Genomic DNA, 72,089 nt, shown 5'->3' with positions numbered 1-72,089 from the left:
CCTCTCACAGATCTAGAAATATTTGACCAGTAAACAGTCAACCTCCCTTTCTCTTTGTACAAAACAGAGAGAAAGAAAAAGAAAAGAAAGAAAGTCCCTCCTCACCGCTCATGTGTAAAAGATAGTAGCACTTAATGTCGGCCCTCTGACATTCAATGAATCACCTGCGGCCCTATCTCACCCTAAATTCAGCTCCACTCTACTAATTTATGCAAATACAATTATTGCTATAAGCAACAGACGACGACTTTTAAATACATGTGACCCCAAAACTCACCTTACTTGTAAAGTGCATGTCAACAAAGTATATTACTACGATATAATATTAAAGAAGACAATCTAAATATATAAAGATATACTTAAAATGACTTATAGTGATAAAGTACAGCCAAAGTTTTAAATATATTTACATGTTGAACAAAATGTGCAATAGCCACATACTAACCACAAACACATATTGGGCAGATTGAATAACAGAAAAAAACCTTGTTTACTACATGTGTGTGTGCGTCTCATAATAAACTCTTTCTTGCCTCCGTCAGTTGGAATAATGTGTGGTATAATCAGACACTGAACAAAAGCAACAGCAGGAATAAGGATAGAAATCTATGCACATCTAAATAATACAACCATCAGTATACGCCAAATCTCCCAGGCTACAATCCCCCCCTAAGGGTGCATGCCTGGAGCTGATTTGTATACAAAACAAATCTAATGTATGCTTTCAACACATATTTAACATATGCCACTCACTGATCAATTATTAAAGAAAAGGGGCTTACATTTTTAATCGTCAATGTTTCATCTTCCCAATAAGTAATGAGGAAATGGGAGGACAATGGGTCCGAAGAGAGGAATGAAAATATTTAGTTGACGTTAATTGAATGTAATAGTGATGTCATGTGCACAGAGCGGTGTGATGAAGTTCACTGTAATTTTCTTGTCTCTATATGTAATGAATCTCGACGGCTACCCTTATTTCTCCACATTCCGACCCCTTTTATGTTTCTCTCTCACCCTCTGAAGCTTTTCCCAATGTTGCAGAACATCAACACTGCACTGTGAATATACAGATAGAGCAACCGTTGCAACTCATTTTACTCCTCACAAATAGGCCATCGCAAAAGACCTCCCATTTACAAACACACATGTGGTGGTCAGTCCGAGTCAGTAACCCACATCTGCGCGTTGACTAACACATGAACTCAACCTGAAGTTAAACCATGAAGGTTAGATGTGTTCAGGAGGTGATCTGTAACACACAAATGATTCAGAATGCACCCGCGCAAACTGTTGTTGTTCAACGTAATAAGCATTCAGATGCATGGCAAAAAATAAACACATGGCAGGAGGACAATAGGACACGCAGAGATGTAAACTCGTGTAGATTTCTATGTATATATACATGCGCACACACATGAATAGAAACACACTTGCCCCCTCACAGTGACAATGTTTTGTCAGTCCATCTTTCTTCCAGATGTTAACTGTGTGTTTTTGTAATGCCTTTGTCTTTGCCACAGGCATGTTTACTCACACATACACACTCAATGAAAAGCTCAGACACAAATGTGTGCAGAAATGTCACAGGCGCACTCATACAGCTCCTGTGTGTCTTTGCCCGCAGCAAGTTTGGCATGTTTCATACAGGAGTAAGTAAAATGGTGCCTGACATGAAGCCTATCACAAGACTGATCCCCAATAACAAAAAATCTCAAACACACAGATTTATCCTGAAAAATATATAAAATATTAGCCACAATAGGAAGGCAATGTCTGTTTTGTTTGGCGATGTGTCTGAATTAACGTCGAGAGATTCACAAGAACATTAACCTAATGAATTGTGTTTCATCAGACATACATGTTATTATGTTCAAACATAAATACATGAGTCTGTTTTCTAATTAAAACTTTCTTAAATAATAAGCAACGGCAAAAAGAGTGACAATGTTACAGCACCGCAAAATGTGTTTAAATTGACACCCATTTTCTACCAACTGCAAACAATGTGTGGTGCTGAAGAATGTTGTCGGGTTTTGATTTGGATTTTTCAAATTCATTATGGAATCTTAATTAGGTTTAGCTTTCAACATTTGCAAGTAGCACTATGTTTGTTGATAGGGGCAGACACCCTGCAGTGTTGCATGTCAGCCTAATTAATGTTCACAACAGCCACAACCTCAAATTACCTGATACATCCAAAATATAAAATACAAATAAAAAATGTTGATTTCATTTATCAGACAAATTAACAAGTGTTGCTAACTCACTTGCATCTTGTTTTTATCATCTACTTTTTCTAAATACTGGAGGCCTGGATGCAGAACTATTCAATTAATCTGCTAATTCAAGAGAACAGTCACCAGTCTGCTGGTCTTGTTTGCCTACAAAAGGACTCGGTCCAATCGCGGTTGTCAACTGTATAGAATGATGGTTTTGTTTCCCTTAAAAATGATCTTTGATGAAACATTGGCTTGCAGGGAGGATTTGAGTGAAAATGTTCATTTTAGTCTAGAATCAACGTTGATCTACCGCTGATATATTCTGTTGGCCTAAAATGAGACGGCAGCAACCTAAATGTTACTTTGCTAATAAAAAAAGAGAGATAAAAGGTTTGATAAGAGATTTGGTGGCATCACAGCTTAACGAATCCCAGATATTTTGCCTGCAGGGGGCAGATCCAAAATGGAACCAGCTATCAAACATAGATATAAGATGTGGACGTAGTCACCATGACGTCACCCAGTGGTTTGTGGACTGTCGTTTTGAAGCCTCGAGTTCGGCATTCAGGCGGTCGCCATCTTGCAACCAGCAGTGACATGAGAGGGTGGAGCTAACTACAACCGAACGCTGAATAATCGATCGTCTTTAACGAAATACAGCATTAAAGGTCATTCTTGACCATGTCCACCTTCTACGTATATGGAAGAGCGGGAGATAGCGGCTAAAAGCTCTAGAAAAAGGTTACAAGTGTACTTGAGGTCAGATTTTCTTTCTCAAAGCCTGAACCTAAACAAACCTGAAACGTAGGGATTGCAGATCGGAAAAAGGTAAAATATAAAGAAAAACATAAAGTAAGCGTGAAGAGAGGGGCAAGAAAATAAATCATAACCTTCCCTCCTGCCTTTGTTCTTTTTACCCTCACTCCCTCCATCCCTTCATGCTTTTCTATTTCACTAAATGCTTGTCAGGTCTCTCAATGCTACCCTTGCTGTTCCGTCCCTCTCTGTCACTCTGTCTGTCTCTCTGCCTCCTCTCTCTGGGTAAGAATAAGGAGCAGCAGTGCTATTCAGACCGCTAATTACATTTATGCCCTTTGTTGGAGCCGAGTGTTATTTTCCATTAATGGTTGGACATATTATATAAGAGAGTCTTTATGGGAGTAATAATGGTGTTGGGGACAGAGGAGATGGCGAGCTGGCAAGTGTATCAGTGTTGCTCGTCTTTACAGAAGGGGCACGGCTGAGCTTTCATTAGTCCTTGAAGAGTACACACCTAACCCTGCTGACACTGGACACACACGTGTACAGCTAGCTACAAGGGGAAAAGTGACACATACAGGACACAGATACAGTTACATGCCCACATATGGTTACCCCCCCTACACATGCTCGGTTCACACACACATCAGCCCTACTCATCATTCAGAAAAGCAGAGAAATAGGCCACGGTGATATGCTGATGCAGAGGTTATGCCCACTTTCATGGTATAATTTATTCATCTGTTGTTTGCAAAATGCTGTATGAAATATAGATGGTCTGAGTTTGGCTTTAATGTTTCATACAACCACGACTGTAGGAGCAGGAAGGCTAGGAAACATGGCCTCACGCTCAGTACAAACACTCAGTATAATCACACCGGATGGTTGTGAAGAAGCAAAAGATGACTCGGAGGTTAGTCACATGTTTATTTTAGCATGATGCACTTATCTTTATATGTTTACTATAAGTGTATCTAGTTGAATATATGCATAGTGTGTGTGTGTGTGTGTGTGTGTGTGTGTGTGTGTGTGTGTGTGTGTGTGTGTGTGTAGGGGCAGACAAATGGTTAGCTAAGGGGATTACATGTTTAATGTCAATTTTGTAGAATGTACTGGACAGGGGCTGGATCAAATAATGGAAACAATACGACAAACAATTGAAGTCAACGAATAGATTTGGATATTTCGAAGATTATCTAACATGCCTTATATAATTACTGTAGTCCTTCTTCTTCTATACTAGCCATGACACAATCCACATTACTCATTCTGTGCATTAACTGGTATGTATTTTACAAAGTTCTGGTCTTTTTTAGTACGAAATTTCTTCTTTCGGGTTCCCGAGTCCGTCTTTCCTCGCTGAGCTGTGGCAGAGGGATGCATCCTAGCAGTTGCATGTGCTGTAGGTTTCATGCCTGCAAAAAAAATAAAAAATACGACTGGCTGGACGATTTGACTAACTGAGACTTCTGAAGCCTCATAGCAGCTTCAGCTAAACTTTTAGATGCATTTGTGTTTGCACTACAGTGTTGTCGTCTTCAAAGGTATTGCCTCAAAGGAGGAATGATTACAGCGACCATAAACTCTTTCAATGCACACATTACACGTGATTATTACACAGCTTTGTTGAATACTCAATCAAGCAATTGGATTGGTTCATAGCCGTGACATAAACCGCATACCACTGGTTTAATGTCTAATTCCTTTGCACTTTCAGTATCACATCACTCTGCGTCTGAAAAAAGAAAAACGTTCAACTAATGTGTCGTCATGGTTGCTTACCGACAGGGTCACGGGGCTATCACTCCGCCAACAGTGAACTGGTATAAGTTAGCTTTTAGAACGTATGGAAAATGGGTAAATTCTATATAGAAGTAGATTGAGCAGTGCCCGTCTCCAGAAAAATATCCTCCTGCTAAACAACATGCGGCGCTACGTAAAGAGGAGGTTCAACAATGTTGACCAGAATATGCAAGCAAGCAGGAAGGCAGCAGAAATACACTAACAGAGCCTCCAGAGCACCATGAATCAGAAACTAACTGACAAGGGTCTTGACTTGAGAGAGATGATGGCAACCACAGATATAAAACTATGCAAGCAACATCCTCAGTACGCCAAGCAACACATGTATTTTGTATTCTAATAACACTGTCTAAATGTGATTACATCCCTCACTCCAGCAGCTGTATTTTATCCATGCCTAAGTTGGAATATCTCAGTAACCTCACAACCTGTTACCATAACATTTGAAAGTTATTCCCAGTATATCTACTCCGCTTTATGGATGAACAGCTGGGATGTATGGTCGGCTTGTAAATTGACCATAATTGATTGTCTGCAGCTGTGGTTTTCTCGTGAGGCCAGAACATGAGGGGATCAATGAGCTTTGGTAAAAGCTAAACCATGAAGCTGCCACTGTAATGTGAATTACACACAGACCAGTTCACATGCAACAGCAGTTTGCCTCCTTTATGACGCAGATCACTTAAAAAAAAAAAAAAAAAAAAGAGAATGGTGGTAATGTATAGTAAAATTATAATAATGCACTCTACCAGAAACACCTTTTCACTTTCACTTCCCAGTAAAGTGCATTATAGAATTCAACTATGATAATAAGAGATTATGTCGTGTTGTCCGGGAAGGAAAAAAAACGTACAACGCACCACACAGCCATCACTTTTACGGCTGCAGCAAAGCATGATGGGAGGTGACAGTGGTGCCTGGGGCAAGATGCATGAAAGAGAGGAGACAGAGATAGAAAAAGGGGATGGGAAGCGGAGGATGTGGTGAGCTGTACGGATATATCAGTCTATATAACGATGTACACACATACAAATCATCCTACGGCTCTAAATGAGGTTAAAAGGTCAGAGGGTTAGCCCGCTGGATCTTCTCTCCTGATATGCTCTGAGTTAGAGATGGAGTGGTGATAAACATTTAGGAATACCAGATATAACCTAGTAATTAGTGAGCTTTAGATGTGCTGATGGTCTGATGGTTGTTTTTTTACAGAGCAAGGCCAACATTCCCTCCCACCCCCTTTCCAATATTTGGGCTAAGCTAAGCTAACAGGCTGCTTCCTCCAAGTACATATTTACCCAACAGACATGTGAGTGGTATTAATATTGTTGGCAATAAAACAAATAAGATCATTTCCCAAAAAGTCAAAGTATTCCTTTTAAATTGTCAACCAGCAGTTTCTGTTCAATTTAACACTATATGAAAACTAACAGAGACTTAAAACTTGCCTGATATAAGTGATGCTTCACAGTGAATATGTATTGAGCTTTATTTCTTTTCTTTTGTCAAAGTTACAGTAATCTTGTGTTGTGATGCATTTATTTCTAACTTTTCCTTGTCGGGACATTGAAGGATTAAGGATTACCTGCCTGAGAGCAACGATTATAATTCAATAATGGCTACATTTCTTTTGACCGTGCCTTAGTTTGCTTAGTTTGTCACTTGTGTTTGATTTCCTGACAACACTGTTTCTGAAAGCATTGCTGTTTGTCAGACAGCTCTTAAATTTTAGATTTCAGAACTTTCTCAAATACACCACATAGGATGTCTTTTTACTAAGTGCACCTACACGTCATAATGATAAAGTAATAATGAAGTAATGTGTGATTGATTACCAGTTTCAAGTCTCTCCAACCTGATTTTAGTACCATATTGGCATGAACTGAAAAGGTGTCCTTTGGAAAATTGACAGCAGCAATGTAAAATAGGGCTGCAATTATTTCTAATCATCACCTAATCTGTTCAAGCAATCATGTGGTCCAAAAAATGTCAGATAGAGTGAAAAATGCCGACCACAAGTCTTAGAGCCCGAGGTGACACTTTCAAATTGGTTGAAAAAAAAATAAAAAATCCGAGAAGCTATAGAACTAGCAAATATTTGACATGTTTGCTTGATAAATGACTAAAACAATTAATTGATTATAAAAATGTTTGTGAATGTATTTTATATCAATTGACTAGGTAATGAATTGACTTAATGTAAAACACTCAATTTGTAATGAGTAGACTGAGGCATCCAAGAAAAGGTCACGGATCCGTACAGAATAGTCAGAAGTCACCATATTATACTCTGAAAGTCAAGTTGTTTGTTCTCGTATCAAGAGGATGTGTGTGATTGATTACATCGTGCTGAGAAGGATCTAACATGGTGTCCTTCAGCTCCATCATTATCACATGTGCGGGCAAAGTTAACATTGCAAGGTAATCTTAACATCTCTTCTTCACAATGCCCCTTAATGAGATTTTCAGCCACACATCCATTGGTTTCAGCCTCTCTGCACCCTCTCAAACAGAAAGAGGCAGAAATTGGTTCTGGCACCAAGAGAGGGAAAGCAAAGAAGCTCGACTGTTGTTCTAAAAACATTTTCTCTGATGTTTTTTAGCTTCAGTGAGATGAAGAATCACTGTGGGATGATACAACAACATCTGTGTGAGGTGTGCAAAGAGAAATGTTTGTGTGTTTGTGTTTGCAAAACCATGTTTAACATCTGCATATGCATGGAGGGTAAATGCACAGCCATCCATGCATGTGTGTATGCCTGCGCATGCATGCATGTGTTTACATTATGTGACAAAATGAGTGTAGCTGAATGATTTCTGATTCTTTGAGAGGGGACGTTAGTCTATGTGATCTAAAGACCTGCAATAAGCGAATACAATGAATCATTATCAAGATGGCACTCGGGATTGAAACCAATTTGTACGTGATCTTGTGTACATTACCCTTTTTTGTGTTTGTGTGTGTGTGTGTGTGTGTGTGTGTGTGTGTGTGTGTGTGTGAGTGTTCCTGTATACATGTGTGTCTCCCTGTATTTGTCATGTTAGGTGAGAGTTGCCAGCAGGTTTTCTCATCAGTGAAAAAAGAAAGCTCTTTCATGCTTTTAACCAACGAGACTCTAAAGATAAAGGGAGAAAGACTGGATGACAGACAGAGGCTGGGAGGGGGTTTATCGAGAAAGAGACTATGATTGACTTGCAGAGGGACTTAATATGTTTTAAAATGAGAATAAAATTAGAAAAAAGTAAAACTACAGTGAAAGCTGAGGGAAAAAATAAGAAACAAAACTGGTGAGGTCCAGGCAGAAGGGAGGTTGACAGCAGACATAACATTATTTATGGGCTGGGAGTCAGCTAACATCAAGATACATCAAGCCATGTGAAGACTCTGAAACACTCATGCACTTGTACAGTAACACACCTCTAATCCCATTCATCTATCAATATTTTAGCGTGGCAGAGCGGGGGCGCCACTGTTACCAGGCAGATTAAGAAACAATTATTTACAAATCATTATCATGATTAAAACTTAATTAACAATAATGACGAAACCATTACATGAAAGAAAGTCACAAGATCATTGGTGATTTTTCAGTGGAGTCATGATAGATATATAGGCTATATATATACTGCTGGATTCACCCCCAACGGATCAATAAAGTTGTATCTTTATCCACAATAATACATCATGATGTATTAGTTGATTTATGTTTAGTATTAATATTCTGAATCTGCAAAGTAATGAAAGCTAGATAGATAGATAGATAGATAGATAGATAGATAGATAGATAGATAGATAGATAGATAGATAGATAATACCGAGGTAACATTGTTTCACGTCTTACACAGAGAGCTTTGAGCACTTAGTGAAACACCATGTAGACTAAACGCAGGTCATTGCTAGTATTGCAATATTTAGTGCTGTGATTATTAGAGGCTCTGAATGCCACATCGGACTAATGTGCACCCACTGCATGTTCCCCTCCTGCACCCATCACCTCATTGGTCTGGCTGAAGAGACGGAGAGCTGGCAGGCTGGGTGGAGGGACTGAATCAGTATCCAGGGAGAAAGCGGGGGGATCACATCTGGACCACAGACTGAGTAAGAGGAAGAGCAGGAGGAGGATGGGTGGAACATACACTCAGTTGAATGAATCATTGCCCTACCATACAAACACACACACACACCATCACCCTATCTACCCTTCCCCACAGCATGTTGCACCCTGCAGCACCCACTGCCATACAGCTGCCGACCCCCCTTTTAAAAGAGTCTAACACAGGCGTAGTTACAGTGCATTCAGCTCACACACTGTAGAAGCTCAGACAATCACATGCATGTTGTATCCAATTTAATTTAAATTTCATAATTTTACCATCCATCCAGCTGAACAAAGGAAACTTTATAGAATGCCCCATTAATACTCCTTTCATCAGCTATGAATTTGCATTTATCCACGCTTGAAAATTTCAGATCAATTTAAAAGAGCGCCCTGTGGTCATGTTTGCCCTGTTGTAAATATCAACTCCCAGCTAATGGCATTTACACTGACATTTCTACCACTCTGTTTTCCTCCACAGATGGCGTTAATGTTTTTGGTAATGCCCAGCGTGCTGCAAAGCCTCCTCATAAGAACTTTGCCCCACAGCTTTTTTCCTCCGTGGGTGTGTTTGCATGCGTTTTTCACTGACACGAATGCACACATAGGCACAGTCAGGCAGTCAATGGAGCTCCAGTGTTGTGCGGTGATTGTGCTGGTCAATGTGCTCCGCTGTGTGACTGCATGCCCCCAAGACTGAGGCAGAGTCTAGACACGAGTCAGCCAAGCCGCCCTGCTGACCTATATCCTACAGTTACACTACAAGAGAGACATAGAGAAACAGAGAGAGAGGGGAAGAGCAAGGGAATAGAGAGTGGGATGGGGGGTGGGGGGGGTACATGAAGAGAGGATGCAGAAAGTGAAAGGCTGCCATAAAGTAAGAGAGCAAATTGAGAGAAAGGGGGAAGAGATGGAAACGAGAGACAGAGAGCGAGCGAACATGCAGACAGGAAAGAGGGGGATGGAGAGGGGGAAAGAGGGAAAGTGAGAGAGCGATGCAGCTATGGATAATTCAGAATGAGTTAAAAGGGGGAAGGCATAGGAGGAGAGGAGAGATTGGAAGTGGCAGCCACTAAAGCAAAGAGATAGCAGTGGCTAAGTACAGTATGTAAAGCAAAAGAAGAGAGAGCACAGAAGAAAATCCCAGAAGGAAGAATGACAGACACATTGAATTACCCCCATAACATCATAGAACAGCATCAAAACATGAATGCAAACCTTCTTTAATATGAGTGTCATTGTAAGATATTTCTAGCAGTCTTTTTGTCAATAACAATTTTGTTTGGGATTTCTGATTCAATTTTCAGGTTGATTTCAGCAGCTGATAAGAAGGGCAGTCATCAATGGACCATTTATGATTTTTTTTTAACTCAGCAGCGTGGACGTATAACCTATACCTTCCATTGTTTAGCCATCATTAAACTGTGCACAAATAATGTTAATAATTTGTTTATACCGTACATTTATTATGCTGCAGAACCAGTCGTGACCATTAACAGGTTGGCTTTGAATTGTATACAGTACGTGACACAAACTATGTTCAGTACATTCTTAGTTAATTCTGTATAACTAAGAATTTATTGCAGTTTTCTTGCATGTAATTTTGTCAGAAAAACACAACAATATAATAATACCACAATGCATCAGTGCTGATATAAGTGAGGTTTCTGAACAAATTTCTTAAGTTTTACTGTTTCCAGTAGCATCATATTATGGTGAATACACATGATCTGTGATATTGTAAACATACAATCTTATTATTTTTGGCAGCCGCCCTCCTTTTGTTAAGGTTTGTACACATCCAAAATCACTATGGCCGCTCCGAAGTAACTTAGTGTTTACCATCTCAACCATAAACCTCAATGGACAAATCATCATCTATGTCTTTCCAATTTTTCTTTCTCTTTTTCCATTACTCTTCTTCCCATGTATGAGAGAATGAATAGGCCCAGACAGAAGAGGACAAAGACTTAACATGTTTTTTTCTCTTTTCTTCTGCGCTTTGAGAGGATGAGCTGGACTGTACTAATAGTCTTTGTGTGTGTGAATGGGACAGAGGGCTTTTTGTGTGTGTGTTCCAGACAGTGGCGCATAAGGCAGGATTTAAGTAGATGTTCACCAAAGCGTACGTAATTCCAGGGAAATATCAACTAATCCCTACACTCTTCCACCCTATACCCCTCCTTCAACATATATTATTCTCCTCCTCCTACTCATCATCGTCATCAGCATCATCAGCATCATCCTACTATGTTGATACAGTAAACCATAAATCACTAATTTCTTCATCTGACAAAATTTGAAGCAAAGGTAGTGTCAAAATCAAAAATGTAGAGATGTACATTCAGACATGCAATCAGACACATACTATACTGCACTCTCTCTCTCTCTCTCTCTCACACACACAAACGCGGGCACACACACACACACACACGCTCCATGGGGGATTGTTGTTATTTCTTAATCCTGGTGGATTAACAGACTAACAGACTCATTTTACCTCAGCCCAAACAAAGAGAGATGTCAAATCATCCACCCAATGCTAAAGGTGATGATCGTATTAACTTGATGAAGCTGTACGTGTTTGTGCGTGTAAATGTCTGTGAGTGTGTTTGTGGGGGGTAGGGTGTGGTGTGGTGGTGGGGAGTTATCTGGCACCCACAGCATGGGGAAAAAAGCAAAAGGTTGAAATTCACAACACCTGTTGGAAAACACATAAACTCGCTTGGACATACACACTCTTTCCTTCATTTTAAAACACACAGCAGAATTTTACATTTGTATATATATATGTATATATATACACATCAAACCACAGCATTAAAGCATGCGCCAGCATTTTGATTGCATAGGATGTCATTAGCCAATGTGCTAACTCCAATATTCTCACAGAGCTGTGAGTATAAACTGCTTAAAGACGTAATCTTATATGCGCTGTAGGAAACAGTGGTGCTGCAGAGTGTCCACTAATCCACATGCTAGACTCCAGATTAACGAGAAGGGATGGGGATGTGGGCGAGGGAGGGGTTAAAAAACATTCCGTCCAGACCCATCCCCACCCCATCATCATCACACATACACACACACACACAATCACTCCCCTTCCCGTCAGATTATAGTGCTTAGTGCTGCCCCTATGCGACAGACAGTAAGAGGATCTCTTGGTGGCGTCCCCCAAGGCTCCGTTATTGGTCTTCTAGAAAAGCCCCCCTTGAGTGGACACCTACAGATATATGGGTGGGAGTCAGAGGTCAAGGGTTAGGGGTAGGAAGGGTATGAGATGAGTTGGTTATGAAGGATACATCTGTCTGTTTTGATCAAAGGGATTATTGTAAATCAAGCCAGTATTGCCTCAAGAGAGTAAGGAAGAAAATAGCTTAAAAATCACTAAAGCGTAATGTTTTAGGAGACTGAAATGTGATTATGACTACACATTCTACAAAACAACAGTCCAGGGTGTGGCATACAATGATATTCTATTTCTATGTCCCACACACTCAAATCAGACGGTTTCAGTGGTCCTCTTCAGTAAAGACTGTTATCAGGAAGTGTCTCTCTTCCGACCGACCCATCTTTTGCAAACCATCAGTGAATATTAAATGAAGACGCTGATTTGCAAAACTGTTGCCGTATCCTCTGTTGGTTTATATCATTACGAACCACTTCAGAAAATCAACATAACTATCAAGTAGCCCTGAACATGAAAGCCTCAAACAGTCCCAGTTTGCAATTTCCTCACCATTTCCACGTCAACGTTTATTAAGCTCTCCCAAAGAAATCAACGACGACTAAATTATTTTGAGATAGAGCCTCGGGCTACAGGGCATATTCAATATGCCGACCAAAAATATATATATATAAATTTATATATATATATTTATATATATATATATATATATATATATTAAGAGGAACAAGGAGAGAAGAGAGAAGGGGGAAATGACTGACTCAAAGTAAAACTAGATTTAATATCTTAATGGCTTTGTGTGAAAAAAAAAACAGATAATAGAGAAATCCAATTAAAATCTGATGATTGGCACTGTGAGGTAGAGACATGAAACTGTTTGTCTGAACCACTGGCTCTATATAAAGCTTTGATTAGATGATGCTAGTAATAGTACCAGCCAGACTAATAGGTTGTATATTTTTAACTCTGATATACCACAGGCTCTAAGCACTTAACACGGATGTACAACACTGAAGCATCAAAAAGGGCTCTGACAAAGTGGCTGAATACAAATAATGGATTAACTCATTACAAGAAAGATTTTTTTCATTTGCATGAACACAAAAAATCGTACTGAGCCATATTCAGAGAGCATGTGAGTGTGTGTGTGTGTGTGTGTGTGTGTGTGTGGTGCGTAAGTGTTTCCCCTAATGCTTCTCAAGGTGACTTGGCCTTCCTCCTTCAGGGCTTTCCTTTCAATTCTTTTTGGGATTGAAATTATGATGAAGTAATTTTTCTACAGAAATTGCCTATGTCACTTGTGGTATCTCTCGGCAAATTTCTCAAGTGTATTTTCAACCCCTCCCTCTCTCTCTGTCCTGCTCTCTCCATCTCTCATCTCCCCCTCTTTTGGCTTTCTCTTTCTTTCTCTGAGTTCTCACTTGACATGTCAATGTGTCAATGTCACATTACACAAAGGCAATATACGTGAAACAATTTGGTGCATGACAGAAAAACGAGCTACTTCTTTATTTCACACCAGCAAAACCTGTCTTTGAGGTATACGGCCATGCTCTCATACAGACACGTGCACAGACACACAAATACACTCACAAAGTTACAGACACACGTGCTCATACCCACACACAGTCTCACAGTGAAAAATCACCTGCTTGTTTCAGGGGAAAATAAGAGGCAGTGTGAAACATGTCGTCAGATTGGAGAGGGAGATTCCTCAGAGACCTGTGGCCTAATTTCATATTTTCAAGAGGAAACTTATCTAATTATATATAAGTTAACTTCCTAGTGGTCGATTCAAGGGCAGAACTGACTGAATTAACAACCTTAAGAGAAACAAGGCTGTCACATCCTGCTCTCCTCAGGCTCGTTGTTTTCTTTCTCTTGTCTTTCAACACACAATCATATATCTCCAATGGCGTGCTCTTCCCACACAGTAGCTTGATCGTAATCTTGTTTTGTTGTTGAGATACTAGCAACTTCCAATAATCAGGGAAGTTAATTCTGGTTGAGTCTTTTTTGCACTGTGTTTGAGTTGCATTCTTATATTGTGTTTACATTGCATTATATCCAAACTCAAACTCAAAGATGAAAAAAATCTAAATTGTCTTGCTTGCATGCATTTATTAAAACTCAGTCGACATAGATTATCATGTCTCGTTTAAAAGAAATAGCCTTATGATGCAGATTAATTCAGCAAGGTGCTTTAAACTCTAATCAGATCTACCCTATAGGGGGTAACTGTAGTGAATGTATGAAGTGTCTGCCACTGTAATTCCATTTCGCAGCAGGCTGTGGGATGAAAAAAACACATATTTGCAATGTCTGGCAACACTAAACTTTGACATATCAATAAATATGTTTGCAACACACTTCCCATCTACTCTTCCTTCAAAACAACATCTCTGTGTAGCAGGTACAGCATTAGAGGTAAAAGCTTTGCAAGGGAAAAGGCCAGGATTCAATGTTATAACAATAAAGCTACATGGAAAATAATGGTAAAATTGTCGACTAAGACGGAAAGTTATGTTTCAACAGGACTTAAACAAGGATGCATTTTCAGTCTCACATGTGTCTGACAGAACAAATACGCATTAAGTTTATTTTCTTCCATTTTACTTAAATTGCGTAACTATTAGAGGCGTCCCGATCTGATCCTGAGGGATGGTATCTGGGCATATTCTAATGCCAGTGATGCAGCACAGGGCTCTACACTACGAGCATTTTGCTGCATATGTGAGTGAAAATGAGAATTCATAAATGTGGAAAAGCTATTTGGATACACTGGTGAGTGACTGAGCTTGGCAAAATGCAGTGTACAACAAATTCAAGTAATAGTTTTTTTTAACCAAGAACTCCAGTATTTGGATCACGCAGCTTTAAAAATAAGGTGTCAGATACATATTAAGTCAACAATATATTGGATCGGACTCTGTATTCAACACTAAAGGACTCAGATCGGGATCTCGGCCTGAAAAACATGTGTGTTGAGACCTGAGGGCTGCCAAAACCCTGCTGTTTTGTGTTTAGGGTTAGCAGTACTTTCAACTAAATGCTGAGATATTACATGAGTTCACCAACTTAGTGTGTCATGCTAGCATGCTAACATTTGCTAAATGACACTAAACACAAACAACAGCTGAGGCTGATGGGAATGTCTTTTATTTTTGTTGCACGTATTTTGTCATAAACCAAAGTATTTGACAAAATCTTTTGAACAGATAATCACCTTCAATAAGATTAATCTTATTGCCACCAAGACCGTCTGTACCGAATGTCAAAGCAATACATCTAATAATAAAAATAGATTAGAATTTAGACTGGACCAAAGTGGTTGACAGTCCGACAGATCGACACATGCCTAGAGCCACGCCGCCAGCATGGCTAAAAAAAAAGGGAGGGAAGACAAGAAGGAGAAGACATACTGAAACAAACAGAAAAAAATGCATGCAAGCATATAAAAAAAAAGACAAACGCGATGGACACACAACAAATTCAAGGTCAATCAGTATACATTTGACGACTTTTAAGGAAGGAGGACTGTCCGTCACACAGGTAGACAGACAGACAGACATAGATGGGCAATCAGGCTGCCAATAGAAACAGACAGTGAAACATAAAGGCAGAAGGACGTAAGATAGAGTGCTGCTTTCTCCTTCTCCGAGTTCAGCCCTTAGGCATGGCCCGGTCTGCTTCTCCTGCTCCCTTCCTCCCTCCTAACCACCATATGGACAGAGTCGCCTATCTCACTCCAATATATTCTCATCAAACACAACCTCTATGTTCCTTTGCTTCCCATACTCGCTCGACAGACGATGTACATATTTGGTCATGTTTAAAGTAATTTCTCAGCTATCTCTGAGGCTTAGTGAGAGCAGTGAATAGTTGGCAATGAGTCGTAATCCTTCTTAATGGAGTCCCCAGCCCTCAGATGGATTGAAGTCCACACAGCACACAGATCACATAAGGACACATTTTATTGCTTTGACAAAAAAAGGAATAAAACCTTTATTGTATTTTGGATAGCTAACTACCCCCCCCCCCCCCCCCCCCCCCCCCCCCCCCTGTCTGTCTTTCACTGTCTCTTCTTTTCTTTTTCTTTTTCTTCTGTCTGCCTGTCTTCAAGAGTGTTTCCTCCTGACCAGTCTGGGATTTTTACCACGCCTGCTTTGGTCATTACATCACAATTATGGAGCTGTTGGTTCAGGAGAAATAAGAGATGGAAAAAAAAAAGGTAGAGTGGAAAAAAGCGACAGATGAAATGTAGGTCAGTGGAGATGTGCTCGGGGCAGTTTCTCTCTCTCTCTGTTTCTCTCTGTTTCTCTCTCTCCCTGGGCCACAGCTAAAGAGGCTAAAAGAGATTGGGGGTGAAAGTACCTCTCGCCCACACCTGCCTCTCTCCTACCTCGTACAGATGTGCAGAAGCTCCGGCAGTGTTATTTCTTAGAAAAACGCTGTATTGACAGACACTGAACGCCGGGCGTGACGATAACCGTGTACGACAAGAGTGGCTCTTTTCAGCACCGAGAGGACAGACAGTCACTTCTGCTCATTCATGACATGATGACATGAGCTTTTACATTTTCTTAATATTTCACTGAGCAGAGCACCAGAGGTCACCAGTTGTCGGTCTGGGGTCAAAGGAGACTTGGTTTCCTTGGCTCGGTCAGTCAGGGTCTACTACCCTTGTGATCGCTGAGTATGCTGTGGTTATAAATCTACTAGTACAATGTAATCATAAGACAAGAACACTGTTTAACCTTAAAAAAAGAGAAGTGAGTAATAAAAAATATTATCTCTTGTTTTGGTGTACATATTGTTCCATTTTCTACTGTTCCCATCAGAAGGTCATGCAATTTACAGCAGTCTTAGTCTATAAAATACACTGAATCAGTTAACGCACTTTACATCAATACCAAACTAGGAACAATTTTGAGTTATTTTAAAATAAGCCTGTAAAATATATTAAAGAGAACATCCATCCTCATAGGTTTAATAAGTAAAGCAGGTAGAAGTTTGGATCAAACTAACTGTATAACATGCAGCCTACACTGGGTCAGTCATTGTACAGTAGTGGGCTAACATGGACCTGCTCTTTCATTTTCCAGGTCAGTATTTCAGAGTTTCTCAGAGGAAGAATTGAGAGGTGCAGTGCTCAATAGTTACGTTAAACCTTCCCGATCATATCTGCATCTGCAATGCTATGATAATATGTCAATATAATTGTTTTCAGTATCAATTAACAACCTATTTAGTATCTTTATCAGCATTTTTTCAGAATTGTTGTCACTTAGCAGCAATATTTTTGAATCATGCTAATATCTGACAAGCACAAGCAATCAATCAAGTGTATATGACAGTTTTTAAAGCATGTCTTTGAAACTATTTGACTTCTGTTCATTGTAAATTATTATTTTTTTACAAAAAAATTATTTATTCATTTATTTTACTGCCACGTGTTTCTATGAAACATTTCAAACAAATAAAACTGGAAGGAGACGAAGGGGAATAAATAATCTCTTCCCACTATGCAGAATGTAAGATCTCAGTAGCCCCCTGGATACGAGACCAGATTAAAGATAGACTTTTTTATGTGCATGCATAGAAATAGTCTAAATTGCATGGAGCTGACTAAATGTGAAGGGTGACATTAAAACTTTGCTGTGACTGTGTCTGTGTTCCCCACTGTAGCAGCAGAGTGTGCTCAGGCTGCGTGTGAGCGTGTAGGCTACGTGTGCGTGCGTGTGTGCGTGTGCGTGTGCGTGTGTGTGTGTGTGTGTGTGTGTGTGTGTGTGTGTGTGTGTGTGTGCAGGCTCCGGGCTGAAGGCTGAGAAGGAGAGAGTGGGAGGAGCGGATAGTGCTCCAGTCCAATCACGGCCGCCGGGTAAAGCCTCTCATGCGCTCTTTCCTCCCTCAGCCCGCAGAAAACAGTGAAACCCTCCCATAGAGGTGAGAGCGTAGATGTCATGAGAAAAGCGACCGCACTACCAGAGCGCAACAACCGACGCACCGTGCGAACTCAGCCCGACTCCCTGCGACCTGGTCTGGGATGCTTTTAGCGCAGAGACGCCTCCACTCAGGGCAGTCCGTGGAAGTCGACGCAGATCATCAACACTCTTTTCGTTGTTGTTGTTATTTTTAACCGAGGATCTTCCCCCCGCATCCTTCCATCCCTCCCTTTTCCAGTGTTTGTGTTTGTTTCTCCATGACTGATGCTTTGGGAAGCGAGCCTCAGCACCAGCTCCAGCAGCGGCACCATGCGAGGTAAGACCATCCCACTGCTCCAAACACCGCCGCATTTTCCCCAAAAGCTTCATGCCGCTAAACACACACATGCACACGGCAGGCTTTATCCCACCTTTGGCCATACAACTTTATTCTGGGAGTTTTAAGCAGCAAAGCGGGTTTGTCACTCTTTCGCATCCGAGCGGAGAGTGTGTGGCTGCATGTCTCAGCACCTTACACTGTAAATGTATAAACATTTATTTGGGTTCTCTGCGTGCGTGTTTTGAGTCTGAGTGTAATGTGTGTGGAAAAGGCCGACAGTTTTGCAAATTCATGCGTAAAGCCATTGGAGTCTGTGATTGTAAATTAAAAGTGGCGCATGATGTTTGATTAAAGCTTTAATAATTTCAGCTCTCGAGCTCCCTTCCACATCAACGGAAACTGCGGATAGGTTGCTACCAGGTCAGATCAGGTGCTGTGCAAAAAAGACAACTTTATTTCGTTATCTTCTGGGGATAAACTTTATTGGAGGCTTTTCTCGCGCTCCACTAACCCATTTCCGTGACGTTCTGCACCACGCCGGGGATGTTGAAATTCAACGTCAATGTCGTCCTGCGCACACACACACACACACACACACACTCTCTCTCTCTCTCTCTCTCTCTCTCTCTCTCTCTTTTTATCAACACACACACATAAACACACACACACAGGTTAACAACTCTTTCCACTCTCACTAAGCCTTTCCTTGCAGCTATTATTGAATTCCCTTTAAATCAGGAAAATGCGTTTCCCCTCAATCAGTATTTGCAGTTTATCGGTCGTTTTATGAATGCTTAAATATTTCACCTGATTATTATCAGCTGAGTGTGTTTGGATTTGTTTTTATTTACTGCTCATAGTTTAGTGGAATTACCGCTGACGCAGAGTGGCAACTCTCGTTCAACTGATCTTGAACTCTGATTTATAAATCTGTTTTTAATTGGGAGCACCTCCTTGTGTGGCTCTCTGACGGTTGAAACAATTAAAATCATTTAAACTAAGAGTGTTGCAACATCAAGTTGGCGAAGGAAGAGAGATAAATTGTTCATATAAACTTCACATCAAAAAACGTAAAGGCTTTACTATAATTAAGAAAAGCATAGGGTGTCAAATTAATATACAGTTTGCATCTTCTTAAAAATAAAACACATACTGACTTTTTACATTGGATTATGGCCCTATTGTAATCAGATGTTTTGTTGTAAGAATATCAGATGATAAATTATGGCCAGTATTATTATTTAACTGATTCTTGTTAACATTATTAATGACACGATTATTAATTGTAATGATAAACAGGAGTAATTCAACTAAAAATACAATTTTATGGGCTCAACTTAATTTGAATCCAGTTTTTACAAAAAATAAATGTTCAAACAGCTAAAACTATCCATCCGTCTATCCATCTGTTTACTGATGCTTTTTGTGTTTGAATGTCATATAAAGCTTCCTGCCACCACAGCTTCAGGCCATCAAACCTCGGGCAACACAAAAATGAGAAGGCCAAACACCTCCCATCTCTCCCTCATTCTTTCTCTCTCTTATCCCATGGCAAACTCCTCTGTCATGCACCTTGTATTTTTACCACATTTTAATGGGCCTCGCGACCACTCTCGTGCATGGGAGGCTTTGGGGGGTATACCGAAAGCTCCTACTTTCACTTTATAGCAGTGGTTGGCAGAAGAGGCCCCCGAAGCTTCTCTCTCACCCCTCTTTCTCCATGTCTCTCTCGCTTTCTCCCTCTCTCTCTCCATCTTCCTCTCTCCCTCTGCACGCCCCAAAGGGTTTTGTCAGATAGAATTAAATCAGTGTGGGCCGTGCGGCCCCCACTCTCAACCTGTGTGTGTGTGTGTGTGTGTGTGGAGTCTCGGCTGCCCTTACACAGAAATGTGCTCACAACCACAAGGTTATAAAAAATAGAGGCCCCTCATGAGCCGTGGTAATTATCATTTAACAATAGCCACAATTCCTGAAGCCCTGACCGAAGATGATGTCACCCCATCGCCTGACCAGGAAATGGACAAATAACACAGATTAATATCATCAGGGCCTTTTCAGAATCTCAGAAAATGGCCTATTGTGTTGTTGTTTTTTTCAATATGACTCGGTGTTGTGTAGGATTTTGTTAACAAGGTCATTATTTCTGTACTTTCAACGGCAACATGATGATGCTGTTAACAGTGTTCCTCTAAAAAAAAAAAAGAAGACGTTGCGTTATGAACTTACATCAGTAACAGTGGCATTGGATTTTTATATTGCAAAAAGTTTCTGTGATAGTAAAGTTTTATTTTTTAGAAATGGGCCTATATAAAAAATAAAAAATGGACAAGAAATAAAAATGATTCTTTTCCATTTTGATTTGATTTTAATTGATAATAATGTCCGTCATCATTGCATCTAAATGTTAAAAGTCATATATTTCCAGAAATAAAACACAACATCTTCAACTTCCTCCAACAAAAAGTTTCATTTAGTTACAATTAATATAAGCACAGTGCTTCTTCTGTTCTAAGACAACCAAATAACTTAGAGGGATATAAACACTTACAGAAATTTACACAACATCACAAACATAAATTGGCTTTGTAGACATGTATCCTGCACGTCCATCGTTTCCCAGTTTCCTTACATTTGAACCCTTCAACCTTTGTGTTACTGGTATAAGCCTAAGAGCTTATACACCACTTAGATGGACCCGGTTCAGACAGGTCAAAGAGTTCAGCGATGGAGGGAGCAACAAGGGAGGAGGTGATTACAGCGTCATTTCATCTCCTCTGTTAGCGATATGTGTCAATCAATCACAATCTCCCATGCTCCTTCAACATGGGAAAAGATAGGACGACAGAAAATAGGAGAGTGTGATAAAGCAATAAACCAGTAAGGTGATGACAAGCAGTGTCAAAAAAAGAGCACAGAAAAAAATGTTAGGCTACAATCTACAGCAACAGTGACAACATTAGTGTTAGTTCAATTTCAACGTCATTCATATTACCTTGCACGATGGTATGTGCTCTCATACAAACACAGAAAGCACTGAAAATAGATGCACGGACACACAAACAGCTGCAATACTACGCATGACGGCCTCATGCCAATAGAATTAGTCCAATCCTGCTTTGCTTCGGAGGCTTGTGTTAGCATTGATTTGTCCGATTCTAAAGCATCCCGGGATCAATTTTTAGTCAAAGCCAACGGAAGCAGTCTGTTTAGATAAATCTATGGCACGTATGTGGCATGGATAAATGTATATAACTTTTAGATTTAGATCCACAAGCAAAAATTAAAAAAATATTCAGTACTTATTATATTTTCAGTATGTTTTTGTTGTTGTAATGTTTGTTCCTATTATTTGTTATAATATGTATGCAATTGGTCAATGTGTTTATAACATATTGGTACTGTAACACCCTTATTTAGCATTAAAAAGCAAACATTAAACAAGTGCTTTATAGCACACCATAAAAGTGTTTATTCATATTTTTGTCAACAACCATAACTCCTCCTGTGGGCGCCCATAAACAGATAATGAATGACAATATAGTAAAACACAGTTGAAATAAAATAAAATATGTCTACATAAGAGAAGTTATAATTGTTTACAAATACTACACATTAATAAACACTAAAAATACCTTATATCTGCTTACAACTACATTGCAGTACAGTATAAAACCATTATGTAAATGTTTCTATAGTGCTTAAAAATACTACATAGGGGGGTTAAGATAACAATGAGAGAAACATATAAAGTGTCTCAAAAGATTACTAAAATCATTAACAGTGAGTCTATATTAAACACCTGTGACGCCAGAAGTAATACCAACAACAATACCACAAATACCAACAACAATGAACAACTGCGACAAATAGAAACTGGCATACTTTGTACTGAATGATGGGGGGGCCTATTTGGAAACCAGCAGCACCATCCTCAGTCAGAAACAGCAGGTTGGCACACAGCTTGTGTCACCAAATCACTGTTTTCCATTGTTGCCATGAAATCACTTATTGCGCACATAGTCAGCACCTGGCCTGAGCGAATCTCCGATTTGCAGTGTTATCAGGGTTCTGTGTGGTCTGTTGTCGAGCTCGGTGTTGTTGATTGTGTTGTTTATTGTGCGTTTGTGCTGACTAATGGCCCAGTGTTATGTAAGAAGAGAGGAGAGATTACCCCAAACCCATGCAGGCCACACTGTTAATCCCTCAACACAGCCCCACTGACTGACTGAGGAACCGGCAGAGTTCTGTTGCAATACACGCAAGCTTACATTCAGGACTCACTTCCCTCTGTCTTTTCACTTGTCTTGATAAACCCACAGTCTACTCCTCACCCAGTGTGTCTGCCTGACCTTTTTTCAAGCCGTCAACCAAAAACATCGCACCATGCTGTGTGTGTGTGGCCTGAATAGCACTTCTGTGGTCCCACTGAGCCGCTATCATAGCTCGTGTTTGTTTAGCATGTGCTTAGCGCGCGCTCCATGTTGGTTTTATCCCTTTGCGGCTGTCTGGTGGAGTCTAGGCGAACAGTTTTTCTCCTCAGTCAATTCTCTCTCTCTTATTTTTAATCTTTATACACACAAAGCGTGGGCTATACGGCACGCTTCGGTTTGTGTCTCCACTTTATCTTAGCCAGGAGGGATTTCAGCCTGAACCACTCCTAAACTCTAAATCTGCCTTGAAGTCATAGAGTCCTCTGACAGCTCCTTCTGTTTTGTCAGTTTTACTCATCCATGAAGCCAGCATGTCTCAATGGAGGCACAATAATATTCAATATTCACATTTTCCTTCGATTTGCATTGAAGTAAAAAAAAAACGGGGGAAGAGGGTGACTGCGCTTGTTAAGAGCAGAAACCGAGTAATGTATGAACAGAGGGACCATAGATATTATTGGATGGGTAGCTTTTATAAAAAGAAATCTGTAAATGCTCGTATCGAGATCACTTGAGCAGGAATTGAGTTGTGCTTTCTCACAATCAGTCAGAGATATAGAGTGCATTGTTTGATAGTCCAAAGTCAGAGAGCATGTTCACCTGCACTTCTGTTTTCAAGAACCATGTATAACATCTACTATTGGATTAATGCAGGAGTAAATAGCATTTTGGAAGCAGGAAATTTGTAATGGACTTTTTTTCTCTTCCATTTCAGTCTCTTTGGGAATGAAAATATTTCCTTTTTATGGACTGCTCTTCATCCACTTTAAATCTATGAATTGAATAAACGTTTTAAGAAAGTCTTGAAATGCAGGCGATAAAGAGAACAGAGAAGGGAAAATGTGAGTGAGTGAGATAAGAAAAGAGAGAGCAAGTAAGAGACAGACTCAAGAGTTATATAATAGAGTAATCGTTCACGTGTGTGCTTGAGCAAGCAGTGTGTGTATACGTGCAAATGTAAGGGATAACAGGGTAGAGGGTGGATAAAACAGTAGAATGTGTTTACTTGCATGCACATTGACACACACACACACACACACACAGACAAAGATATTGCCCTGTCCTCACAATACACTTGCAAACCAGCCCTTAGCAATGAATAACGCCAGCACCCGTAATAGTGGCGTCCAAAGTCCACACTTGCAAGCTACCTACGAGACTTTAGCTAACACTCAAAGCAGATTAGTCCATATACTGTAGGTTTGTGTCAGTGTTACATTCAAATCTCTACTTCATACAGATTCAATTCTCATTTATGGGTTAGGAAACATATTTCTTAAGGTAATAAAACATTGGTTTACCTTTTGAAAACGCAGTCTTGAAGCTTAAAACGAAGCTGTTTTTCTTATTTCTTTACCTAATTAAAAAAATACATGGTTTTCATTCCAAAAATAATATGAACAACATGGATTACTTCTAAATACTGAATTGCTTTGACTGAGACTACTTGTGCATGAAAAAGCAGCAGTTGTCTCCAAAAAGATTCAAAGAAGAGGATGCAAAAAGACACTCCAAATGATCTATTTGAAATGTCAAGACCATGTTGCTGAATGTCTATACTCTGTGAAGGTGTTCAGTGTTGGCAGGTGCATAGCACGCACTAGCAACAATAAGCCTATAATATGACTTAACCTACTACGGCATCTTTTCTTAATGGCAAAGATTAGCCTGTTTTAGTGCTTGTAATCTCATTGAAGAGACTCCTATTAGGTCTATCTTTCTTTCTCTCTCTCTGTCCAAATCCTGAGTAACCGTGAGTGTGTGTGTGTGTGTGTGTGTGTGTGTGTGTGTGTGTGTATGTGAGTGTGTAGGTGTGTGTTCAATTGTGTGTCCTGTGGCTGTTGATGTGAGGTCTCCTGTCCACAAAGAGAGCGTGATTATGAAACCAAAACTGCTGCTTTCGCTCGCTCTCTCGACTCAGATTTAATGTTCATAACGCATTCTGTTAAATCATCCCGCTAGAGAGTGTAAGAGAGAGAGAGAGAGAGAGAGAGAGAGAGAGAGCAGGTGAAGAGCAGAGCTGGCCGGGGAAAGCAGAGCCGAGCTGTGTGATAGTCTTTGTGATCAATTTGCCTCTGTGAGAGATGCCCCTGGGGCCACTTTGGGGAGAACCTTGTTAGGCTGAGTTAAATTGTTGCCCGAGGCGAGCTATTAGCGGCCATCCCTGAGAGAGGACACACACATAGACTCACACACATGCGTGCTCACGCAGTTGCTTAAACAGACACACTGAAACGCACACATTCCAACCAAACTCAAACAGAAACTCATTCATATGTTCGCGTTCAAACTGACAGATTCCCTCTAAAAGGAATACATAAATCCACAACCACTGGGGCAAGAATCTTTACTTTAGTAGTAATACCACAATGTGAAAGTTGGGTTCACAACCTTAACATTTAATTAGAAAAATTTGGAGAATTCGTCAAAGTACTCCAAATGCTAAAATGCGCTTGCATGCTTTGGGAAATGGCCGATAGGAATGTACGGTGTAATTTATTTGCCTGAAACATACAAAAATAATCGGTATGTTTGAAAGTATCAAAAGTAAGAGTGCTCATAGCTGGCCCTTTAAGAGATTATATTTATGTAATCTGACAATTATTATTGCTTCATTAACGTATAACTATAAATGCAATAAATATAAACAGTGTGTTGTGGTGTGCTTTATAAACGGTTGGGTAGTTTAATCTATAACAATATATATTTTATTTGTGGATCATATGTCTATCTAAGCTAAGTAACTAGTGACTACTAACTGTGGCTTTCAGACAAATGTAGTGTGGTTATACAATATTTCCTCTAAAATGTACTTGAGTAGAAGAATTAAGCAGCACAATGACTTCATTACTTTCTATCACTGCACGCAAGCGCACTTTCCTTACGTGCACACATGCATGTTTATACATTATGTAAATATACTTTCTCACAAACAATATCCACATCATCCAGTCAGATTTGGAAGGAAATATTTTCTATTTTTCTCTCAGTGATTTTATTCACTCAACTATTCATATTAAGTGCTGCTCTATTCATTAAAGCTTTGAAATCCATTCGACCTCACTCATGTTGATGCTCCTGTTTTATCTGACTGACCACCAACTATCACAATAGGATGCGACACCGAGGATTATCTAAGAACTGAATTTTCTGTCTGTCTCTCCATGGATTCCCCTCTCTTTCTATCTCTTTCTACACTGGAATGGCCACCTTTCCTCTCCCTTCCCCCCTTAAAGACACACACACAGACACACACACTGTCATCTACAATTAGGCTCAAGAGAAACAACACAGGAGGAGGAGCGTGAGGTTACGGGAGGATGAAGACATGGCCAACCAAACATTATTTTCTCACCTCACGACAGGATCTCAGTCAGTGTGTGTGTGTGTGTGTGTGTGTGTGAAAACATATTCTTCTCTGCATCCGTACAAAACATAAACACCACAGCCGCGCTCTGTGCTTTAACAGCTCAGTGTTTACACATGTCTGCCATCGTGAGGGTGAAGGCGTGAGAGAGGAAGGATATATATACATATATAAGAGAGGTTAAAGTACTCTTTGTGTGTGTGTGTGTGTGTGTGTGTGTGTGTGCATGTCAGTAAGAGCGCCTCAGTGTGTGTGCATTCTCATGGTTGATTTTAGGACGGTAATGACCAGATGCAGACCTCTCACACTTGGACTCGTTCCTTCCACCCTGATGTACTCTCTCAGTCCTTGAGGAAAGGGCAAAGGCTGCCAGGGTCCTACAGGTCATCCAGGGGGTTGGAGTGTGAGCGTACGCCTGTGTGTGTGTATACAGAGACCATGAGAGGCAGATCTGAGAAGGCAGATGGGCAGACTGTGTGTGTGTGTATATATGTGTTCAGGCAGGGGTTGGGTTTACCCTGTGGATTTTTTCCCACGCCTCATCTCTTATCCATCTGAGGACACATGCACTGGGTGGGAGACTGCATGTGTGTGTGTGTGTGTGTGTGTGTGTGTGTAGGGGGGGGAGAGGGGTCCAGCATAGAAATCATACAGTAAAGTCTGCTTTTTCAAAAGCAGTTTGCAGTAATGTATGCATTCAAGCATGTCTGAATGTGCCTCTGTCTGTCTGAACGTGTCTCTGCGAGTGTGTGTGTGTGTGTGTGTGTGTGTGTGTGTGTGTGTGTGTGTGTGTGTGTGTGTGTGTGTGCATGTGAATCGATGCACTGGATGACAGCCAGTGGCCCCCTTCTGTTCCCTCTCAGTGGCGTCCAATCACGCCGCTGCAAAGCATTCTATGAGCAAACCGCAGCTGATCCCAGACCTGCTATCTGAGCAATTACCCAGAGTGCTTTGGTGCCACATGGCAGGCTGGACAAGCTCATGCCCTCTGACACACAGCAAGGGGGGAGGGCGAGAGAGACTGTTTTACTGACTGTTTGTACGTGTGTGTGTATGTGTGTGTGTGGGGGGGGGGGGGGGGGGGATGACGATAGACTGATGGGAAAGGCGGAGGTTGGGGGTGGTAGCATGTATGCTCATGCAGCAACAGTGTGACTGTCTATATTACTCAGTGGACAAAGACATGCTTGGCGGTGAGGGATGGTGATGGGGGAGGGGAGATGGGCACGCTGCTTGGCATTATAATTATTACTATAACACACTGAACAGCAGACTGGACAAACAAAGAAAAAACCGGTACAGGACTGTGTCATCTTGTATTAATGAGGAGGGTTCACGTTAGCATGTCAGCGTTACATTTATCAATCAGATCTAGATGTTTGAGTGAGGGATGATAATCGCTGCCATTGAGTTCACTGTTGCTGTTTAGAGTCGCAACCAATTATTTTCTCAATTAATTCATTAAACGCGCTATAAAATGTCTGAAAATAGTGAATTCCCATTTGATTTTCCCAATGTCCAAGGAGTCTGATCAACAGTCCAAATCTCACAGAAACTTAATTCTCCATGACACAATCCAGAGAAAAGCAGAAAAAGAAAAACAAAGACCGAACCAGAGAATGATTGGCAGTTTTGCCTAAATTACTGCCAATTGAAATTCCGCTGATCAACTAATCAATTCATTTTATCCGGTGCTGTCGAGTATAATCTCACTATTTGGCACTCAAAAAAATACTTTTGAAAAACTCAAAGCAATGTTTCCTTTCAGAGATGGTTTTTATTTCAACCATAGAAATTACGACCAGATTTTTGCTAAATTAAATAATATTTTCAGCCTATTTTAGATTGTATTTCATTCCGGAAAGTCCTGTTATAGCTGCTTATGTTTAGTTGCCATTCAAAATTGGAGAAGCTCGGCTTCTTTTGTTAAATGTAAAACGTTTTTGTTTTTTTCAGGAGAAAATATTTACATCCCTCATGATTGAGTCTCCAAAAAAGTATTGTTTTTGTTTATAAATATTGGTACAAATAAGAATTGCATATATTCAGTTGCAGTGGCCACTAAGGCTCACAAACAATTAGATTTATGATATATACTGTACACTGTCGCAAAAGGAGAGAGCACATACAGTATGGAAGACAGATGAAAGTGAGCAAAATGCGCTTTATTTAATTAATTTTTCTAAGGAGAGCAGATAGTCCACCACTCTTCAATAATTTATTTGATGTTTCAGATAGTAAAAACTGACGGGGAAAAAAGAAAAGTGTGACAGCACATACTGCAAGTCCGTTTGAAACCATATGCAGTGGCAGTGTTTCATTGATTTTAATGGGACAGTATGATGTGAAAACATGACAGAAGACACAAGGGAGATAACCCAAGCAGCACCGCTATACGCTATTCCCAGCTGTGTGTGTTAATCCACTCAGCGATCACGCCAACTAAAGTTTTCTCGGTGGTTTTCATCATCGGCGGAGGAAAAAAAACGCTTGTTCCTCTCTAAGCTCTATGTGACAAGGAAGACAGAGCTACGCTGAGAGATGGAAATAGATCATGAAATACAGAAACTGAAATGATTTCCCAGTCACACAGCCACTTACAGCGAGGAGGAACACTCAGAGACAAATGCAAAAGTGGAATGGATGGTGAACAGTGATTGCATATTTCACAGTATATAGACATCTAAGACCAGCGCTGGATGGGGGGGGGTAAAGTGCTGATCTCCTTTATTTTCCCAGAAGATATAACAGGCGAGAAGCTATGCATATATTTAATGAAGTGGAGATACCACCCACATTCATCCCCAACAAATCAACCCCTGGGAGTACAGTAGGAGTTGTTCTTGCCTTTATTAAGTGCCTTACATTGAAAAAAGTTATGGTAGAAAGTGATTCCAACTGTTCCGTAAGCTGTAATACTACAGCACCAACCTTCTGTGTTACTGCACGGTATTGTGTGGGTTGCTCTGGGTATATTTCTGCTGTAGACCCACCCCGCAGGCTGAATAAATGAAACATGCATTGCCAGTCTGCCCATCTTGAAACACACACACATGCACATAAACACACATGTAAGCTAAACATGCATAGAAGCACCTAGTGGCAATAATTTGCTGTTACATTGTCATTATAAATGGGGAGAGCTGCCCTTTAAAATGGTAATTTGTGTGTAACCCTTATGCGTTTTTAAATGAATTATCATTCAAATATTGGTGCTAGGCTGCTGCTTTTTTTTTTCTGCAGCGCAATGTAGATAATTAGGACTATATTTAGAGAGAGGGCCAGCTCAGGAAATACACATGAGATCCTCACTTCATTAAAAATCAATTATCATAACACACGTGCCAGCGCAATACAGCCCTCATGGCCACAATCCGCTACACACACACACACACGCACGTCTGCAAACTCTCACTGTAGTGCAATACATGTAGCGCACACTACAGCTACCTCAGTTCTCTTGTTCTCTCCATCTTTTTTCTCCCTCAAGAGATTGTGCGGGCCTGATCCCCCTCTTAGCTGAGGAATCGCCAGTGTTGTAGTCCCGCTCTTACATAATAACCTCGGGATAACACTCGTGCTCCCGTTAGCAGAGGACGCTGTCAGTCACTCAGCTCAGACTGCGTCAACTCAAGTTGGACAGAAGGCCCTCCCACCCCTGTGAAAGACATGTAGCTAAGAGCAAAATGATGTTGGGGGAAAAAAGAAACAAGTGGGTTTTTTTTTTCCACTATGGTTTTGTTTGGAAATGGATGCCCGTCAAGAGAGGTTAGGGGAAGAGCTGCATTAGAGGCCTCTCTCTGCAAGTGCTACTCTATTTTAGAAGTTCACTTTTTCTAAAGCTTTGAAGCTGTAAGATTGCTTCTGTAATGTAAAACCATGAAAACAAATACCCCCAAAAAAACCATTATCATACATCCTAACTTTGAAAACAATGACAACACAGCCTCTTCGAAACACCCAACAGATAACACGTCTTAATTCTGCCGTAATCCACAGCTGAAGTGTAACAAGGCAGCAAGCGTGTATTGTTGACTGGATATGGAAGTGGGAGTCCTTTGGTAAACAATTCACAAAGCCTCCGCTGCTGAGAGAGGGCGACAGGATGAACACTGACGATAGAATGAGTTGGCTCCACACGCCAATGACATCACTTCCTTTAAGAGTGTGACAGCTTAGCACATTATTGCTGTGACAGCCAGACGACTGCAGCGAGTGGGTGGTCACCCTGGCAACAGCAATGCTGTCATGACCGTCTCCCTATATCCTACCTGACAGTCCCTGCTGGCAATGAGCACAACGTACGCTCAACAATGCTAACACACACCCACACACACGTATTCACAATCACTTTTTGTCAAACACACATAGACATGTACGCATACTTTATCTTTCTCTGCGTCTTTTTTATCAGTGAAACGCTCACTCAGACCCTCTCGGAAACACACATTAAAACAATGCACATGCCCACACGCACTTGCTCCTTTGGGCATAATTGTATGACAAAGACAATCTCCCATGGGGTGAAAAAGAAATACAGTGATGATATAATGTAATCACTGGAGAGATACAGTAAACACACTCTCCTCTAAAGTGAGTCAACTGAAAAAAAATCAACAGAAACAATAAGTATGTATATCCACACCAAAGCAGCAGCAGGTGTGGGCTAAACACATTCAGCTTTATCTAAACCCAAAGAGATTCACTTGTTTCATGATTGACAATTTAATCAAATAGTTTGTCCTAAAGTCTGTGATAAACAGTCACAACTCTAAAGCGAACAGTGACGCATCGTTGTCTGCTCATAGCTCATATGTGGTCTGTTGCACTGACCTGTTTTTCTGACTATAAATAGCGTTTTTCAGGCCGCAGTCATTCACAGCTCTGTATATGTGTAGTCTGTGTGGCGTCCCAGTCCAGTGCGCCACTCTGACCCAGTTTGGAGCAAGTTGGCCAAGAATTGGTGGAAATGGGTCACGTTTTGTGTCGCACCAGAACTCACTGCATAAGCCACGCTACCTCAAGCACACAGTAAAACAGCGCGTTGTTCCGTCCATAGGTCATTTATCCACAGACAGTCTACTGTGAAGGGCCACAATAGTCTATTGTTGAGGTACTATATGTAAATTATAATTTCACAAGAGACAATTAAAGAGGGGGAAGGCCCATTCACATCTTAAATGACACTATAAAGATAACTATAACAAAGCATGATGCAATAGGCCTGAAGGACGGTGCATAGTCCAGGATCACGTCAGACTGGAGCTCAGTTTGTAGTTTGTAAACATGTTTATGTCTCATGATGGCCACAAGGAGGCCGATAAGCACGTGAATGAATAAGAGAGGACAAGCAAATGAATGACTACATGAGCATGTTACCTTGTGGATCTGTGAGGTTACTTGTTTCTATAACTGTTCCATCATTATCTCATTATTGACTTTTCATAACCCGTGTTGTCCAACAGCAGGGCTATGAATCAGCTGGCATTGGTGCATCAGTTGTGAGTATATGTTTGTTTTAAGTCAGGGATTTAATGATACTTTGAATTTGAAGCAGTCAAACTTGAAGTGCAGGTAGAGTGTACTGATAGCAGAGACTGTCTATTCCTGCTCACTCGCTTAGACAAAGAACTGTCTTCATTGATCCTCATACGGGATTATCCAATTATATACTGTATAGTGCACACTCATTCCTCCAAATACTGTATACCTGTGTAGTACACACACTTCATACTTTCAAACCGGAACAATTACACTTGCTCAAATGCACAAAAAGAAACAGATACAACTTCTACAATTACACTTCAGTATGCACGCACATACACTCAAGACACACTCAGACATACAGGGAAACAAACACTTCTTCTCTGCAAATACACACCTGTGAAGCACCAACTCCAGCTACACTTTGCAAGTTTTCGATTGGTCTTAAGGGGAATCACTTCGTCAACATTCATGCAAATGCGCAATGTGAAACTGCAAAACGTGTATGTTCACTTCTGCTTGGTGACTATTTCTGAACTTTTCAGAACATTCATAAAACTTACAGAATTTCCTACAGATGAGACTATGCAGGGAGATTACATGTGAATGGCTATTTCAGCTGTGGCTAAGCCTATGCTCATCAGAGGAGGGAGCCAGCTCGTAGGGAAATAATTTAGGATTAGATAGGCTGTCTAATCTCTTTATAGATGGTGTGCCATCTCAGCAGACATACCTGCCTACCTCTACATCCACCTCATATCTCTTAAGAAACTGTGGCTCTCTCTTTCCACATATTATGGATGAGCCCAAAGACACCAGTAATAGGTGCCTCTGCATGTTACGTTGAGATACTTTTTGTTCATATTCTGTGCCTTTGGGCCGTGACTGTACATGGAGCTGCCAATACACAGTGAGTAACAATGCAAATGAAAAGTAATTACAGTAAATTTGAACATTTGTAGATTAAGACAAAGCTAAACACTAAACGCATTACTTAAAAGGTTGGAGAACTAAACGTGTGTGTGTGTGTGTGTGTGTGTGTGTGTGTGTGTGTGTGTAATAGAGAGGAAAAAAGGGTTGAAGAGCAAGTGTGGTCCTTCAGTGGTGTAACCCGTTTTCTCATTATGGGCAACCTTTCTAATCTGCAGGGGTCTCTCCTTCAAGCATGCCAGGGTCTTCTCCTTCAAAAGAACCCACATACACAATTAATACCGTCATTTATAGGTGTGTGTGTGTGTGTGTGTGTATGCAGTCTTCGATGTCCCAGTCATTAAAAAAAAACTCATACAGAGGACATACAGAATGTCCAGATGTCACTGTGCCCTTGTGAAGTCGAAGTGGCACACATGCTGTACGCATGCGCATACACACATCGAGACCTCAATCAGGTCCTACAGCCAACCAGGTTATGTGCCTCAAATTAGAAGACCAGCTGAGCTCGAGGCTACTGAATCAGGTGTCGCTCTTAATATTGTGAAACAAATGTTGCGTTACAAACTCTTGTTTTGTAATGCACGTCTTTTCTGCTTTCCTTTTTACTTACAGCCCAAATCGAAGTCATACCTTGCAAGATCTGCGGAGACAAATCATCAGGTATCCACTACGGAGTCATTACGTGTGAGGGATGTAAGGTGAGACTTAATACACTGCTTCATCAAAGCCCGTTTTGTTTTGTTTGTGCTCAGAAATTGTGCACTCAATCAAGCACATTCTGTGCTCTTCGGGTACCTGTACGTCTTTATTCATGCTCTTTGTTGACATGTGACCAGGGTTTCTTCAGACGGAGTCAGCAGAACAATGCAGCCTACTCCTGCCCCCGCCAGAGGAACTGCCTCATCGACAGAACAAACCGCAACCGCTGCCAACACTGCCGCCTGCAGAAATGTCTCGCCCTAGGAATGTCCAGAGATGGTGAGGCCCAGTATAGCAGTATCTTCATCTGTGTTTATACAGAAGAAATCATCATTGAATTATCATACGTGTGGTACACACAGATACATGCACACTTAATATGCTGTTTTTTTTAAACTAAAGCTTTGCCAACTGTTCTGCAAAATTAGCTTTTAACTAGTTTGTTTCTTACGGATTTATACCACCTGAAGAATCTAAAAGGTTGTGACAGTTTTTTTTTTATACATTTCGTTTCCTCTCCTTGTTTTTCCTCCCGAACAGCTGTAAAGTTTGGCCGCATGTCCAAGAAGCAACGGGACAGCCTATATGCAGAGGTCCAGAAGCACCAGGCGCGACTGCTGGAGCAGCAGCAGCAGCAGACAGGTGAAGCGGAAGCTCTAGCACGCGTTTACTCGTCCAGCCTAACCAACGGACTGTCCACCCTTAACCATGAGATTGGGGGCACCTATGCCAATGGCCACGTCATTGAGCTGCCCAAGGCTGGCCATGGTAACGGAGGCGTTGTCCCAGGGGGATACTATGGGATGGATTCCACCCAGCCGTCTCCAGACCAGTCAGGCTTGGACATGTCGGGCTTGAAGCACATTAAGCAGGAGCCGGTGTATGACCTGACGCCAGTGCCCAACCTGTTCAGCTACGGAGGCTACCAGGACAGTCAGCTGGGACCCAATAACGTCAGCATGGGAGAGCTGGGTAAAGACTGCATTATATTTTTGCTCTGTTTTCAAGACAGACGCCATCAAATGGGTCATCATTTAAAATCTACTTAAATTATCCACGTGGAAAAGAACCCAAAAAGTAGTTCTCGTAGAGAGTCAGAGTGCTAATCTAAGGGCAGAACACAGGAGATCAGACAGATTTACACAGCTAGCTGACAAGGTGTCACATTACTGTATGTAGCATAAATTAAGATTAAGTTAAAATGAAGGATTTAACACAAATCCAAGGGAATGTTAAATTAAGCAGTAAATGGGTAGCGATGAAATATGCCTTGTTTATTTTCCTCTAAACTTTCATTATATAGAGATCATAGTCGCAGTACAGTATAAAGTGCACAATACACATTTGTTTAGTACATTACAGCGCTGCTTGCCCCACCCAAACACACGTCACATACCACTGTATCAAATGTATAAATGAATTAAATAAATGAATGACCGTACTGTGCGGAAATAAATAAATGAATAAACAAACAATCTTCTCTTCCAGACCGTATTGCTCAGAATATCATCAAGTCCCACTTGGAGACATGTCAGTACACAACAGAGGAGCTGCAGCAGTTAGCCTGGCAGACACACTCCTATGAAGAGGTCAAGATGTACCAGAGCAAGGTGAGATTTTATTTTTAGGACAAATCCAAATACAGTTCAACTCTCCTTTTTCCCCTTCTTTTAACATGGAAAGGACACACACCTGGCAATGGCAGTCATAGTAATAACACATCCGGCGCACTTGCTTAGACCAAACTAGGCCTCTTATTTTGATCTCAACTTCACATCTAAAGTTTTAGTGACGCTATCACGCTGACACAATTTGTCCAAAGACAGACATACTGTATATCTGGCAAAGCACACAAAATTGTAAAACAGGTACTAGTTCCCGCTACAGTACGTGTCTCCAGGACAACATTTTGACAAGATGAAAAAACAAGTCCTCGTAATAAGTAATGCGTACATGGCAAGTTAATTTACTGACATGAACATCCTGTAATCAGTACGGAACACAAACCTCTAAACTGGGTGTGTTTGGTTCTAGCCTCGGGACGCGTTGTGGCAGCAGTGTGCCATCCAGATCACCCATGCAATCCAGTACGTGGTGGAGTTCGCCAAGCGCATCTCAGGGTTCATGGAACTGTGCCAGAACGACCAGATCCTCCTGCTCAAGTCAGGTGAGTTGATTGGACTAACAATGACTGGTCGGGGATATCTCTTTGTCATGTTAAAGGTCAGAAAATGTAGTTCAATCTGCTTTTTAGATCAGCTTCAAAATCCTCACAATCTGTCTCCATGGTTCATCCAGGTTGTTTGGAGGTAGTCTTGGTGCGGATGTGCAGGGCGTTCAACCCTCTTAACAACACTGTGCTATTTGAAGGGAAGTACGGAGGCATGCAGATGTTCAAAGCTCTAGGTAAGACATTATTACCTGTGCATTTCAATGGTATGAATGAGGGAAAAGGCCGGTCGAAATAATTAAAAAAAAAGGGGAAATGGCAAAAAATGAAATGAAAACAAAATCCTCTACCCTGCGAGGTATTTATGCTCATCATCGCATACATGACCGGAATAAATGTAATGAAAATCGCTTTTTTTTCTCTGCCCTTCTTCTGTCCTTCTTCTCCGTGTTTCCCTCCAAGGTTGTGATGACTTAGTGAGTGCGGTGTTTGACTTTGCCAAGAGTTTGTGTTCACTGCAGCTGACAGAGGAGGAGATCGCTCTGTTCTCAGCAGCTGTACTAATTTCCACAGGTCAGTGCACATCCCCTAATATTATTATGATACCGTGCATGCACAAAAGCAAAGCACTAAGCAGAATGCAAAACAAAATAGTCATTCTGTTTACATATGTCAGTATCAAGCAGCACAGTTGAAGTAATTAAAAATATGTAGTTCTACAATTTTGTACAGCCACCTCTGAGCCATATCAACGCCATGAACATCTGTCCAATCATCACGTCAACTCAAAATTGTTTGAATTAAAGAAAAAATAAACACTTCCTTTTTCCTACTTAGATCGACCGTGGCTGATGGAACCTCGGAAAGTCCAGAAGCTCCAGGAGAAGATCTACTTTGCTCTGCAGCACATTATGCAGAAGAACCACATGGATGAAGACGCATTGGCTAAGGTAGGCCAAGCCTTTTTAGTGCAATAAATCACATCAAGGTAGCCCCCGAGGCACTGTCCTTGCACAGACAACAGCTCCTCTAGCTTTAAGGAGAGGTGGAGTAATGTGAAAAAACAAAACATAAACTCCTTTCTAACCTTGTCCCTGTCTGTAGTTTATCCGTCTAAATGTCCTTGTTCTTTCTCGTCGATAGCTGATCAGCCGAATCCCCACGTTGTCAGCCCTGTGCACGCTCCACACCGAGGAACTTCAGGCCTTCCAGCAGCTACACCCAGAAACAGTCAACGTCCTCTTCCCTCCGCTCTACAAAGAACTCTTCAACCCCGACCCCAACTCTGCCATGGCCATGCCCAAGTGACTGCCTGTGGTCCCAATGCAACAAACAGCATCAGCGGAGGACCAAGAAAATAAGAAGACAGCCACGTCTCACGAGACGACAGCAGCCGTGTCAACTATGTCATCGTCGTGGCAAACACCTATTCCTGCGCTCCCCGAGCCTCATTTCGGGCTGGGGGGTGAGGAATCATCTGCCAGAAACTTACAGTTACCGCCAACAATACTAGGAATGTCAAGCACTTATCCCATCCTGTTCACCGATACAGTCTGAAGAATGTAAATATAAATGAAACTCACCCCGAGCCACAACGTAAGTGAGGCTTCCTCCCGTCTTCTGAACTGAACTGACTGACCAGAAATGTACAGACTTTAAAACATCTAGGAACAATTTTAAGCTGTCAATCTTTAAAAGAAATGGGTAAGTTAATTTGTTTTAACTTTGAAAAAAAATCTTTTTTGTTTGTTTTATTTTTTTGTTTTTTTCACATGAATAAGTTGTGAAGTTGAAGAAGCTGAATGGGGAAGGGAACTGTGGATTTAGAAAAGCTATTGTAGATATTCTTCTAGTGCAGAGCGGATTCCAGTATTACTTCTTGTTCTGTTAAAATAAGTTAGTCCTAATTTAAATATACAGCAGTCCACCGTGGCTGACTATACCGTGTCTATGTGTTTTTGTTTTATTTGATAGATTTTTGTGTACAGAATTTGTAAAGTTCAGACTTGTAAAAGAATATTGGGTAAAACCGGGAATCGATTCGGGTTTTGTTGATATATAGAAGCCTTGTCTGGATTTTGTTGATATGTAAAGAAGGTACTGCATCCTTCTAATGAGAACTTATAGAAATGTAAAGAGAGCATATGAAGGATTTAAAAAGAAAATAATGGCTACTACTTCTCAAGGTGAAGATATATACATAAATATTATATTTTCCAAAAAAAAAAAGAATCTGGCAGATTTGCCATCTTATCAATCATTTTCTTCTCGCTGCAATAATTACGTCCAATTAAATGCTGGACTGCTTTCGAACAATCAACCAGAAACAACCAATCAGAAACTAGGACCTCATATTAAACCCCACCTCTTCCCAAGTTCCCCTCATCCTGCCCTTTATTTCCGATGTATTAGGGCCTTGACATGAGATTTCCGCGGACAGAACTGGATAGAAATCACAATGAAGAAGTGGAGGATAACAATTCCACCAAACAACAGATGACACAATCAAACTTGAGTTCATTAACTCATAACTTTCCAATCTTCATAAACCTGTATGAGTGATGTATGCCCTCATCTCTCCCATTACTATTTGCACAATTCAGTCTATGGACGTCAATCCCTCCAGGCTGTGAATATGAAGGACCCTTTTCTCTAAAGAGCAATAACTTTCACACTGCCTTTCTGATCTTACTTCTCTCCTTTCCTCCTCTTCCTATTTCCAGCTGTTCAGAACAGGGTAGCAGTTTGAACTAGAATGCACTACATTTGACTCCTGATCATTAATTATGTCGAACAATCATCTCATTCAACCACAGACTCTGCATTGTTTTCAATGTGACACAATATGATCTGGGGTTAGGAAATAGCACAGAGCACTGACTGACAGATGTGAAGAAATACAGATTAGCCTACAATGATCTTTAACACTTAAAGCTGCAATATTACGTTGACAATTCACACAGAAAGCTGTGATAGACAATCACTTTTTTGCTTTTTTTGTTCATCACTCCATAATCATTAGCACTTACAGATTGACATTTTAGTTACTTTTTCTACATTAATGTTATGTTGATTAGCATTTGGCCACTGTGTAAAGTCACTCATTCTACTAAGCACTTATACCTTCTAAGGATGTTCTCATCAGTCTATTTGCAATTCTGCATTCAGTCTACTAAAGAGCTTCCTTTAAAGTGAGCCATTTACCAAAATAAGTGACCCACTGCACAATAACAGCACAACATTGATCAGCTTGTTAGTGGAACGTCTAGCTGGTCTAAGACAGCACTTAGACTTTTACCTCTAATTTAATTACTATGATTAGTGGACTCTGATCTAGAGTTATTTAAGCACTAAAAGTGAAGATCTGTGTTAAGTTTTTGGGCAAATGTTCATTGCCCAGTGGCCAAATCTTCAACTAGCTCACAGAGCACAGACACAATCAGACTAGTTACGCATTCATTGACATTAAAACACTTGAACATTACCATTTGCATCCTTGCATGTTTTTTTCCATATGGTGAACAGAACAATGTCGGCAGCATGGGAAACGAGTGTCAATGCTAAACATTAGTGATGTGCTCACATCCATCTGATCCATTCACAGGATCCTTCCCTTGACCCCTGACCCGACCCCAGATCAGAGGCCAGTGACTCTTAAGACAATCACTTGCTCATTAAGGCTCGATGCACTACACGGCATCTCTCAGGGAAAAGCTCTTTTTCTGACTTTGCATTAAAAGAGGGTTTAATATTTTTGCAAATTTACAAGACAAAAATGTAATTATAAAAGAATGACTTTTTAGGATAAAAATGTCATACGCCCGCAAGGTATGCTGGCAAAGGAATCTGCCCAGACAAGGCTTTGATGAGTGTGTGTATGTGCGCATAGAGCATGAATTCACTGTCCAAATCTCTTTAGAACCCAGACTATATGACAAGCATTGTTACGTAGCACATGAAGAAAAACAAAAAATATATTTAGTGTATGTCGGTGTGCTCTTGTCACCACTGTACAATCGTGTTTATTGCTTATTTTGCTGCTTTTGGGACAGCGAGGGAAGTTCACTGGTAGGCTATGAATCAAGCGCCATCACAACATCCCGGGGACAGTGAATTCCACCTCTGAATATGAAGTTTTTGTGTGTGACGCTATTATTTTCCCTTGTTAGACTGTGAATCAGAGGGATGGGATGGGGTTATGAGAGGGGATGTGCTGGCAAGAACGAGTGGCAACGCAACACTGTAAGTAAGATACTGTAGCAATAAGAACCGGAGGCATTTACTACTGTCATGTTTGCATTGTAAGATTATTTTTTATTTTATTACTATTTACTTATTATTATTATTGTTCTTATTATGACTACTATTCTTCTATTACTATTAGCCTATTGTTGTTCTGTTCTATTTGCATGACGTTTCATTGCAATGAAACATTTGGGGCTTATTTGTGTTTTTTTCTTCTCATGATATTGTGAGCTTCGTGGGAGGGAGGGGGGGGGGGGGGGTTATCTGCAAGGTGGGCGGTGGGTTCAGGGCAAATTTTGCGTCAATTCAGTCAGTTCAAAGCAAATTCCTTTCACAAGCTGGAAGCATTTTTGAATAAAATGCTGTTATTTATACACAACCAATTTAAATTTTGTTGGTCGATTTGAAATATTTTGTTTTTCTCAACCTTTGAATGTGTGAGATCGTATGACCAGTTGGTGAACGGCCCTTTCTGAACTGGCCTTATTGAACCGGATCAGAGACCCTCAACCTGCAGTGGGAGGGAATGATGTGGGGGGGGGGGGGTTATCTATTCTGAATGTTATGGAGTAGCCTGCTCAGTGTGAGGGGCTGAACACATCATGCGCCTTTACCACTCCATCAACACAGAATGACATCGCAAAGCGCACAATAAAACTAGACGGCATCATACGTGACGACTCAGACAATTTGTGTAAACATTTTTAATACACTTGGTTTAAAATGCATTTCCTACACTTAGTAAAATACACTCCAACCCAAACCGCCTCCCTTTCCTGAGAAAACCTGTGTGAGTGTATGTGTGTGTCTGAGAGAGAGAGAGCGAGAGAGACAGAGAGAGAGAGAGAGAATGAAATGTCTGCTCTACCAATGCTTTGTATACTTTCTTAATGCATTACACATGCGTGCAATTGGAGTAGTGTTGAAAAATTGTTAATTTATTGTTTAGAATGTCTTTTTGCATCCCAGCAAGAGCAAATAAAACAAGATGTAGCAATCTGTAACCGAAACCTAAAAGGTTCTTGGGCTGCAGAACCTCTTTTACACAGGACTAACATAAGAAATCTAAAAATACAATAAAATGAGACCTTTTTTTTTGTTGTTTTCAAAGTGCCATAGCTAGTGAGGAGAGGAAGGATTGGCAGAGTGGGGCGTAGAGGCTTTACTGTGTGAATTTACTTGAGAAACCAATCAAAAAAGGAGAACTCCGAGGAAAATGTGTATTTGATTACACTGACAAACAGCTTTTACATTTTATGCTTTTTTCATTTGGAGAAACGGGACTCTGCTGCACTCTGAACTCTGACTCGACTGTAAAACCATCAGCTCTACTGTAGATTTTTTTTATTTTCACATGAGAATGAAATAGTGTTTGTGCGTGCATTTGCATTAAGGAGAGCCACAAACACCCCCATTTGATGGATCATCATGGGTTGAAGTTCAGAGTCATGCAGGGCCCTGACTGAGTCCTCCTTTGAGATGTATATACAATGTGAAGGTCTGAAGTGATTTTTGTTAAATTCTATATTTTATCGCTTTTGTAGACATTTTGTTGTGGGAAGAAAAAAAAATAAAGGAAATTTTATGGGTGCATTTCTGTCTTGTTTTTCTGTCTCACACATACATTGTTAGATTTTAACTTTTTTATTTTAGCCAAAGATGGAATAATATCATCCTTATTAAATTAATCCATAATGTATAGGTGCATGTTAATCATAACAGTGATTGCCATTGCCTCAATATCAAAATATACAGAATAATAATAATACAGAAAATGGTAATTTAGACTTTTGTAAAGTCTTGAAAAAACAATATCTTATTACTGCATTTCCTGTTATGATTCATACAACACAGCTTAATGATTTTATAAGAATAGTCTCCCGACAGTATTTACTTAATACATTGAAGCCTTTGTTTAAATTACAGTGATAAAATCTCTAGTGTCCAGTCACAGACTGCTTGTGATAAGAGTTCACTCTTCCATCTCCCCGTTTCCCCTGCAAAGGAATCAGGGCTGACGCAGGACACCAAAGACCACATTTTATGAGAACATGTGTATGTATGTGTGTTCAAGCAGACAAGTCTCAGTACATGTGTCGGTAAAAGTGCATGTGTGGTGTCCTTCCCGACTTCCTGGGTCAACGGTTACACCCTGGTTTCATCGGCCTCTTGTTCTTCTTTCCCCCATGTCGGCTCTGCCTCGTTACTGTTCTCGCAGCTGTCCGGACACTTTCTTAAATCTGAACAACGGAAACATCAGTAAGCGACATGTCGCTCCAATAACACAGTCATTACCACAAGAAAGAGAATATTGACAGGCCTGGGAGGAAGTCCACGCATCCAACATTAATAATTTGGTTTGATTTGTTGGAGAAATCTTGGAGAGGACACAAGAAGAAGAAGAGCAAACACAATGCACCTTTGAAATATCAAAACAACTGTGTCTGAGTGTTTGTGTTTGTGTGCTTGTTTGTTTTTGAGCACAGTTTCTTTCCGAGCAGTTATCCTCTAGATGCCGGTATCGTGCCTACCCAGAGACGTTAATTAATAGCTAATCAAAGCTAATGTCTCAGCAGCACATCGCCAGCACAAAGACATGATTAATATGTAATCAAAGGCCGTGGAGCACAACGCACAAAGCAGGGCCCACCCCCATGCCTCAAACACTACTGTTGTTATAGGAATAAACGAACACTCGCAGCTTAATTAGCTGGATGTTGGTGTGTGTTGTCTTCATTTGAAGTTGTTGGGGATTTATCTCAGAGCCAACGTTGGCCTCCAGAGTGACGACACAGAGGTGTCATACAATTAAATGCGTATACACACGTGCGCAAAAAACAAAAAACCCAATGACAAAAAAAATCCTATGTATACGCTATGGGGTACAAATTAAATTAAAAAAACTGTATTCTTCACATATTTTAACAATGTTAATATGAACACATTCTCTCTCTTTCTCACACACATACACGTTAACACTGAACGTGTCTGACCTGCTAGGCCCAGTCTGCGGCAGCAGGCACCGCAAGAATGTTTCTGCAGGAAACCGCTGATGGCAGCTTCTCCGAGGTTATCTGGACCAAAAAGCATCTCACCCCTACTACCACTGCAACGGGGTCAGAAACAGGGTTTGTCTGTTTTACCAATATGTATTTGAGATCATTTGAAGTTCAAAATGAGAGGGGAAAGGTTTCTGAAACTTACCTTTGATCGTCTGCCATAATGACTGTTGGATCAGTCAGCTCCTCTCCTACACCTGTCAAGAAAATAACACATCGATACTGAAATAAAGGACAGATAAGTAGATACACAGGCATGCTGCAAACACACACAAAGGACTCTACCTTGTATATCGAGCACCAGAAGCTTTCTGCATGAGTACTCGTATGTCCAGTGGGAGAACGCTAGCAGCATTTCTTCCAGTGAACAGCAGGGGGTGATCTCTTCTCCAGTGTTGTTGTTGTACTTCTTGAAGTCCCCGACCATGCACCTCTCAATAGTCAGCCACTGGCCATTGGAATGCCAGAGGACCAGCGCTACATCTAGAAACCTGGTGGGGGGGGGGAAAGACATTAGTACATGCACAGACACACACAGATGCATGTTCAAGAGAAAGCACACACCTTGGTGAGTGATGCATATTATCAGGTTTGACCTCGTCGAACACTTGCATCATCTTCTGGGCTGCTCTCTGCTGCTGGATCTCCTTCAGGGGTATCCAACACAGGTTGACCATAAAGTTAAAGCGATAGGAAGCTAAAAGTCCAGGAGATTTCAAATTGTGAAAATGTAACAAAAATAGGAGCAATTTTGCTAATTGGTGAGAAATGTCAACTATTCCCTGCCTATGTGCACTTTACTATTTAGGTACACTTACCCTTAAACAAAGCTGCAGTGCCGTGCTACCATGGAAGTACCTCTGCCAGGCACGGACCACCTCCGGCCTGAAGGCTTTGACCACGTACACCAGACCAGGTCTGAGCACGTCCTGTTCTGCCCAGGTACACAGCACCCTGCAGCCCCGCCGGAGACCCCCATCCATAGAGCCCTCTTCACTGGAGAGGGGCTGCAGCAGGGCAGACAGGCCTCGTGACGACCAGGAGGAGACTGTGCTACATTCTGGGTCAGCGTCAGAGGACACTTCCTCCAGAGAGTAGATGCTCACCTCTTCACCTCCTGCAGAGAATGAGGAAAACAGTAAATTAAGTGGACGGAAGGAGGAATGGTAATTCACAAGAAATAAGTTGACTGTGACAACAAACAAAAATGTTACCCAGAATGGAGACGGGAGTGAAGGGAATGGTGTGAGCCAGTCTCATCAGATTGTTTCTCTCCATAGCTGTTAACACACAAACAAAAGAGCTAAAATACAAGTATAATAACACACAATCAGATGCACAATAGATGAATCCAGGTATAAAAAAGCTTTTGAAATCAAGTAAAACAAAATGTTAGCCAAAATGAATCACTCTTAATTTTCTGAATAATATCTCAATACCTGAATAGTGCGGATACAAATTTTCCGAGGACTGGAATGAGGCACTCTTCGCTGAAGCAAGCAAAACAAAAGACAGAAAAAACAGTAAATCTCACAATAACAAATTAATTCATTATACAAACATATTCTATATGAAATGCATCAAAAGTGTATGTTCAGAAATACCTTCAGAGGCAATCCCACTCTGTAAACTGTATCAAAGCCATAAAGAAAAACATGTGATTTAATTGTTACCATCTTTAAGTGTTTTGAAAGTGTTACGGCCAAAAGAAAGGCAGACTTACGAAGACCTGTGGCTCATTGATCGGGCCCAGCTGTTCCATGCTGAGTTAGTGGGGCTCCACACATCCTGAAGGCCAATGCAAAGATACTCAGACAAATTATACACTCAACATATCTTATATTTACAATTACAACAGTGTGTTGCCACAATTTGTCACAGATTTACCTGATGGGAAAACACTTGCTTTTTCAACAAATCCATTGGTTCAAAATCTGAAACAAAATTGCTATTTTCAATATTCAGATCTTTAAAAAAAACGTACACTGTAAGTAACTTATACATCGCACATTTGATCATTTCACTGTTCATTTATTCATATGCAGGATTGATTACATGATAAAATCAGAGAGGATTTGATAAACCAACAGGCTCTTTATCATCCGCTCATCCTCCACCTTGTCATTTCCCTCATTGTTCCACTGTGCATTCTGGTTCAGTGGGGTGGCCTATGCTTACAGTATTACTAATAACTAATAAGTGCTTGATTGAAATAATCTTAAGGTCCTTACTGAGCTGACTGAGACTGGTTGAAGCCGACCAACATGTAGGCTCTCCTCTCATTCTCCGGTACCTTCTCCAGCAGGCATCGGACAGATTGGACTGCGTGGTTGCCTTTTTTTCCGTAAGAAATGAAGAGTCACAGAATATAAAACAAAACAATGAGCAGGGTTTGATGATCCATGCAATAGGCAGTGCATTTCTGAGCCATCATGGAGAAATCAAATGTCATAAATAAAGTAAATCTCAACAGAAAGCTCTGAACATCTTACAGCATCTGGACTGCTCTCTTGTATATTCACTGTCTTCCTGTTATGGCTTTTGCCTCTGCTGTTTAAGATTTGAGTGAAGTCAGAGGACTTGGACCACTCTATGGAAACAAAAACACACATGAAATGAGATGAAAAATTAGATCAAGATTGACAATAATTGCATGCTTAACGCAAATATTTATGACCAAAGGCTTATTTTTTAGTTTTAAACCATCTGTTTGTATTAAATAATTTGTTTTTCTAACCTCTCTGCATTACAAACTACAACGTTACCTTTGCTCCTGCTGCACAGCAGCGATGTGTCGTCCCTAAAACTCCTCTCCTCAGACAAACGCTCTTTGTCCATCGGTTCGTTAAGCAAAGGACACGATCCCCTCACCGGAGCGAGGGGTGCCCCTGAGAAAGTCATATTCTCCACACTGGATGACAGGGATCTGCAGTGGCCATAGGGACGCTCGCTGGACAGACATGCCCACCTCGGGGATTTCACAGACCTTCCACATTGGCTGGAAGGTTTGGACCGAGAACTTGGTTGGCTATCATCCTGAGAAAAGGCAGGATTTACCAAACCCTCAGAGAGGTCTCGAGGCTCAGACAGAAGGACAGCATTGGAAGAGGCTCTGGATAATTCTAGATTAGACAGCTGTTCATGTGTCCTTTCCTCCTCTTGCTCCTCTTCCACAGAAGTTTCCTCCTGACTGGGATACAGGTATGGCTCACCTGTCCAGAGTTTATGATGTGGTGACTCCAAGCTTCTGGGAGAAAGAGGAGACACACAGCGGGACGGTCCACAGGACTGACAGGGTGTCTGATCAGACTGTGAATCGTAAGGAAAAAAATGTGTAACATATAAACTGTAGAAGTCATTCATTATGTGCTAGCATTATTGTCACTGAGAAGAAGAAGCTGAGAAGACGGTGATAGGTATTAAATCCTCATTCTCTTTCACTTTCTACAACAGTTATGATTATGAAATGACAACAGTAAGTACCTCCTTTGCTCCTTCCTCTCCATCCTCATTGTGTCCTTGTCTTCTTCCTCTGCTCCCCTTAGCTCTGACATTGCACTCCTGAGATGCCAGTCTACTCGCCACCAGACTACTGCCCTCCAGCACAGAGGGCGGGTTACTTTTGGACGACCTGGGCATCACTCGCCGCATATTAAGTACATCACAGTCGGCTCCACTTCTGTGCGGGAGGGTCCAGCTGTGAGGGAGGATGTGCCGGGACGCTGTGATGAGTCGACATTGAGCCAGGCGGGCCTCCTCCTGTTGCAGGCTGTCAGAAGCAGAGAGCAGAGTGAGGGTGTCCACGGCCAGAGCCGACAGGTCCTGGAGTTGACCCAGCTGACAGTCCAGCTCCGACAGGCTGTCCTGAATGAAGATGACCTTCTCTGAGACCTCCCTCACCATCATGCACATCTCCTCGGCTCTAGTAGAACAAAATAAATAAATAATCACACTCTTCAAACAAGACAGCAGAGTCCCTTTAACTCCACATTGTACACTCCTGGTCAACACCAATCAATTATAATATCAATCAGACCTCTCAGATGTGGCTCTGATCCTGTTAATTTGACTGCTGTGGAGAACTTCGCTCTTCTCGTGGAAGTAGGCCTGTACACATTTCTCCTCAAACTCATGGAGCCTCTTACGATCCTCATGGCCCAGGTAGAGCTCTGGTAAAGACAGGTACGACAGGAGAAGAGACTGAATACAAAGACACATGCTGTGAAATGACTATATCCACACACATACACACTGCGGTACTCACTAAGTCCAGAGCCTCTCTCCTCCCGCTCAGCATCCCCAATAAATCTCCTGTAGATGGCTCTCAAACCTAAGGTCATGTGACTGAGGAGGATAAGCGGCGGAGGCAGCCACGGCCTGTCCTGGTAGGTCATTATGTAGCGATAGCGGTTGTACTTCCACAGCTTATTGGAGGTTGATGCCATGTCAAAGTAGATGTTGCTGTTATTGAGAGGACAACATCAATTTAAATAAAAGTACTATATATTTTAGGGTCCTACACTTTAAAAATGTAATTTGGAATTTGCTTTATAAACATGCTTACTTAAAAAATGCGATGAGAATGTTGACCATGATGATATACTGGAAGAACATGTAGACAGCCTGGAGGAATGCCGTCAGAAAGGAAGCGGGAGGACACGGATGACCGTCGTCACATGCTGTTAAGACACCCAAACACACACACAACAGACTTCACACGAGCAACAATCAATACCAACATTAACAGTGGGAATACAATGCAAACTGTCACGGGTATTTCATATGCTGTAACCAATGCCACAGATGCTTAAGGGCCTGAATTCAGACTTTTTTTCCCTTAATGTATGATTCAAAATGTTGATTAAGGGTGTGATTTGGCATTGATACCCAGAACTGACATATGGCACAGAGAAATAACCTCATCTAAAAACAGTAAAATGATAAATTTGAAATTGCTTTACTAACAAACTTTTGCTTTAGAGCAATTTGGCATCTTCATGTTGTTTGTTGTACATGTGCAGTATCAACTGCTGCATTAGTTATTAGTTAATCTGACATTAAGCACCTCAACTAAGAAACTCAAGGCTACACCAAAGTCATCAACTGTTTTGAATCAAAACTGGTTAATAAGTATCTTGTGTTTCTCTTGAACCGCTCACGATCTATCTCGGTTGCGTAGACCTCTCCGTAGATCATCCAGTAGGGCTGGAAGACTATGTCTCGAACGAGGCTCCAGGATGGGTCCTCATTTGGCGACAGGATGGCCTTCCTGGACACCCCGAAGCTCAGCAGCACTATTGCCATCATCACCACTATGAAGAACATGTTACTGGTCTGAGTAGACATAGAGAGACAAGAGGGGTGACTAAAACATTTTTAAAAACTCATTTCCACTTTCTTCCTCTCCAACAAGTAGTGTACAGCCTCTACCCACCATCTTAGTGATCATGGTGAGGTAAGGGCCAGCATGCTGGTTGACAGCCAGCAGATCCAGCACCCTGACGAACCAGAAGATGATGTCCAGACAGTAACTGATCCGTCCTGCCGTCCGGTAGGGTTCAGCATGCCAACGCAGTGTCAATCCAGCCAGGAAGAGGAGGATGGCAATGACATCTGATACGTTCCAGTACTCCGAGAACCAAATCTTCAGCTTCTGGCTCAGCTTCCTCGGCTCAGACATGAGTACCTAATTAAGAGTTACATATTTGGATATTCTTTTGTTAAGTAGTATTACGCTGTATTGATCTATCAACCAAGATGCTTATGCATTGTGTTATGTACTAAATACTTTTATTTGGTCTTCAATATGACACTTTTTTAGGAATACCCTCGGTAGAAAATGTATCACCAATGCATCTAAATAGTTACAGAATTATAACGGAGAGAATAGAAATAAAGTAGAGAACATGTCTCTCTGGCTCTCTCACCTCTCTGGTTTTCTCCACTGCAGTGGACAAGATGTACGCGATGACCAGCCACTCCTGAACACTGGCTTGATCCTGCATCTTCACCAGGACGACGTAGGAGAATAACATCAGAAAGAACAAGTAGGACATCTAAAATGGAAACAGAGACAGTTAAAAAAATGTGGAAACATTAGAAAAATATAGATTAAATACTATACATGCTGCATCAAACAAGAAGGAAATCCTCTGTTGTCAGAAAGAGAAATATTTAAATTGTTTCCACAAGTATTACAACATGGACACCACCTACTGTGTGAAACCAAAACTTGACAACAGGAGCTGTGTAGAAGTCATAAAGTCTTGTGATCCAGGAAAGACACGTCACCGTGGTGGAGGATACAGTTTCTGACACGTGACCAAAACATCTGTCATGGAACGACAGGCCTCGCTCTGCATCCTGACTGGCCTGTGAGAGTAGAGTAGAGTAGAGCAGAGTAGAGTAGAGTAGAGCAGAGTAGAGTAGAGTAGAGTAGAGTAGAGCAGAGTAGAGTAGAGTAGAGTAGGAGAAGAGAATGGAAGACAAGAGGTACAATAAGCTATTCGGATTTGGGTTACAGTTTGAAAACAACAATTTTACCGTGTGATCAGTTACCTCGTCAGCCGGTGGAGACTTCACAGACTCAAGTCCAAACAGCATTGCCTCATGGGACTGTGGTACATGGCACATTTCAGCTTTGCTTTTAAACTCCAGCAGCAAGATGGCAGGGGGCAGAAGAAGGCTCAAAATGATCTGAAAAATAGAGATAACAAGTGTATCATGTACGCTTGTACAACTATCCAGAAACATCAGGAAACAATGCCTCCAACATAAGCTTAGTGAAGCAATATTTTTTAAATTAACAATTAATGAAATTAGTCATTGTAACGTCAAAGGAACACTAGGAATGATGGTCCCACTGAGATTTATGTTCATGCATTTGTATTTATATGTATCACTCTTTATAGTGATAAAAACACCTCATACACTAAGACAAGAACATCTTTGTTATGACACTTACAATCAGAGGCTTAAGAGGTGTATGATTGTAAACATAATATGAATTTTCTCTGGTTAATCTGACACTTACGATGTTCACAATGTTTACCTTCACGAAGGAGTTTTTTCTCATGTTGAGCGGACCGGTCCAGAGATCTGTGAGGAGGGTCTGAGTGCAGGAGTGTGAGACGAATGGTCGATGACATGAGGAGACGGCCATCTGCAGACAGGTGAAGTGACTCCATGCCTCCATCTCTGAAGTCAACAGCTTCATGGCCATCTGCCCATTCTGGCGAAATGCACAGTCTAACAAGTCCACCGCCAGCTGACCAAACTCACTAAGACACAAAGACGGGATATCCTGCATTATGCACCATTTAAGGATCTTTTAATACACAAACTCATAATTTAAATGATTACTAAATGGGTCTTTAATCATGCTACTACAAACTTTATTATGTTGCAATTGTCCTAGTAGGTTGAGTACAGACAACACTCACACACACCAACATACACTCACAGTGAATGTGTCTTCAATCGCTCTGAAATGTGGTCGTCCATGCTGCTCTGCCGTGCCTCAAAGGCCATGGAGCGGTAAAGCTTACAAGCCACTGCCGCACGTGCCAGCGCATCCTCGCCCTGCTGCCACAGGAACAGTGCCATCTGCTGACGCTGATGAAGAACGGCCCACACGAACAGGTCGTTGAAGTTGAAGGGAACCAGCCATGGAGCATCACCAAGGCCAGGGCTGGACGTGATCTCTCGACTACTCCCGGGTGACACATCCTGCTCCTAGATGGGAAAGTTAGAGGTATGGACAAAACAAACCACAAAGGAATGGAGATGAAGAAGGAGGGATCCCATAAGGAAAACAAGTTATGAAGGGGATTATATTGTAAAAATATATGTTTGTACAAAGCTGTTAGGGCTGCCTTAGAGATCCAAAAGGTGCCTACTAGAGACAATAGCATGGCTATACAGGACTAGAGATTTTCTCAGAACAATTTAATAAAATTTGAATAGTTTCAATTACGAGTGAAGTATTTGAATGACTGAAAATACTGCCAAAAATCCCCACCAACCTTGGGTTTGTGGGGCTGAGCTGTTCTGAAGAATTGCAGGTCCTGGGGAGTCCTGCCCTTGGTAGAGATTGGTATTAATCCCCTTCTCTGTTTAGACAAGGAGGTGGAACTGTCCCATCTACCCTCCTATACTCACACCGAAACAACAACGAGGAGAGTGCAGTATTGGTAAGAAAGGTTAAGCAAGTCAAACAACATTTTTCAAGGACATCAAAACACAGTGGACAAAGAAAGAAAGAGTTCTAGCTACTTTGTCCTGCAGGCTGATGTAGGCAGCTCTGAAGTGTTTCCGTGTGTAGGTGCTGCGGTACGCTCCTCCTATGAGGTACTCTATCACCAGGCCCATGTCAATTAGAGAGAGACGGTAACCTATGGGAAGAGAAGCCTACTCTCACACACACACACGCACACACACATACACAGTAAATACACATATATTATATAGTTGTTTATATGGCTTCTACAGTTATACCTATAGTGTACATAGAGGCGTTTGTATGTTACCTCAAGGCTACCGTAGTTCTCCGACAGGCATGCAAATGTGCAACCTCTTGACTAGATTCCACTAAATCCTACAAACTGCTCCTTTAAGTTTAAGTTAACAATTACAACAAAAAGGGTTTAGGAGGAAAAAAACAAGGTGATATTTTGGCTAGACGAGACTGAAATGTTTGGTATAATCTGATGACTAAAAAGTCAACAGTTTTCCTTGACTAAAACCATAGTTGAAAAAAGTTACCATTTTCTCTGACTAAGATAAGACTAAAATGTGCAGATTTTTAGTCATCTAAAACTTGACTAAAAAGAACAGGATGAATTTGACTAAATAGGCTTAACACTAACAAGGAGATTTGACACAGGACTAAGACTAAATAAAACAAATAGTAACACTAGTTAAAGCCAATAATGTCTGAGTAAAGAGTGTAATTTAATATCCATATGATCATAGGCGTTCTCATTCTCACTTGTCACCTGTTTTGCATCTTCAGCGAGGTGGTGCAGGAAGCTGTCCGTCTGCCCCTGTGACTGTGGAAAGAAACTTGAAATATTATCCAGAGAGTAGTAAACGGGACAGCTACCAAATCAGAGCAAAATAAAAGATCTACTGGTTACTTTATAACAAAGTTGCATATTTCGTACATAGTCGCAGCCCTGGGACACTTAGCTCGTTTCTTAGGGGGACTTATTATCCCAGAGTTATGAATAAATAAACAGGCATTGATACACAAAAGATAAAGGCACTGCGGAGAAAGCCAAGTGTGAATGTACTGATGACAAAGAGTCTTATGATCTCAGAACATCCTAAAACAACAACTGGGAAAATACCCTGAATGCAAGTGACCAGGAAACGAAGACATTATTGGTGCAAAACACTTACAGTGCATTATTGTGATTTCGATCAAAGCCACAGTTTTGGAGTTTGTGCTTCAAGAGTCACAAACAAAATAACTGAATTTCTTCTGTTTGTATACTAAAGTGCGAGCCAAGGGGAAACAAAACAGTAAACGGTACACCAAGACAAACACAAGTACTGTGGGGTGTAAGTATAATATAAATGTAATATGTTGTTGTTTTTTATGTCAATGCTGTACTTCTATTCATGACCAATAAGATAAGTAAATAATACATTCTGAAGGAGATGGAGAGTCGCAAACATAAGAAGTCGATACTTCAACATATTATAATGACCGTGTTATAGAGCTCCTCCAGGCGATCCACAGTAAGGAAGCGGCTCATAGTCATGCCGTGGTCAATCAGCAGTTTGACAAAACTGACTCGGTCCATCACCAGAGCATCCAGCATGACATTCTCCAAGGAACCCACCTGCATACAGCATACAATTATTAGGATTAGACAGCAGCTGTTAAGGACCGTTAGAATGAACAATATAATGTGCAATAACAACGTTTAATTACATCATATATGCAGTAGTGAGTCACTGAGCCCGTCTTACCTTCCAATGCTGTCCGTACACCAGGACATCTTTCTGTGCTATGTCAGCCCTGTCCCAGGCGAGGGCCATACTCAGCTGCTCTGCAGGACTGGCCTTGGTGCCTGTTCATCATACAGAACAAAAAACATACATCAGAACGTATATATACACCTCTGCATTCCTAGACAATAGCAAACCTTTCTCCCAGCTGACATTTTATCAGGAAAAGCCCATTTCTATCATTAGTTATTGTTCCATTGTTCCATTGTGCACCAGTAATTCTGCCTGCACAATAACAAGCCTGGAACTTGTAAACCTACAAAGAATGCAGCAGTTATTACTGTTATCAATTATTATTATTATGTAGTTTTCCTGCTATGACATGTCAAATGTCTGCAGTGAAAGATGTCTATTGTCACAACCAAGAGGAGAAATATAAATACCCTTGAGACTAGTTGTCAGAATGGCTGCATCAGGTGCCGTTTGGTCCTCTGACTCGGAGTCAAAGATGGTTATCTGTTATTCAAAGACATATTGGAAGTAGTGAGAAGTACATGTTTTGAATCGCAACATAAACATTCCCAAATGGTGTTTCACTTACAGACTCTCTGTGATCCATACACTGCAGAAGGAGACTGCAGAGCTGAGACGCTTCTGCTGTCTCTACTCCAAACACATCTCCAATCCTGACAAGGAAGTCCTGTTTAATGTCAGCATCCAACTGCCTAAACAAATGCAGTAAAGGTGTAAGTTACATTTGTGACATGTGACAACATGATCAAAGCAAACACTGAGTTGACACAATAAGGTAGCTCCATTAGACTTACTTCTGTAGATTCAGTTAGGGACATGCATACCTGTCAATAGAAGTCTGCTTGTGTAGGAAGGCGAGCAGGTCGGCCGCCCTGCCCGATCCCTCGAACACAAACACTGGCACAGGGGGCACATTGCTAACATAGTCCAACACTGTGGACACAATGGCAGGGCCTCCCTCCACCACCACACACACCACAGGCACTCCTTGCTTCAGTTCTACGAAGAAGGGAGGAGAGGGTGACATAACGTCGGTCACATCGAGCCCCTGAGCTTTTCTCTCTGCCTGTAAGTATTGCACAAAAATACACACACACACACACACACTGACTCACGAGGGTGTATCTTCTGTAGACGGATGTGTTTCTCCAGCTTCCTCCTGAGGCCTTGTTGGCAGCCATGTTTTCCCAGCGTTCCATCATCCACCAACAGAAAGTGGGAGTGGAAACCATTAAGACAGGCCCTCTTGCTCAAAGGGTTCCCCAGTGGCTGGTAGGGCCTGAACACCTGAGCCATGGTAAGTGAAAGTCACATCAAGAGTCAAGAACCATACGTGCACGTATTCAGTGTGAAACTGATGAAATCAGCAATTAACAAGATTTCATAAGCTTACATCTCTGCCTATGAGGTCCATGTTGTTGTCAATGACTCCCCATGGTGTGATGCCGACTGTGTTTCTCTTCCTCAGGTTGTGGCCCCCAAATGTTTTCACTGCCTCGCCCACATACTTAGACACACCTAGAGTATGTAAAAAGCAGCTGAATGCACAGCAAATCAAATTCAAGAGTATAACTCTTAGACCCAGGGACACAGAGTGAATGGACTGAAATCCTTACCAATGAACAGACCTACTTGAGTTCACACAGCCCGAGAAAATTATCAGGAATTATTATTATTATAACAGCATCGCATACAGAAATTTACATGCAACGTAAAATTAACTGAACATCATACAGGCATGACGGAACAAGAGGTTCTTTACCGTTTCACACCAGGACCAATAATGATGCATATCAGTCAACAGCATCCAGCGTTGTTCAGGAGTAATAAGTGATACTGACCCACACACGCAGATGTTACAACAACGTACATCAACCTACCTGTATTGATGCCGTCAGTGAGTATCCATGCTCCCGTGCTGAGGGCGGCAGTGATCAGCCCTTTGCTGAAGGCCTGCTTGACTTTAAGGGGCAGGGAGAAGTTTTCTGAGCCCCCCTGGACAGTCAGTAGCAGCTTGGGTCTCTCCATCTGCCACTCCCTCAACATCAGCTGGAGCAGCACCTCTGGCTTGGAGTCCACAGCCACACGAACATACTGGAGAGGAAAAACAAGGAACTTTTAGGGACGGGGAAGCTATTTCTGCTTTTCTCAGGTACTGTGTGACTGTTCAGTGAAGCAGATGCTATCTTAGATCATAGCATGCCAAAGCTTGTTTATACAGCAATCATAAGACAGATACCTGTCTTTTTCAATCCTGGACAAGCATGTACCTTCATTTTGGGAGAAATCCTTTATAGAAAATGTGAGTTCAGTTATAAAAATGTAGTAAAAAAACACATATACTGTAGAGTTAGTAATCTCACAGACCTTGGCCCGGCATACACGTGTGGCAGTGTCCTGAAAGTCTATGGTCCCATAGGCGTTCGTGGGACTGGCTTTGGTGTGGAGCTCTATGGACCAGTCCTCTTCCAGGTCCTGTCCAGGACCAGGATAGAGGGATGTGGGGCGAAGGGACTCTTGCCAAGAGTGCTCCCCAATCAGGCGGCCACAACTACATCTATCAATTGAAAGATTATGTGATTGAGTATAGCGGGTGGTGAGAGGTGGCAGAAATTCAGAGTAACTTCTATTTTTGTGCCTGCACATCATTCACTGACATTTTATCACTCTTTTGAGCTATCAAAAGTAGGTGTTTGCTTGTGAAGCACTCCAAAATCACGGTATTGTTAGGTAACATTCACAGATACCTGACAGGCCTCCACCTGGTCTATTTAAGCCAGGCTGCTGCAGTTTGTCCCCCTTCCCGTCTCCCTCCCTTCCTCTTCACCTCCCTTTGTCCTTGGGTCTATGTTTGGTTGTGTTTATCATTTTACAGCCCACAAAATTCCCACACATCTCTCATCCTCCTAACCTCCTACACTGCTGATAACACTAACTTCCATGTAGGATAGCAACAAAATAAAAAGACATTGGCCTTATCACTTTCCTTGAGGCAGTTTGTGACAAATTAAACAAGTGGTTCTTTTCTAAATTTGCAATAATATTAAATCTGGCAAGACACAAGGGAAATAACAAAAGAGCAAAAAGGGGAAATTATGAAATAAAGTGTGTGGGGGGGAAAGTAACAAGATCTTCATTGGAATAGGGGGTGGGGTGTAGGAGGGTAACGTAGTGGGTTTGAGGATGGTGTAAATACGCACATAAACACACAATTCATAGATTATACCTGATCAAGTTTTGGCATACTTGACATACGGGAATACATCTGTAAGAAACAGGAAATAACAAATTATCAAAGAATCCACACAGTCTCTATTCCTGGAAGGAAGGGCCGAGTGCCAAATAGTTTTGCTCTCAGAAAAATGTTGTTTCCAACCACTGCTGATAATATCCAACTATGTACTAACTAAACAAATCATCCTGTTTTTCTTCTGAGAATCATAAAAACCTGTACTTTTCTGGAAGCTCATCAATGCAATCAGATTCCAGTTTACCTATGTAGGTCCCGAGATGAAGGGATAAACCTCACACACTCTCTTTTGGAGAAGGATTCCTCAATCCAAGACTTTCGTGACTGGAATAAGAAGAGAAAATATTTACTTACAGTACACAGATCCTGGAGCAGCTAAGCACCATCTTCTCAACTGCATTGTCAAACTCAACTTCCAGCAAGAAAACCCAATATTGCTGAAAAAGTGTAATCGGTGACCTTTTCGGTGAAGCTCATTACAATGCCGGCAGCAGCCTACACATGCTGGGCCCACAGTGAACTAACCGTAGGTCCCTCGTCGTAAAAACAGCAACTGCACTCTTAAAAACACTTGGTAGAGGTACAACAGTCAACTTCGAATTGATTTTCACAGAAGTCTTTTCTTCATGCTTCGCCTGATCTTTCAAGGTCTGTCCTGCTCCTGTGGTCCGTTTCACAGAACAATTTAACAATGGCCTTACTGAGTAGAGAATTGTTGGTAGGAAACATACACACATCCCCTTCCTGAGGTTAGTACACATGGCTGGGAGGGACCTGGCGTGCTGCCTCCTTGGGTCTGTGTTAGCATAAAGCACGGTGCTGAAGGGTAGCTGAAGTTTGTGTTCACTGTGTTTGTGTACATATATATATATATATATATTTCAGTTTAATGACAATTAACCTCACTAATTGTCCATGTGCTGCAGCTGCAATTTCAGAATTGCCACTAAACTAACAAAACATTAATCACCTAAAAGCACTACTTTAAAGATCCTGTACTATATTGGAATATATACATATATATAAATAATTAGTTCTGCAAATGTACGGCCATCTAGTGAGTGGTAGTTTTATTCCAGGTGGTCAAACGTGAGGCAGTTCTGCATGAGACACATTATCAGCAGCCTTGACATTTATTTAGACAAAGTATTGCATTGTTTATCTGAATTTCTGTCACGGTTTTCTTAAGAAACCATTTTAAGATTTCAACTTGTTTGCTAACCTAGATGCCAGGCACTGACTTATAATTAACGTAACGTTGTCATTATCTGGTAGTAACATGGTGACTGCCATCAGATGAAGAGTTGAACATGAAACATATTTTTAGTCTGAAATGCTTTGGAGAATAAAGTTTCACGAAATGTAAACACAGATTCGAGGTACAAGTATTTTTAGCTCAGCTTTTGCTGAATGAATGATTAACTTTATGCACTACGTTAGTTGATTAACGCCAATTAAAGTTTCCAAAGCACGCTGTAGAAATAACAGTATTTTATCCAAAGTGTATGCTGGAGACGAAAACTTAAATAGATAACTAGGTACCACGTTTCCTTCAGCCAACATCGAAATCACATCAAAACGTTGCTAACATTAGCTATTAGCAAACGACAGCTCACGCGTAGCGTTTAATAAATAGTTTTATAACCATCATAAATAGCTGATTTATTTATACACCCGCTGGAAACGAGCTGGACTCATTAGTGGACATTAGATGTAGTCACACATAACTTACCATGGCTGCACACTGCAGTTACAAACGTGTATCTTGTGTGACTCCACATGTGTCTCGAGTCTAATCCCACCTGTTCATTTAGTCCCCTCACAAGGACTGACTGCCCTTTTATTAGCCTCAGGTCCAAAGAGCAGGGCGAGCCAGGAGCCTCGAGGAGTCCATGACCTCCTCCTCCTCCTCCTCCTCCTCCACACACATGCAGGACTCTTTAACCTCCAGAGCCGTCAACACATGCAGGAGGAAGTGTTGTGTCCCCCATCTTGGTCCTCGTCTGCAGACGGGACAGACAGGGAGATGTGGTCACTGGTGAAAGCAGCCAAGAAGGATGATATAGATATATATATTTAAAAGATTTGTCTAATTGTCAGCCCCTTCTCAGGTACACACACACACACACACACACACACACACACACACACACACAGGGTCACAGCGCCTGCAAATATACAGACCCCTTCATATTTTTGCACATTTTATTGTTGTAGATTTATTTTTTAAATGGTTGAAATTGCCATTTTACCCATCTATCTACACTCAACAACCCATAATGAGAAACATGTTTTTAGAATTTTTTGCATATATATAAAAATAAATCTGAATCTGAAATCTCTCAGAAAAATATTCAGACCCTTTGCCGTCTCACTCCAGTTTGTGGTCAAGTGCATCCTGGTTGCTTTTCAATATTTAAATATGACTAATGCAACAAATATTATAAATGCATTTTGTGGTGCACATTTGGCTGATTGTTGTGCTTACTTTTTATCTGGGCTTGCCCCTGATGCCAATCAAAGGCCCTGAATTGGCAGCCGATGGGAAACTTGCAAACCTTGCTTTCGAGCCTTGGATCAGGTCATGGGTATATAAACATTTCCAACGCTTTCGGTGTTCCCAGGAGCCCGGCGGCCTCAATAATTGTGAAATGGAAGAAGTTTGGAACCACCAGGACGCTTCCTAGAGTTTGCTGTCTGGCAAAACTGAGTTAGTGGGCAAGAAGAGCCGTAGTCACGGAGGTGACCAAGAACCCAACAGTCACTCTAGGAGAGCTTCAAGCGTCCTCTGCAGAGATGGCAGAACCTGCTGTAAGGACGTCAATCTTAGCAGCCCTCCTTCAATCAGGCCTTCGTGGTATAGTTGCTGGACAGAAGGCAATCTTAAGTAAAAGGCATGACAGGCAGCACACTTGGAGTTTGCCAAACTGCATTTCAAAGACTCAGAGCATGAGGTAAAAGATTCCCCGGTGTGACGAGAACATCGGGGACTGCTCATCACCTGGCCTGTCCAGTCCTTTTGGTGAAGCATGGTGGTTCTCAGAGGCAGAGACAGACAGACCGACCGGTCAGAATTGAGGGAAGGATGAATGCAGCAAAGTACAGAGAAGTCCTTGAAGAAAACCTGCTCCAGAGTGCACGTGACCTCAGGCCAGGGCGACGTCTCAACTTTCAGCACAATTAATCGGATCATCCAGCCAAGACCACGCTGGAGCGGCCTTTAGTGGCCCTGCCAAAGCCAGGACTTGAACCCTATAGAAAATCTGTGGAAAGACCTGAAGATGGCAATTCTGGAGGGTCTGCCAGAAAGAATGACATTAACTTCCCAGATCCAGGTGGCAAAGCTTGCAGAGACTTACCCAAGAAGACTCAAAGCTATTATTGCTGCCAAAGAGGCTTCTACAAAGCACTAAATTAAGGGTACTGTATACTTATGTAAATGAGAGATTTCAGTTTTTGGTTTTTAATCTGTTTACATTCCTCCTGATGCAAATTTAAAACATACACTACAGGAATGCACTGGCCATTTTGTTTGTTTGTTTGTGTTCTTGTTTGACATAAAGGGACTCCCTCTGCATTTTGTTGTGCAACCATGTATTGTACAAAGACAATAAATGAACCTTGAACCTAAATAAAACATGTTTAAAACATTATAGGTTATTGAGAGAAGATTGATAGGCAAAAATGCAAATTCCATAAATCTAAAATTGCATCTACATTACAAAGAGGTCTGAATAATTTCTGAATCCACTGTATGTAGTTCATTAGCACCTCGCTGGAGACAGCAGGGCTTGGATGCCATCGAGCTGATCAACAGCTGGATCACATCTGTAAATCCTCTTCTCAGAAAATAAATTATTTTCATTTTCAGAATGCAATCAACGGTTCAGCAAACAATCGTGACCGTTAATGAGCATTTCTCGCCTTGCATGGACTGCGGCAGGTAAGTGCGTTACTTTTCCATGGTTTTACTTGTGTGTTGTCTGTTAAATGTGTATTTACTGTATAGTGTAATGTGGATGCCGTTTGCCACAATATATCTCTGCAACTTTTGATGTGGTGGCTTCTTACATAATGTATATATTTTAAGGGTGCCTTTGAAAATTTGACCCTCTGGTTCGTTAAGTTTTACCTTTTGATCAAACCCTGACAAATACTTGGGGAAAACAAATTTAAGTAAACAATAATAAAATCACACGAGTAGAGAAAACTGTTCTATTGTCAGTACAAAAAAGGGTTGTTACAATCAGCTCTGATTAGCAAAAAGGTGTACCAGTAACATGTAATAAAAGAGCTAATACAGCCTACACTAAAGTCTAATAAAGTGTTTTATCTAATGTATCCAACATATATAACAGTCAAAAAATCTATGAACAATTTCTGAACCAGTAACACAAACCACATTAAGATACTACTCGTATTAACATTATAGATTAATAAAATACTAGGTTTGCAAGGTAAAGATTTAACACAAAAGAAAAATGTATTAGTCACAATTGTACACCAGACTGTCTGACTTGAGGTTTACTAAAATGTCACCACACTTTTGGTCACCGATGTAAGAGCAGTTTGCTGCGGTGCAGATTTCAGTGCTGCTTCACCGAAGTCACACGAAGGTTCACCGACGGGGCTACTGGGGCAGTCGACATCAGGTTGTTGCATCTCTCCTGGATACATTTCAAGCAACCTTAAGGTGCTTTTCAACGTCTCCATCGGCTGGAAAGCATCACATTTTCATCATCACGTTTGAGACGTCGCTTGCACCTGTAATCTTCAGGTCTCCATGGCATCAGAAGAGGAGTCTTTGACTTTAGGTCGGTCTTTACTTTGGGAATGGTTAGCATCTTCCAGCAGGGAGAGGTTCAGTTCAGGTAAGGGGGCCCTCCAGTACTGGAAGGTGTTGTATGTGCAGTCTTCAGTGCTGTTGTCTTCACCGGCCTGAGAGTGATCAGAAAGAGAGGAGGATTGAGCTCAGGAGAAATGTGCAAAGAGGCCTACAGTAACATTTTAGACTGGTGGTCACCGGCGACATCAACCTGTGGCATATTTTACCCACTAAGAGTGTTGCTGACGCTCTATCATGGGTAACGGGTGACACCTAGTGGACACTTTCTGCAATTACACCGACTCGCTCTCTCTGAACAGAGCTGCACAAGGCGAATCTCCCGCTATGTTGTTAATAACTTACTTTATCATTAGCTTTAGGAGCAACAGTCTCCAAACCCGTGCAGTCATCTCGAGGTCGTTTCTTGGAGCCCGTGAGCGTGCTGGAGCCGCGACGGTCCTGGAAACCTCCAGAAGTCTGCAGGGCCAAAAGAGTAGCTGCATGCTTCCTTGTGTCGCAGCATGCGGGCTTGCGATGAAGGGCCGCTTCTTCTTGTTTCTCTGGGTCTTCAAAGTGGTGCGGCCTCTTCCTGCAGCGGCTGCCCATCAAAGCCAGGAGGGACGGCGGGCTCACACCCCCGGTCGGAGCCATGCTCTCCGGCGGCAGGTCAACGCTGCTCAGAGAGAGGTGACATCTTTTGGAGGGAGAGCCGTGCAGCAGAGTGGTGTCGTCGGGACGTCTCTTCGCCATGAGAGTCAGCGCACTAGTAAACAGCGGTCAGTCAAAAACACGTGGGGGCTCTGATACCGTCGCTATAGCTGCTTTTCACTGACGACGTTGTGCGAGGATGTGTTCAACAGTTTCGGCCCCGGTAGTACAATTATTGCGGGGGTGGTCCGGATAGCCAATCAGAGAGCACCGCTGACTATCCCCGCCCACAGCCGCCTCTCTTCCTGTGGCAGTACATCCATTGCTGATCCATGCTCTCATTTCATCCAGACCATGTTATTGTCATCGGTTCCACCCTGTAAGGACACATATCTAGTCACAACAATAAAGTATTTAAGAGGATTAACTGTCTTTTTTCAGATTCCCCTACATGAACGTCTTTCTACATACGAATACAATTGTGGAGGGGGAATATTGAGGCTTTATGTATTAATTTTGTTAGCTGACAATTAGTCAAACATGAACTGTACATATTGTGAGTCTGTCTAAAAAAATACTGGAATTAGCCTATAAAACACCCACCATGCATTTCTTCTTTTTTTGTGTTTCAGGATGCAACTACTCTGCCCAGGCTGCTTTGACCACCACCTGACATCATCACCCTGCTTTAGTATTTATAATCAAGTTCTGCTGCACTGCACCCTCATGTCGTTATTTTCTCACACTGTAACTGTCATACTTGGCCTTCTGCTTATTAGACAGGTACCATCTGAAGTAGGTTATGTGCCCCGTCAGTTATTAAGATGTCAACTTGCTTTTTACAAAGCCCAACTTTGTCTCTTAGTTTGATAGTTTACATTTCATTGGCTTCACTTGATGTACATCTAATTTTTCTTTTTTGAACTCTCAAAATACCTTTTCCACTCCAAACATGTTTGACAATTCACAAGCAGGGAATAAATAATAAATAACATAACTATTGAGTTTTGTGACTCTTCACTGGTATGAATAAAACTCTGGAGATGAACATTTATTTAATGTTTGGCTTTATTACAAAGTGTGATTAGAAACCAGAAGTCGATGAAAGTCATCTGCAACTTTAAAACAATGTATTCTTGAAAAGCTTAAACATGTTTTGATTAAATTGTCAGTGTTGACCAATGATCAATGCAAATGAGTAGACATAGTTATTGGCAGCATATTTTAAAAAATAAATAGATTTCAAAAGCTAATGTTCACATCACGCTGTCCTATCACACACACACACACACACACACACACACACACACTCTCTCTCTCTCAGGCAGTGAAAGTCAATGGAGATGAGAATTTGTAAGACCACGGGCAGTCCAGCAGTAAAAAGAAATGTACTCTTCATGGCTTGTAACCGACACACAAACCACTGAAACAAGATAGCAACCGAGGGTAACCGACTCATCTCAAAGCCCAGGTATCTAGAGCTGTAGAGTATTTAGAGATGTGTTTCCTGGTGATACACATTACACAGGGCCTGCGGAGTTTAGCACCGTTCTCCATGATACGCATCATAAAAAATATAGATGACAAAATATAAAATTTATGTCCACTGATTTTTTTATCTGTCCGTGTCCATTTTCTTTTTTTCATTTTGTCAGTCTAATCGTCGCCTCTAAGTTCACTGTTTTTGTCAAAGGATTTCCTGTCACGTCAGGCTGTCGGCACCTTCTCGCCGTGGTGACTTTGCGGCCGGTGGGCAACTCTGTTGTTGGTCATCTTCTTCTTCTTCTCCTTCTTCTTCTTCTTCTTCTTCTTCTTGACCGTTAAAGTACAGGTCTGCAGGTTTTCGTGCCACAAAGAAGACACAGTCGTAAACGTATCTCAACATAGAGCGGTCGTTCTCTGTGTAGGTGGTCTGAACTGACGGTTTCTCCACCTGCAGGAGAAATACAAACACTTCTGATTTCTGAAGACAAGGATTATTGTATGCCATGAATATGAAAATGAAAGTCCTTGGCTTACCTCTATATGGAAGCCAACGTTAACAATCGCTGTCCTAATGTCTTCATAGCTAAGTTCAACTGACAGCTCATTGGCCATGTTCTCAAAGTGGTACAGCAGTGGACCTGAAGGAACATTACATGTAAACTTTAAGATAAGTTTACTGAGACCAAAGCCGTAAGCCCTTTTTCAAATAATTGTACTTTCTAATGAATAAGAACAATGCACCCGACAACACTTTAAAACAAACAGAAACATTGATGAACATCTTATTCATGGGACATCCGGTTGTTCAGTTTTTTTGTTTTATGTGCTGAGAGCAGTTCAAACATCGATGTGATTACTTTGTGAATAAAATGTAGTCTGATTTAACCTAACGAATAGTGAATTGAAGCATTAACAAAGTGAGCTGAACACCTTGGGAAGAAATGATTGAACAGTTGATTGCAATTATTTCTTTTTATTTCTTGCTGTAACAAAGAGCATATTTTGCTAAAAATATGTTTACTCATTTATTATTTTTAACAAGAGCAGACTCACCCAGGTTGATCCACACTCCACCGGGTTTAAGGATCTTCCAGATCGTCTCCACATACTCGATGACATTATGAGCCGTGTCAATAAAGAAGCAGGTAGCCACACAGTCCCAGGAATCTGACCCAAACAGACGATATATTATTACATGATCATTAATGTTGCTAAGGAGCTAAATTCACCAGTGATCAATTATTCATCATTAACAGTACATTCACATCAAAATGGTCCAATTATCTTGGAGTCTTTGGCTTGTGTAAAATGCAAGGCCGTATTGTTACAGTTGTTTTGTGGAGCTTGCTGAGGGCATTATGCAATCTGAGAGTAAGCTCGGCCTGAAAGGACATTTAATAGAAGACAAAAGTTACTTCTTTCAATTGTGAAAGATCCACACAGCTTCAACTGACCTGATTCACTGTAGACTTCCACAAAGTCCCCTGCTACCATGGAGAAGTCTGCATCTAAAGGTAAGCTCTGAGGGTTGACATCGGGGAATATGATCGGTCTCGTTTGGTCGGAGGATTTCTTGTTGTTGCTAAACTGGTGGATCCAGGGGTACAGGGTCAGAGAGTTCACCGTTTCACACCTGGATGAAGGCAGTCAAAATGTATGAGGACAGGTGGATGGATGGAAGTGGTATGCAGCAGAGTAAAAGCTCAGAATTGATTGCCAAATAACTAAATATGAATGATGTGTTATGGTTTTATTTGTGATCATTTAAACATAGTTATAGATTTATGAAGTATAATTAAGTGTGATTGTTACACCTCATGCAAGCAGAGACAACTTGCATAAAATGTGTGCATAGAAAGGTGATAGTCCCTAAGTGTTGTGTAAGGCGTGTTGGTGGCAGTATATATGCTGTACCTATTGAGAACAAAGTTTGAAGAGAAGAGCATGAAGAAGCTCCATTCGTTGCCCTGGCAAATATAGCCCAGCCGTGCTATCTCCCAGGCTAGACGGCCAAGCCCAGCACCCGGAATCAGCACACTCACCCTAGACACATCACTGACATAATAAAATATTCAAAATGCACATATCACATGGAAAACATGGAGTAAGTCACATCATCAGAATTATTACAAGATGTTCTGAAACCACAGCACATGGAAAAAGTGTTTCCTTGTATCGTTGAGTATCCACATATCTCACTGTCTTAGCATGCATGCGGGTGTCTATGCGTGTGAGTCTATGTGAATGAGCATATGTGCTTCCTACTATTGGTCATTTGGGAATAGTCTTTGGATCTCTTCGATGATGGGCTGGTAGCAGGTGTCTCTCTCTGCCCGGCCCGTCTCGCTCCAGTCTCTGACAAACTGCTTTATGGTGGACTTCAGCTTGTCCATGTCAAACGTAGTAGATGGGCTCACCTTCCGCGGATCCTCCTGCAAGTTGAATGAAAACACAAAACCCATACCTAAATTCCTCGAGTAAATAACAAGAAAAAACTAAGATACAACACCACAAACTGTTTTTGTATGCAGGCTGTTTATGTACAGTAGACTACCCGGTGTAAGCCAAGCCTTACCCTCTCGCCGTATTCAATGTTCTCAAACATGTGGAGGCTGTTGTGAACGATGCCCTGCAGGATCTCCTGGTTGTGGTCCGCACACTGGCTGATCCGGGACAGATTGGACAAAACTTCTGGCAGCAAATCCTGGTGGCGCTGCGGGAGGCTCAAAAACTGATGCTCGGCATGCTTGACCTGCTCCTGGACATGGACCCTGAGGTGAAGACAAGACACAAGGCGGAGAAAGGGCTCACAGGGTGTTTTGTAATGGTGTCCCCTCAGGGATAACACTGAGGGGATCACATCTGAGGAGCAATTGGGTATTAGACTGTTTATTGATGCAGTGTGGGTCGAACACGCTGGTCCAAATGGTTCATATATTATTCATTCTCAGTTATATTTTACGTGCGATTGCTACATCATAATATTCTTCACTTGTGTTTGTTTTACCTTGAGGTGCTATGACATGAGAGGAGCTAAAGTCAGAAGATCAGAACATAAATGCTACCGGAAGCTGATCAAATACCAGTTGACTCGACTGTGGGAAGCTCTAATCAAAGTTAGAATACATGTGAACCATCTCAGTTAGCAGCTTTCCCTCCAAACCTAGTGATCGGTCCTTGGCTATTGTCACTTGCTAGCGAAATCCGTTATAGCCACAAACTGTCGTTACCTGGCTTGTACTGTATTGTAATCTTTGTCAATATACCTGTAAAATCTAAAAGCATCGATTATTCTCCAGAAATGTTGCCTTTCCAGCTTGGCCTCCTCCCCGGGGCTGTGTTTCATTCTCTCTTTGTTCAAATACGGTCCTCCTTGCGGTCCCTCTCCTGTTGTTTCGGCCATGACTGAGACAAACTTGCAGCCGTCCAATCAAAACGCAAAGAAAACTTCTTCTTCTCGGAAATTGTTAATTCCAGCAGAACAGGCTCCACGAGGCGTGTTGCTGCCACCCACAGTCGGGTGAGGAGACTGCAGTTGGTTGCTCTGATACAGTGTCACCCGGATGAAGGCAAATAAATAAATAAATGCAATAATACAACCCTGCTCAATAATGTACATAAGTGGCGTCCCTCTCCCTCCTCTCAAAGGTTCAGAAAACGTATTATTGCTACATATGTCCCTTTTGGTGTCCCATCTTTGTGTCCCATGTGCTTGGTTCAGCAGCAGTCAAGTCCCACCTTGTTCAACTTTTCAAATTATATTAAAAGCTGTTAAACACACACACACACACACACACACACACACACACACACACACACACACACACACACACACACACACACACACACACACACAACTCCGTCCTGCTTTAATGACTACCGTCCGGTGGCACTGACCCCCATAATCATGAAGTGCTTTGAACGGCTAGTCATGTCACATATCAAATCCATTCTTCCCCCCACCCTGGACCCTTTCCAGTTTGCATACCGTGCCAAACGGTCCACAGAGGATGCAATCTGCTCTGCTCTTCACCCAGCCCTCACCCATCTGGATATGTGAGAATGCTGTTCATAGACTTTAGTTCAGCATTCAACACCATAATCCCACAAAAACTCATCTGCAAACTTGACCAGCTGGGGCTCAACACCTCGCTGTGTAACTGGCTGCTGGACTTCCTCAGCGAGAGGCCACAAGCAGTACGTGTCGGCAACAACACCTCGAGCAGCATCACACTGAGCACAGGGGCCCCTCAAGGCTGTGTGCTCAGTCCACTGCTCTTCACCTTGCTGACACACGACTGCACCACAACCTACAGCACCAATCACATGGTCAAATTCGCAGATGACACAATTCTGGTAGGTCTCATCACCAAGGATGATGAGACCCACTATAGGCAGGAGGTCAGCCTTCTGACCATGTGGTGCAGAGACAACAACCTCCTTCTAAATAACAGCAAGACCAAGGAGATTATTGTTGACTTCCGGAGAGGCCACACTAAACACCCACCACTGACCATCAATGGTGCTGATATAGAGAGAGTGAGCAGCACCAAATTCCTGGGGGTGGACATCAGTGAGGACCTCTCATGGACAGCCAACACAACATCACTGGCAACGAAAGCTCAGAGGCGCCTCTACTTTCTCCGCAAACTGAAGAAGGCAAGCGACTCCAGCCACCCCTCGCACAGTCTCTTCAGCCTCCTGCCCTCTGGGAGAAGATAGCGCAGCCTCCGTGCTCGCACCACCAGACTCTCAAACAGCTTCGTCCACCAGGCTGTTAGGAAGCTGAACTCTCTCCCTCCTCTCTTTAAGACTCTATGTCCGACTGCTGCTAAATTATATGTTGTCGAAATGTTTTTTTTATCTATTTGCACTGTATTCTCTTTATATGTTTATATGTTGATATGTTTATATGTGGGACTGGGAGAAACGTTTTTTCAACTCCTCTGTATGTTCGGTACATACTGTGGAACTGACAATAAAGCTAACTTTGAACTTTGAACTTTGAGATATACACATGGGACATACAGAAGGTGACCTCACTGTGCATAAATCTGCATTTTTTCACCTTTCATTAATTTGCAAATCTTCATCACATTTGCATTAATACATATTTGTAGATTTAGATTTAGCCAGTGTTATTCAGAACCCAGAATAATAACAAATACAGCTCACATTTGTAAACGTCCTTGGAGAAGCTCTCAGTCTGGCCTGATCATGGTTAAAAAAAAACTGTAAAAAAAAAATTAATGTTTAAAAACTGCAAAAATACCAACAACTGTAATATGTTTTAGTTACGTGTGTTTTGATGATAACCAAACTCCACAGATGGGTGTTGCAAGCTAGCTCAGGCTGTACATTCTGTGGTATGTGACACTGGGCGAAGACATGTTTGTCCTTTAGAAATAGATATTTACATCAAAATAACATTTTAAAAGATCACTAATGGATAGACGTTTTACATTTTTGTTAGTGCTGGGCAAGTTAACGCGTTATTATCGCGTTAACGCATTTTTTTTTATTTTGAAAGTCCGTGGAGGAAGTCTTCAGCAGACTACGTTGATGCAGCGTGTGGATACAAACTGCAGCCGGTTAGAATACACGGCGTTACAACGTGCACCAGCTGTTGCTCTCAGTGGAGACTACTGGACATCGCTGCGGTCAACTCAGCAGACACTTACATGTTAGTGCACCTATATTCACGGTAAACGCATTCAAACGGCACAGATCGGGAGCGAGCGAAGGAGAAAGTTAGCGGAAAGATTAACGTGAGACAACATCCGGTTCCTTCAGACTAACATCCGGTTTTCAGAATAAGATGCCAACAAAGTATGAATTATATTCACATTAAGTATAAAACATGTTACCTGCATCTCGTGAGTTAAAGGGAAAATATACATATGATATAAGAATGATATAATATAAGAAATATGATCGCTACTGTGTAAAGGGAATACTGCTGTTAAAAAGCACCTTATGTGTTTAAAGTGTTTGCAAACCAAATGTTATTGCCCTTTTGTTCATATAGCAGTACTTTTAAAATAAAAGTGCGCAATACACTACTTTTTAATTAATTATTAAACTTTGCCATAACAATGCGATTAATCGCGATGAATCGCAAAAAATCCATGCGATTAATCGCGATTAAATATTTTAATCGCGATTAAATATTTTAATCGCGATTAAATATTTTAATCGTTGCCCAGCACTAGTTTTATTATTAAATCATCAAAAGAAATCCCAACATGTAGACAATAGGCAAGTATTATGTATTCTTTGATCCCTGCAATATTTATAGAAGGGCTACATAATAAATCAAAGCCAGATGTGAAGGCTATTGATTAGTGCTGGGCAACGATTAAAATATTTAATCGCGATTATTATGTATACACAATGCTCGTAGCTGATTGCAGCATTACTTTTTGTGGGTGAATATGTGCATTTACCATGTGACACTCAATGTGAGTAGTGTTGTATAGTACCGGTATGATTACATGTACAGTATATGGGTATGCACAACTATGTATGGGCATGCCCATAGAGAGTCCAATGTAGATTTGTTTCCCCCTTCTGTGTATGTTTCTCACTTTACAGAGAGAGAGACATCTAGTGTATAAGCTCAATAATAGCATGTATGTATTTCGTTGATATTATTTGTCTCAATAAAATTTAAATAAAATATATAAATACAGTAAAAAAGAGACTCCTTTTTAAAACCTTATATTAGGTGTGGCCAATAGGTGGCACCAGAGTGGAGGCCAGAGTGGGTCGGCAGTCGCACATGCACATTGTCTTTCTTATTTGTATTTACACGAAATAAGTAGAACTATACATAGTATCCAATTCTGTAAATATTACACATAATGTTACAATAATAAACCTTGATTACCATAAACACACTGCAGCCTGAAATATAGTTTCTTTAGGAACAAGAATATTTAAGCAAAACAATAGACATCTGTGTGTCTCCATGGTGGTGAGGAAAAACACAAATTGGGATTTGGGGCTAATATGCAGTCAAGCAACGCAATCAAAGACAACTGTAATTATTCCTCCCTGCCAACAAACAAGCTAAACATTAGCTTTAGGCAACAGCGGTCTCATGACCGGTTCGGAAAAGGCGTGTACTCAACCAGCTCAATATATAAACCGACCTCCAACAGGAGCCTGCAAACGTTACAGACTGCCGTGCCTGTTTCGGACCAGGCTTGGGTGTCGTCGTCGGCTCAGACTGTTTTCGAGGTGAGTGAAATCACAACTTGTGATTCACAAGTGTTTATATATAAGTGATATATAAGTTTATATATGTGATGTATGAGCTATTATGCCATCGCAGGGACCAACATTAAGAGCCAGTAAAAAGTTACAACGGGCCAGTGAAGTTAAATGACGTTACAATCAGCCAGTTGCCAAACCTCGAAAAAGTAAAACAATAATTTCATATAAATCAATTTGCTGGTTTGAACTCGGAGATGTCAAACAAGCTCGTTTAGTCAAATACTGGCCTCCGGTGCTTCTCGGCTGGTCCAGGAGTAGCGTCCGATGTTTCTGCATCAAGCTTGCCCCGTCACTCGCATCTCTGTGGCATTTATTTTGTTATTTTTGCACGTCATTCTGTTTATTCATTGTGTGTGGATGAACAGACTCTTATAGGTTCATTCTTCACACGGACAGTTTATAACCAGTGTGTCTCATATGTTCAGAGACCGTGACGATTATTAAAAGCGGTAAATGAAGCGACACTACGAGACAAAGCACAACTCTTTTGAGCAAACGCACCCACTCACATCTGAATGAAGTCACAGAAAATAAACCTAAGAGCCCAAAATGATCAGAATCCTAACGCATGAATTCACTGACCAACAATGATGTTAACAGAGAGGATAGAGCTGAAACAACCCACCAGTTGAGAATCACTGGTATAGATAATAATACGAATGAGTTTGCAAAGATATTGTGCTAAAATATTTTTTCTAACAGGCAATTAAAATTAACAAAATATTGGTGGGGACAATTGTGTCTTTCCCAAACTTTGGTCGTGACTAGTCCCTATGGACCATATGCAAAACTACGCCCTTGCCCGCAGCAGACATTTAGAGCAGGAAAGCACAGGTGGAGCCTCTTGCATTATCAATGGCCCCATACCATTTAAATGTCCCAGGAAAAGCCATGACGGCACACATGCACAATATGTCAAGGCCGAAGGCCACTCTAAAGGATTGTTACACCATCTACTGGTGAAGAGCTGCACATTTGTTTTCATCGGAGAGCATACTGTAGTTACACTGGTTGGCCTCATATGGTTTTATTCAAAATACTCCTTGCTTATTTCTGCAATATCATTTTTACAATCTTCATTTTTAAGGTCGAGAAATAAGTATTTATCGATTCATATCTGAAGTTACCATTGCAAGTAATTTTGCTACAGAAATATGGAGCACATGACCTGAAATACCTGCAGGGTTGGGCTGTGAAGAGGCTCCCCATTAATGAATGTATTCCGTGTCACTATAGTGCAGACGCAATTCTTTCGTCTGAATGTCACGTGTAACATGTAAATAACATGTTTACAAGCACTATATTTTGAAAATCTAAAAAACTTAGTTGTCGTTAATAATATTACAAAAACAAATTCTGTATTCCATTACATTCAAATGTTTGACACCAGTTCAGCAAGTGTAAATGAAAAAGCTGGAGGCACAAGATGTCATGTAGTTGTTTTGAATTTGAAAGTTTGATTGCTGTTCTATCATTACAACGTAACAGCATCTCTGTAATCAAACAATCATGGTGTCTTCTATTACCTCTAAAGCACACACAGGATGGGGTTTAATAACGTTCATGGACATCAGTTCAAAAAGTTACATTGCAAACAAAGACATTCCTACATTTCAACATTTCTCACCAGACAGGGTCCTTATTGCCCTGCCAAAAAACCTCTGGACTTTAGTCGGCTCTGCTTGACTTTTACAGGTGGACCTGCATCAGGTGACCCGTCTCCTGGGCAGGACTGGCTGCACCACGGCTGACAGCTGGTTCCTTTTCAGCTGATCCAGAAGCATCTATAACAGCAGCAGCTGCTGCTCCGTCGATGGCACAAGGCCTATTTGTAATGCCATCACAGGGGCAAGGAGCCGCTGCGGCTGCATCATTATTAGGTTTGGGTAAAGCCTGG

General features: G+C 41.4%; 4 protein-coding genes across 4 annotated transcripts; 1 reads left to right on the top strand and 3 right to left on the bottom strand.

Moving 5' to 3' along the window:
* Positions 1-33,130: 33,130 nt before the first annotated feature.
* rorb (RAR-related orphan receptor B) lies at positions 33,131-37,891 on the top strand (the record flags this gene model as incomplete). Its single annotated transcript, XM_076104981.1, has 9 exons — positions 33,131-33,241; positions 33,380-33,521; positions 33,783-34,214; positions 34,731-34,852; positions 35,277-35,409; positions 35,541-35,648; positions 35,875-35,985; positions 36,250-36,362; positions 36,556-37,891. Coding segments are annotated over 9 exons (1,437 nt in total), but the record flags the coding sequence as incomplete, so codon positions are not given.
* A 2,535-nt stretch (positions 37,892-40,426) lies between these two features.
* On the bottom strand, positions 40,427-56,433 carry trpm6 (transient receptor potential cation channel, subfamily M, member 6). The gene is given in 40 exon segments (XM_076104459.1): positions 40,427-41,897; positions 42,651-42,763; positions 42,862-42,913; positions 43,002-43,207; positions 43,281-43,363; positions 43,535-43,833; positions 43,931-43,996; positions 44,156-44,206; positions 44,321-44,346; positions 44,440-44,504; positions 44,604-44,650; positions 44,948-45,050; positions 45,188-45,306; positions 45,482-46,062; positions 46,102-46,638; positions 46,753-46,885; positions 46,981-47,177; positions 47,281-47,395; positions 47,876-48,050; positions 48,151-48,402; positions 48,644-48,772; positions 48,933-49,088; positions 49,275-49,412; positions 49,768-49,996; positions 50,179-50,450; positions 50,741-50,866; positions 50,991-51,125; positions 51,713-51,766; positions 52,430-52,564; positions 52,695-52,795; positions 53,117-53,189; positions 53,275-53,398; positions 53,531-53,705; positions 53,822-53,993; positions 54,100-54,224; positions 54,587-54,800; positions 55,074-55,263; positions 55,933-55,971; positions 56,201-56,280; positions 56,416-56,433. Coding segments are annotated over 40 exon segments (6,000 nt in total). The 3' UTR covers positions 40,427-41,802.
* A 3,724-nt stretch (positions 56,434-60,157) lies between these two features.
* Positions 60,158-61,686, bottom strand: LOC142964283 (uncharacterized). Its single transcript, XM_076104543.1, has 2 exons — positions 61,145-61,686; positions 60,158-60,894 (listed from the first exon to the last, which is right to left on the bottom strand). Exons 1-2 carry the CDS (start codon positions 61,529-61,531, stop codon positions 60,730-60,732), a joined length of 552 nt encoding a protein of 183 aa, XP_075960658.1. The 5' UTR covers positions 61,532-61,686; the 3' UTR covers positions 60,158-60,729.
* A 793-nt stretch (positions 61,687-62,479) lies between these two features.
* carnmt1 (carnosine N-methyltransferase 1) lies at positions 62,480-66,333 on the bottom strand. The gene is made up of 8 exons (XM_076104542.1): positions 66,181-66,333; positions 65,490-65,685; positions 65,180-65,346; positions 64,829-64,969; positions 64,369-64,547; positions 63,968-64,081; positions 63,449-63,552; positions 62,480-63,362 (listed from the first exon to the last, which is right to left on the bottom strand). The coding sequence occupies exons 1-8, from the start codon at positions 66,315-66,317 to the stop codon at positions 63,132-63,134; spliced, it is 1,269 nt and encodes a 422-aa protein (XP_075960657.1). The 5' UTR covers positions 66,318-66,333; the 3' UTR covers positions 62,480-63,131.
* Between the last annotated feature and the right edge of the window lie 5,756 nt (positions 66,334-72,089).

Source organism: Anarhichas minor, unplaced genomic scaffold (assembly GCF_050575085.1).
Source record: "Anarhichas minor isolate MPS153535 unplaced genomic scaffold, ASM5057508v1 ptg000030l, whole genome shotgun sequence".
Lineage (NCBI taxonomy): Eukaryota > Metazoa > Chordata > Actinopteri > Perciformes > Anarhichadidae > Anarhichas > Anarhichas minor.
Note: the sequence above shows the minus strand (reverse complement) of the source record. Positions and strands in the feature narration are given on the sequence as shown.

What these genes read in the sequence shown, in the direction of transcription:
- LOC142964283 (XM_076104543.1), bottom strand. Translation starts at nt 61,531, where the DNA reads ATGGCGAAGAGACGTCCCGACGACACCACTCTGCTGCACGGCTCTCCC. An exon ending in CTCCTAAAGCTAATGATAAA is followed by an intron (nt 60,895 to 61,144) that starts GTAAGTTATTAA and finishes GATCACTCTCAG; the next exon opens with GCCGGTGAAGACAACAGCAC.
- carnmt1 (XM_076104542.1), bottom strand. Translation starts at nt 66,317, where the DNA reads ATGGCCGAAACAACAGGAGAGGGACCGCAAGGAGGACCGTATTTGAAC. An exon ending in TGGAGTGTGGATCAACCTGG is followed by an intron (nt 63,553 to 63,967) that starts GTGAGTCTGCTC and finishes ATGTTCCTTCAG; the next exon opens with GTCCACTGCTGTACCACTTT. An exon ending in ACGTTGGCTTCCATATAGAG is followed by an intron (nt 63,363 to 63,448) that starts GTAAGCCAAGGA and finishes TTTCTCCTGCAG; the next exon opens with GTGGAGAAACCGTCAGTTCA.